Genomic DNA, 72,089 nt, shown 5'->3' on the forward strand with positions numbered 1-72,089 from the left:
GCCTTTAATCATTATGGAAACAAAGTTAAGAATTTTTAACGAAATAAAATATCTGGAGCAAGTTGTTTTGCGGTTGCATAAAGCTTTGCTATTACAGCAATTAATGGTAAAAATGCATCGTTTGCATTACCGTATCATCAATGGTTAGTAGACCCTTCCAAATACAATTCAGTTAGATACAGCATTATATTTTAAAACTTTCCCTACAATGCATTATACTAATTTCTATAGTCATCATGTAAAATAAATTAACAAATTCCTTACAGACCTATACAGTTGTCACAACTTAAGGAGCGTATTGATAGAATGCATGAAAATCATAACATGGGATTTACAGTTGAATTCAAGGCAAGTATTTATTTTGCTGTTTATAATGTGGCATATTTAGTTCTGTTCATATCAATTCTAGCTGATGCTTTTGGACAATAAAGCAAATAGTACGTATTTTAAATACACTTATATGAATTCGCTCCTGAAATTTATGTAATATGAGAAGTTTAGCACACGAACATTATAATTTATAAAGTTCCGAACATTAAATGTATTCATCTGTTTCAAACAAATTGGGGTAAAAGAATACCTCTGTCATAAAATTTCGTCTTTAACAATATGCAACAGTTGCTATTAATTCTTCTATTCATTATTGTTCATGGCTTTTCAACAAATGTTAATATCAATACCTATGACAACATGACGGCTATAACAACGGCATTTTACAATTGTCTTCAAATCTCAACGTGATTGCAATCTCGAAATAAAAAAATTAAGCTTTACCCCGATGAAGATAAAAAATATACAAATAAAACGCTAATTTTGTACGGGTTTTGGACCCATTTAATTTGATTCCTGTTAAATGCTTGCGTTTACTATTATTATTATTATTATTATTATCACTGTTATTATTATTATTATTATTGTTATTATTATTATTATTATTATTATTATTATTATCATCATCATCATTATCATCATCATCATCATCGTCATCATCATTTAGCTGGCATGCAAACAAATACAATATATATCATCGGAACTTCAAGATTCAGATGACAAGCTAAAACGTTCTGCGCAGATTTAGCAGTTATGTTTGGGGGACAAGAGGGGGAGCGTGCGGGGAATTAGTAATTGTTTATTTACGGGACGAATTCCGTTTAAAGATAAAATAATGGCTAACGTAAAGAACAGCAAATTAACAATAATTTCTCTTACGTGTGCGATAATAGTAAATATTTGTATAGGTATAACCAGAATATATTGGCACATTGAAGAAGAAACGTAGTATATGATACCTGACTCCAACAACCCATATCGTAGCACTTGTATAAAAACTAACATGATTTTCTTTTAATGCCATATGCGTGAACTAAAAAAAGAGTATTATGAGCATGCTATACATACATGCGAACAAACGTCATATATAAATAGGTGAATAGCAGAAAGTGTTTACTTTTGTCTCATTTCAACAATTTGTATGATATATATGTAACTTTATAACCTTTAGTAAATGTTATTAACATATCATTTACTGCTTGCTTGTTAACACTAGTTTCCCTATATGTTATGTAACACAACATAATAGTTAGCACCCAAACTAAAGTAACTATGTGGTTTAGCTTTTCGTGTTTCTTTTGAAAATACGTACATAATGTCTTGTATTTTACATTTTGTACAGGAACTCAAGGATATTGAACCAACATATTTATCCAAAGTAGCAGAGTCTCACCCTTGCAAATCCAAAAATCGAAACATCAACATTCTTGCATGTTAGTATTCTTTTATAACCTTTGATGAAAAAAGAAATGAAATGAAAGCCATTTTTCTTAGTCATATTCCAGAAATAAAATGCCCACATAGATTTCAAAATATAATTCCCAAAAGCTAGAAACATTCAATTACATTAAATTCTTTTTTATGCAGTCATTTAGTTCATGAAGAGACAGTCAGTGATTTGTGGTTCCTATACCAGCTGTGTCAGAATAGAACCAATTCGTTTTTGGCACATCAGTATCAATACATATGAAACGTGTATGCTGGATACAACTGAGGTAACAATGACATGCTTATAGATGCTCTAACGTGTACGACATTGGTCAACAGTCCATTAGTATGCATGTTTGCTGTTGTAATAGAATGCTCATAATTTCTTTAAATTTATCTTTTCTCAACACCATACTTAATTGAATGTGGGATTTTGTCCTTGTTTTCTTCAGATGATCACTCTAGAGTTACTTTGATGCCTATAGAACATGATGATGGTTCAGATTACATAAATGCTAATTACATAAAGGTAAGTACCGATATACATCGTCTTCATGCACAAATTAAAATACACAGCACGGGAAAAAACAAAGGAAGAAGTCTTGCCCAAACCATAGAACGCATAATTTAGATCACTCAATATATAGTAATTAATGATGATTGTTGTGAACTTTTCAGTAGAGCAAACAAATAAGAGAAAAATTCTCTGTAGCACTACGGTTGTATATGATGCCCAATCTTTACGAAAAGCGTGGATCGGAGGGGGGGGGGGGGGCGTCTCATACGCACGAATAGGTAACTATAAACGACGACATTATCGTATTGCAGACAATATCTTGGCCAAACTTACAAATGCTACACGTGCAAAGTTGCAGCAAAACATTACGAATATGGAAACACTTTAACGTAGAGACTAAAGTTCTGTTGTAGCTTGATATGGAGTATATAAATCATTATTAAGAATTTTAAAGAGCTTTGTTAAACAAATACACTTATTTCTACCTATATATCAATTGTAAAGCTCAACACCAGGCCTTTATATAACAAATTCTCTGTAAAACGGAGAAACTACTTAAAAGAAAACCTTTAATATAAATAACCTAAGGTGGTAAAAGTATATCGAGTAATACAAGATAATGAGAAACAAATAAACTAGGAAGAGTAATATGGGCCGACCAAGAAACACCTGGCGAGAAGACATGTATCTGAGCTGTATTGTCTCTGATTTGCATACTAGATATTTTGCTTTGACATCGTCATCATTTTCCATCAATCTAAATATGTTTTAGTCGCACTTATTTCATTTTAGTCTTGGTAGTGTACTCATGACAATGAGTATGTACATTTAATACTTGTACTGTAAGTAAATGGCAGTGACGTTCGCTACAAGTTTTTGTAAATTTGTTTAGTGTTTGTAGCTAGCTATTTTGAACACATTTGGTAGACAAAAACTACATATCACATGTAAATAGGCAACAAGGAAAATACGTATGGAAAAGAACTACTGTACAGTAATTGAGTCACTAGGGCTATCGTTGAAGTATTTTCAAAATCACCTTTATCTGCAACGTTCGTTTTGTAAAATGATGATTGGATTCATATCGACGGGCCCAAAGGACCCGACAATAACGGTCAAACGTATCTGGCTCCATTTTATAATTATCATTGCCCGATCTGTTGACAGGGTGTACTTTGGAGCATCGTACCATTGTAGGACATTGTAATATCATTATTATCATCTAGCGTTTATGTTATACAATTTTCATGAAGGCAATTTTATGTGACTGCTATATACAAAGCGAGGGTTCATTAAGTGCTTAGATCTAAGGTAAGATATATTATTTGGAAAATGGTATTGCTATTTGGATATCACTGACCTTCATGAGTATGTTACTAACTTTGAGAACTATCATCATTCTAACAAGCTAGGAAAGCGGACCTGGATTTACAACGTTTTATATATAAAAAAAACTAACCCCAATACTATCAAAACAATTGCTTTTGTCACATTCTATAATTTTTTGTAGCGGGATAGAGAGCCTGGCTCAAAGTCAGTCGTCAAGCTTGAAATATTAGAATTTGCAGGAGATATCCTTGAAAAAACATTAACTCCAGCAGTGAATATGATACTTAAACTTCTAACGATATAGTTAAACATAATGTAACGATGTTTTGTTCATATCTAAATGTCAGATAAACTGCTTTGCTTTATCTACGAGCGGTCAACAATTTTATGACAGCAATAAAGTTCCACGTCACTATCAACCGATTCACTGCCATTTTAGGAAGGTAATAAAATGCACCAACTAAATATGCCAAAGTATTTTTCGTGTGTTTTATTTATACATATGAGCAACATTTATGTTGACTTCCTTTCAAGAGCATCGACATCAAAGCGACTAAATGAATAAATTTGTAAATGACCCAAATGGACCAAACGACAGCGCCACGTTCGAAACCGAAATATATATCTATGATTGTCCACTGAGCACTATTAAAGGCCTATTATTGCTTAATGTATTACTATGATGCAGAAGATAACATGAATTCTGCATCATTGCCTTTTGTAAATGGCTCTCTTGAAAGAATCCTGATTGACTAGTCTAAATAATGGCTTATGTACTTTAATGCCACGTGCGCTCTGCTGTTTCTGTCGCAACGCTTGAACGACCATTCCAGTATGTGCATAGCATTAGAAACAAACGCTGACGAAACTGATGGCTACTCACACAGACGTGTTCAATTAATATATAACTTAAACATTTACCTATAACATCACTGAAAGGCCTATCAAACACTGGATTTGCTGAAAATCACTTTGGTTAAAAGCAGCAAAGAACGAAAAAGGAATATAAAGTGCTAAAGAGTCCTCATACACAATGTCCCATGTCAGCTTGGTGGCCAAATGTTCAAACATACTAATACAATAAACGGATAGAGTCTAGAGAAGGGCAACAAGATTAAAAACTGAGAATAAAAATTAAATGCAAGAGTTACTTAAATCTAGGAATCTATTTAGAGGCCAATTCAGTCAACATTCCAGCTGGAGAGAACATTCTGCATATTTCATAAAATACAGCAAGAAAGCACGGCAGTTGAACACTGTAATTAAGTCACATGAAAACATAAATATTTCACACGTTAATGATACATCAACAGAGCTACCCTGCTAGATCGTGTCCACTCCTTTCAATGATATTAAAAAAAACAATGCGAATAATCATTACAGCATGAAATCTGTTTCTCCTTGTCTACAATATACCTTTAATTTGCAATGGTGATGTTAATCAGACTCTTACATTTTCACGATAAGGTTGTGCTCATTTTATTTCACTCGATACGTCAAGTGTCATATTCAGTAACATATTAAAAGTAAATTCGTTTTTAACTACAATAAACTAGTTGTTTTGCAATCAATAGCATGTGCTTCCAAGGAAAATACTTTTGTAGTGAGATTATGGCCTTTCTATTATGCCTGAAGACCAGACGTGTCATTTTCCAATATTCATGCTTTGATATATCTATAACATAACAGTGACATACGTTGACACTGATATAAATTTTGAATATTGTATATATACAATATCCAAAATTTATATCAGTGTGTCAACGTACATCAGTGTTATGTTAATTTCAGGGTTATAACAGTGACAGAGAGTATATAGCTACGCAGGCGCCTCTGCCATATACACAGACTGATTTCTGGAGGATGATCTGGGAAACAAATGTTGAAATTATCGTTATGCTCACACAATGCGACGAAAGTGGAACGGAAAGTTTAAAGGTATGTTACAATACTAATTAGAGACTAAAATATTTTTTCAAACCTGCTTGCAGCATAGGATTCCCACCGAGATTTTCGCCGTGGATTGTTCTACGAAAGTCTTATTTAAAGTGAAAATCAGTTTAAGTGTAAGATTCCTACAAAATGGGTTACAAGTCTATATCTATGATCGTCGACCATTAAACATCGAACTTTTTAAATGATGATGCGCTCACTCAGATATGTTTAGTACGATGAGGTTCAAATAAATGCATGTCTAATAGCACCAAACTCTTGTTTGAGCAGATGATGTATTAATACAAATTCGCTGATTTTTGTTTTTGCATTATAAATTAGTTATTACTACAAATGCTACTGCATATATGCTCCACAGGTGCTGCGTGAAAAATACTTGCCAGAGGGTACGGAAACCTTATATTTCGGACATCTGGCTGTAAATGTAACCACCGAATCAATAACTATGTTTTAAGAAACATTACATTAAGACAAGTAAGTTTCTTTATAACACTTAGCTTTCGTTCTACAAATGTTTAGAACATTTTTTCTCAAAAACAGACAAAGCTTTATTTCTTACATTCACATAAGGTATGAAATTGGTGTTATCAGAAGTGGTCACCATAATGCGTATTAATTTCTTAATAGAGAATATTTACTTTTAAAGAACTAAAACGTTCCAATGCATTATTTTGTTTGACTTAAACCATCATGCTATCCTAAAATATTTGTCATTGATTCCTGGTAATTTGGCATGTGAAACAACACATGCATAAGATAATCAATCCTATACTGATCTCCTAAAATATAAATTCAATTGAATCTGCACTTCCTATTTTGCATCCAATTGAAAGGAAGTTTGTTCCTTCCGTAATTAAACTTTATTAGTCTATTATATTTCATTTTAATCATAATTGAAAGTTTGCAAAGTACTAGCATGATCCTAGTTACATAGCATCTTTCAAATATTTTTTTCATGCTATTGACGAATCGGAAGGAAGGCGTTTTGGTTCGTAAAATTCTTTTTTCTGGTTCAGTTTGATTTTATTATTTACTGTTTCTCATTTCAAGTACGGTTTCGTATACGCTTTATTTGAAATATTGGACCAATCCTCACACACTGGAATTCAATTAGAGATTGTATTTCTTTTTGTTTTTAGTTCATTACACACTCGCAATAACTGGATTACTTTAGTTCCTATCTTCCATTACAACCGGTGCATGTTTAAACTGTTTAAATATCATCCATTTGGTACCACATACTTAGATCTCCTAAAAATTGAGAATTTTGCATGTATTTTTTGAAGGGTTACTTTTATCTCTATCTGTATTATAATATTCTTTGAACTGATTAGGACATGGAACATTGTTAGTGGAAGAGGCGTTTACGCTGCATGTGCATTGTTTTATTGATGGCAAGTTTACGCGATACGTGATAGTAAACAATATAGAAAAAGCATGAATTCAAACAGACTATACAGTTGTAAAAAAGCTATACCTATCAATAGATGAAGCAAAAGACCGAGGCATTGAAACCTAACATTAAAGATTCTTTCTCAGCTCATTCTAGTATTGTTATATTTTTACATGTTAAACACGTTTATGGTGTTGATTTATTAAATAGATCTGTTTAAGATGGATCAGTGTTTAAATTGCCAGACCTGTAATTATTAGGTTTAGGCCTTTTATTTACAATTATATTACCCAAACCGCCATTGTTGTTGTTGACTACTGTGAGGCTTGTTTTTTCTGTTAAAACTTAGTGTGCTATCTTTGTTCTCCACCTTTTATGAGCCATACGAAAAATTTCAATTTACTACATGGTATGTGGGCCCTTGGTGGCCAAATGGTCTAATGCACTTGTCGTTACCAACAACTGTAATCTCATCTCTCTACGCGTGGGTTCGACTATCGGGCTTGGTCAATCTGTGTCCATGAGAAAAGTTCCCAGTACCTTGTCGTTGGTCGAGGGTTCTGCCAGATTTGTTCCTGGTTTTTCCTCCACCAGTGATACTGGCTGCCATGTATGGCCTATTTTAAGACGCAGATGGAATTAACACAACACAACAGCAACAATAACATCTATATGGCATGCAATATAATTTTACGGTACATACAATCTGTCATATGCAGTATCTACAAGGATAAAGCTTCTTTCTTTTTCTTGTTTCATTGGCTGGCTTCATTATTTTAAGACGCAGGCAACAAGAAATGTTCTACACTTTTCCTTTTTGAAATGGGCTGAAACTGGCTGTCCAAAGGACCCATCACCTCTTCTGGACTTTATTATGTTTTTAAGAACGCATGAGATGCTTAATTTCCATTCTCCTATAGTTGTGCATTGCAGGTACGCTGTTTGCAAATTTCAAATTATTTATAAAACAACATGATGTCTTAAAACATTGTAGTCTCCCAATATAGTACATTTTTGTTTAATATAATCTATAAATGTCTATATATTCTGCATGATCTGCATCTGTACTAACACCATTGCAATAAATAATTGATATATGCAATAACTATCAGACATTACCACTATGCTCGCTGTCATTTGTCAAACATAAACAATATTTGTAAGTATTCGAAACACACACAAAAGCGTATATATATATATATATATATATATATATATATATATATATATATATATATATATATATATATATATATATATATATATATATATATATATATATATATATAGGGGTGGGGTAGGGTGTTTCAAAGAAATGAATTTTAGATAATCCGAAGTTGACAACATTTTACCAATGTATGTATTACAGACATTCACACATGTTTTTTTAAACTTCCTTCAAATGTTCGTTCACTTCTTTGTGTTTTGATATCTTAAAAATAACATGTATTAATGATACTAATCTGTTCCCACTGAAAGTATTCCTACTGTCGATGTTAAAGTGACGGCGTGGGACGCACGGGTACCTTCATTGCAATTGACTGCCTGATGAAGTACGTACAAGATCATGATGAGGTAGACATCTTTAATCTGGTGTACGAGATGAGGAACCAGCGCTGTAATATGGTGCAAACAGTGGTTAGTATGAGCCAACATCAACAGTAGGGATGGGCACATGTTAATTCAAAAAGTACAAATGGTTTATGTGACCATAATATATCATTTATTTTTATACTAGATATGTTACTGTCAAATACAGCTAGGCCACATTTTTAATTTATATTCCTCATTAACCTTTTATGAATTACTCAGACTTCAACAACTTTTTCCCTCTGTATAATGACAGTACAATATATTCATAGTGTAGAACACAGAATCACCTACATTATATGTTACATTTCAGTGTGTAAAACAGTTCGTGCACATTCGCTGAAGTCTTAACTATTTTGTATGCTTTTGTCCACTGATCTAGTTTATCAAATATAATTGCGATTAATACTTACCTACATCAAACACAATTCCTACATGTATGTTATTTTATTGTTTTCGTTTAGAATGGACCTTTTTATTGTCTTAGATTTGAATTTTCTTCCCGGGTTGGGTGCGTTCTATAATAAAATGTATCTGTTTATATATATATATATATATATATATATATATATATATATATATATATATATATATATATATATATGTTACCGCACTTGCCTTCTACTCATTGGTGAGAAAATACAAGTCCAGTGTTTTGTTCAGTATTGGATTTATTATGCATTATTGGGTTCATAGGCGGAGATTGAGACATTTCTCCTTGCTTTGTTACATAAACCCTACAAATACAATAAAAAAATACATTTACTACAATAATAAATAGTGCATTATTGTTCTGCATGTTTACATTAATTCTCTTTACAGTACATTCAATACGAATAACTTACAACTCCATAAAGTTATTAATTACCCATCTAGAGAGATAGTGGATCAACTAAACCTAAACAACAGTCAGTGTTTAAAGCACAAGTAGGGAACAGACAGACAGACAGACAAAGGTATAGACAGAACGATATGCTAATAATAAAATGCAGGTTGATGGCCTATTAAAATGTAATAAATTACAGCAACATGCATTCCCGAGAAATATGCAGAGTACATATAAAATAAACTATTACATTAATCATATTATAAATCTATTTACCTTATCATATGGGACAAAGGCCAATTTACTCTTGCAAGCACAAGAATCATCAGGCACTATAATTCAATGCCATGACCAGCACCCTTCAGAAACTCTAATGGACTGACCACTGATATGATGTTCATACTAGGTTGTTTATGCAGACAAGTAGCAAACTAACCAATCAGAAAGATTGATGCGATGCTTTACAGCTGCCGTAAATCCCCACATGTGTTTCACTTGTGGAAAAGATGTCTTCGAATTTCTTTAGAAGATCTATTCCTTTTTGTTGCTCATCTTTGGACAGTTTATCCGAAGTAATGTCCATCTGACTGAGAAGGTCATCTACTCGCTCCCTTCCAACCACATCTGCTGAGATATCAGCCACAAACACTGGTTGCAACTCACACACAATAGCTCTGGGCGGAATACTAATTTTCCTGGCAGTCACGTTTGACACGTGAACTTCTATCAAACCATTCCTCGTGTAATTATAAGTCACCAGGCCTGGAGAAATATCTAAGTCTTCATTTACTGTGGACATCACTGAATTCTGAAGCAAAGCACGTGCTGAATGATAAGGTATCTCTTTATCAACGAAAGTTCGTAACATCACATTGTTATTGCTTTCTACGATAATATCATGTGACTCTGCGCTCTTCAAAACACCTATACAAAAGTTTCTCTTTGCTAACTCCTTTTCTCGCAAAGTCAAACATCTGAATGTCAATTACCATGGAAGAGCTGTCTGTAGAAATCTTGCTCCATGCTCACTTTTGCATTCCTCTAGAGCACGCATTAAGTAGTTTGTCCCTAGTAACACAGGAACGCGACTACTGTAGTTGCTGTCTGGCACGACTAACATTAGACAACGTTGTCTTTCCACATTTGGCAGAATGTTACTTTCTATTGCAACTTCTATGTAACCATTATATGATAGCTTCTCTCCATTTGCACATTCAACATTCAAAAGGTCTGCAATGGGCTCAGTCTGAGTCGTCTTCAAATTCTTGTTATAAAATGTCTGGCTAACTGTTGATACGGTCGATCCGGTATCAATCAATGAATTTACTCTAATACCATTGATGACAACAGAAACCTCTTTAGCTTGTCCTACTAGCTCTATCGTGTCAGTTCCTTTATGCTTCTTCGGGCAACCCCTTGAAAAGCCTACTGCTTGCCCCCAGCCATAGGCCTCGTGAAGTTTAAATCCCGTTTTGAATGGTCTAGTCGAACACGACAAGCAGAAACAATGTGTCCGATTTGCCCGCAGCGCCAGCATATTCGGTCTCTCCTCTCATCAATATTATTTGTCCTAAATCGCTTTATATGGTGTTGCTGGTTGTTGGATACGCGGGATGAATGCTCCTTAAGCATCTTCACTTCATTTGACAGCTGCTGGACAAGATCTCTCAATTCACTTAGCTCCTTGTTTTGTGATGTGGTTGAAGTTGATGCCATATTTAGATTGGTAGTTCTCTTGGTACGTTTTAGCTCATCTTCCGGTTGCCTGTGTTCAGATTCAATACGACGAAGAGCTATTCTCAATTCGTCAAATGTCTTGGGTGAATCAAACTTATGGCCAGACACATCCTTAAGTGTCTATTTAAGTCCTACTCCATGTAGAAATATCTTCATCCTCTTTCTGGCGAGCACTGTAAAAGTCAGCTAACAAAGTCTCTTTCAAATCTACATTCCCACACACACTGTCCAGCTTTGATATCAATTCCTTAATGGATGCTGTTGGACTCAATCGCATAGCAATCCGTCCAGCTTCTCCTCTCAAGCAACGTCTGATGGCATGAGATACCTGGTCCTGCGGATACTTGCCTTGTTGTAAGCATGTAACTTCATATCTGCATAATTCGTACAACTTTGCGGAATCTTCAGGTGTGTCTGCCTTGGGTTTGACTTTTAAAGCCTTAAAGGCCCCTACTATGTTTTGAACTTCGTCCTCTGTGAACTCCATATGTACTCGCACAAATAAACGCGCGATCAAAACGAAGAAGTGCACAAACTTCTGTGCAATATCTATATAGGACCAGTTAAGCAAGAATATTTCAAACATAAAGATCACCCTGAAAGAACAATGTTTGCCCTGTCAATAGCGAATATTATAAAATTGGGGGGAAAAATACATTCTATGAGAAAATAGTTCTAGACGAATCAATTGAACCAGAACTAACTGTATTCTAACTCTAGTATAAAACAGATTTTAAGATGAAACAAATTTCCAAAATAACATATTTCCTAAAAATGTACTAAGTAGAAAAAAATTAATGGCAACAAAATTAGGAAGGAAATACAATAGGTTGCTATATGATGAACTTATTATAAAATGTACCAATTTTAAAAAAAAAATATATATATATAGCAAGTTCAAATATTCATAGATGTTTCTGTAATAAATACAAATTATTTCAACTTGCACTGATGATAACCATTCTTACCTACTTCATCAAAGAACAATTTAGTCCAGGTTAAATGAACAAACAAATTATACAGTGTCATAAGGAGTCAAAACACACAAATATCAGTCTATATAAGCACAGGATGCATGTCACTGTCAATCACACGGTTCAGATGATCCACAGTCTCAATGAAAATGATTCACAAACATGTCTTGAATCCCATGAATGAAATGGAATAAACGCAGCTGGCGTTCCACTTGTATTCTTCTAAATTGATATGGCTGGAGTACCCACATTTCCACATCTACTGGCAGCCTGTACTGAAGAGATTGCATCTATTGCGTCTATTCTTGTTTAATCTACTTGGTCCTGCCTTCCTTCCATCATACACATATACACAAACTCGGCTTCAGCATAATAAGTCCCACGACCCTCAGCACAATAAGTCTCACGACCCTCAGCACAATAAGTCCCACGGTGGGCGCCAAATGTTACCGCACTTGCCTTCTACTCATTGTTTTGTTCAGTATTGGATTTATTATGCATTATTGGGTTCATAGGTAGAGATTTAGACATTTCTCCTTGCCTTGTTACATAAACCCTACACATACAATAACAAAATACATTTACTACAATACTAAATAATATCGTCATCAGTGCATTATTGTTCTGCATGTTTACATTAATTCTCTTTACAGTACATTCAATACGAATAAGTTACAACTCCATATAGTTATTAATTATCCATCCAGAGAGATAGTGGATCAACTAAACCTAAACAACAGTCAGTGTTTAGAGCACAAGTAGGGAACAGACAGACAGACAGACAGACAAAGGTATGGACAGAACGATATGCAAATAATAAAATGCAGGTTGATAACCTATTAAAATGTAATAAAATACAGCAACATGCATTTCCGAGAAATATTCAGAGTACATATAAAATAAACTATTATATTAATCATATTATAAATCTATTTACCTTATCATATGGGACAAAGGCCAATTTACTCTTGCAAGCACAAGAATCATCAGGCACTATAATTCAATGCCATGACCAGCACCCTTCAGAAACTCTAATGGACTGACCACTAATATGATGTTCATACTAGGTTGTTTATACAGACAAGTAGTAAACTAACCAATCGGAAAGTTGCTTACCACTTGTCATACAATAGAACAACCCAGCATGACCAGCAATCAGGGTAGTTGCATTGCTCAGTGAACAAAACTCTTAACAGGTAATCCTGGTTCAAGGTTACCTAAATGTCTAAATATGAGTAAAATAAGAATAACACATTAATTGCAATTGATGACTGTATTTCACTCAATAATAAACATTAACTACATAAAATAATAAAATATTTAATTCTGCCTAATTAAAACAGGAACATAAAATTATAAAACAATGCTCCTGCTATATATATATATATATATATATATATATAGAGAGAGAGAGAGAGAGAGAGAGAGAGAGAGAGAGAGATAGACAGATGGATCTGTGTGTGTGCGTGTTTTATTAACTTTATTTAACAATAAATAGTTGGAAACATTCATGCTGAAATGGTCTGAGTCCATTTCATAATCAGTGTCTCAGTGTTCGTAAGTGCTAGTTGGATATAGATGACATATCAAGCAAACAAGAGCTCTTTGCATTATAGGAAATGTTTTCCTACAATAGCATATTAATTCTCAATGGGATAATACTATAAGTTGCGTTAGAGCCAATTTTAGCATTTATTAATTAGGAGTACATTAATTACTGTACTAAAGTATACACTTTACACTTTTGACTTTCAGGATGAAGTTTTGTTAAACAGTTGGATGGTCAAATATGTAATTCGTTCCAGATTTAAAATTTATAAAATAATCTTCTCTCATCCATGAGCATTTTAATTAACTTCTTAAGTAATACAATAGCAATATATGTAATGTTATTCAACCTGTCAGTCTTGTGAAAATGTTATTGATGCGTAGGGTACGAAATATACCTAGTTTTGTAATTTCAATTATGTATACCACCCAGACTAATAGCAAATATATTAGAAGTCAGCTGTAATTGATGACAGGAAAATCGCACAGATATATATATCTGTCGGCATTATTTGTTGTTCATTCCATTGCATTGCTAATGGCGTAATTTACCGTAAGATATAGTGATTATTTTTTATATTCACAGGACCAGTATATTTGCATACATGACAGCATCCTAAAATTCATCACAGATACTAAACACTGTGAACGGGAGAAAACTGAATGTGAGTACATGTGGAAATTTCCAAACGATTTTATACAGATCCAAAAACTTCTACTGTCGTACATTTGAATGCACTAGAGATTATTTATGATTGCTTCGTTCGTGTACATTTATGTACCAACATAATGAAATCATTTATGCCCATCAATTCAATTATTCAAGAATTTTATTCGTATTCTTAGTTACTTGTATAATTTACAGATACATTTCCAGAAGTTGTTTTATGTGATAACTTGCTTTATGGCGTTTGCTATAAAAGTACAGTGCAGTAAACTACTACATAAACTTATAGCGTCAGTATAAATTCTCATGCAGTTATATTGTTGACCTCGTATCTGAATAACAATTAAAAAAAATATGAAACACGCATCACACAGTTCATACGCGAAGCAAAAACATCAGTAGTTATAAATTAACACAATCCTTACCAGACACTAACACTTCTATGTAGAAGCTAATTTATACTTCTCGTGTAATATATATATATATATATATATATATATATATATATATATATATATATATATATATATATATATATATATATAGTTGTATTCAAATATAAATTGAGATGAATCATTTATTCACATTTGTTGGAATTACAAAGTGCGCATTGCAACACTGCTTTTGGATTATCGAGAATTCATTCAAATACATTCTTCATTATATCATCTGAGCAAATCAAGACTATTGCTATATCACGACTATTACCGCACCGGAACAGTCAACGCTATTGGCGCATCAGTACAGTCACCATATTGAAGACTACGGGAATTCATTCGGAACATTAATTATGTTTGAAGTTGTGATAGGACATTCAGGATTATTTGAAATTTAATTCACAATACTGTATTCTGAAGTTTCAGGTTTTATTCAAGAGAAATAACTTAGTTGCGCATTTTAATTACAATGATGGTTTCGGATTTTAAAACTTAACGTTATGTCTGTAAGTCGAACCCCATGATTTACTTACAACTGCACCATGTTAGGAATGTAACCAGCTATAAGAATCAATTGGCATCAAGAATATAATGCAAGTAATTGCACTTTTTAAAGTGGATATTTGGCTGTATTTGCTATGAGTCTTTGTTCCGCACACAAACAGTATGTTCTGGATAACAATTATGACGTGTTTTGCTCTTTGACAGGTTTTGGCTCCTAGAAGGTGTATAGGGATAGGGATGGAGTAATGGGGATGGAATTGATGCATCCAAGATTACGCAGTACATCAAACATAAATTGTACTGTAGCAATCCACGTATTGTGCTTTTGACTTGAGTTAAGGAAACGAGTATTAATCCATAGTTTTACTTAAATTAACCTTCAAGTATTACTAAAAACACTCTCTGATTGCAAAATGTTCAGTTTAGTGAAATAACTTCCTTAACTTAATAGTTAACTATTAACATTTAATTTTCATTGTTTTGCCAGCTACACTATGACAACTATATAGATGAATTGACACATAATACATTCTACATATTTAAAACATTGATTAATGTTTTACTGACAGCAATTTATCGGAATCATCCAAATGAGGACGACAGAATGTACGAAAATACGGCATTCATCCAGACTTAGACCTGTGTCTATTAAGGAATTCTTCACTCCATGCGTTCCTGAATGTCGCTGCTGCAGAAAACACCGCACTTTTAATAGCCTATAGCAGATCTTAGCTAAATGGTGATGTAAACTGGAGTTGTATATTTCTGTAAACAGATATATGAATATATATTTCTATAAAGTTATTTTCATAGCAATGTTAAGACAAAGGCCGTTAAAATGTGACATAATACTTAGAGATAATAATATTTATTTATAAATTTATTATTGCAACAGAGAAATTGTATCTTAATATATTCGTTTTAAGACATTTCGATGCAAATTTGAAATATTGTAATATTTTCCGAATATTTGACTATGCGAGTTCAAAACAATCCAAAATATGAATGCTGGTTTGATGACTTCAAATTTATGCTCATTGTTCACTTTTCGGGAACACATACATTTGTGATTATAATTCAAAATGCATATATAAAAGAAGGGTTATCACAATAGAAATACTTTTTCTCATTCAATACCTTTGAAACCTTTGTAATTAACATTTTGTTTCGATTGCAGATCAATGTTGTATATTTCTAAATAGCTGATTATCAATGGGTCTGTTTTAATAATATGCTGACTGATTTACCGGGAAGGGTGAATGGAGGGTGGCAAAGAGTTGAGATGTATTGGTTCTATGCTAAGGTGACCCGCTAGAGTTCCATATTACCACGCTCGATATGTAGCAACGAACGATATGACAGTCCACTATTTATTGGTCTTGGAAAACCACCCCTTAAACAGAAATTGTATTATAAGACCTCACGCTCAGGCACTCTTTTTCAGGCAACTTAAATGAATTTGATTGTCATTCAAGTAATGATATTTTCTGGATTTTCGCAATTCAGAATCGATCAGACCTAGAAACCAAGAAGAGTATGAAACTAGATTCTAAACGTAACGTTTTATTTTAATTTTATGCAATATGAAAACTGTTGCAGACGTATGTTTAGCGTTATATTCAATGCTAATAATGTTATGTTTTGTGGAAGAAATTATATGAGAGCGAATAACATACATTGGCTTGGAGATTACGCGTTACATGGTTAGATACTCAACCAACTTTCTGTATTGCTCTAAAGCAAGGAAGCATAAACGGAAATCTGTGATCTTTCAGATATATAAAAGATCATTGTTCTATTCTAAGAACAATGTATTTGACTTTACTGAAGATAGGATATGCAAGTATGTGCAACAAGGTAAAATGCAATTTGTAATGTCTAAATGTATAAGTTCTCCCGTAGGGAAACCACAGAGTATTGGCTCTCGATTAGAATACACGCATTTTTTTCCTTTACCGTTCTGACATTATAAACAACCTTTTAAATGCTTATTGTGCAACATTATTTCCTTTTCGGAACATTTGTCAAGTAATGTTTTCTTCACTGCAGGACACTTCTTTTCATATAAAGTTCATATTATTAGGGTTTCAAATTTACCGAGCTGTCTATCATATTATATTTGATATTATGTAGTCTTCTGTTATTACTAAAAGTGTATGCACTAATGCATGCACATTGTTGTCACTACAAAGGTTCTAATTATTTGTTTCTTATGCCAAGGTGGAATAAGGGTAGCATGGTTGATGCAATGTATCAGTCATATTCATGTTAGTTATGTGGTTAGTTCGTCCGTAATTAGTGACTTTTATTTCACGCGCTTCATTTATCAACTGCAATATTAGTTCTCATATGAGGTGAGTAATATATATTTCGGCTCATGGTGTATGATGTTCATATTTAAAAGGTTGAAATGTTAGGTAGTTTCTTAATATAATAAAAGTATCTAAAAATGTATAGTTATATAACGAAAATAATATTATCAGTCGTTCTTCACTGCTGGATTACGTCGTATAGTCATCATTAATCATTAAAACTATTTGTAAATAATCCATGAGAGTACCAGTTGCAAGCAGCTATTCTACATTACGGACAAATTACTGGAATTGAACAAACCTACACATCCTCCAACCACAACCTCCCCAGATAGTCTGCCAGATCAATTTGCTAACTTATTCCCTGACAAAGTGAAAACTATCATAAATCAACTCGACAGCATTATAAAATTTGACCCATCCTCACCTTACAGAAATGATACAGAATTTCAACCACTTTGATTAACAATATTTCAGCCTATATCTACTGATTTTCTACGAATAGGGGTAAAGAAGTGTACCCACAAATCATGTGAACTGGATACTATTTGAGTGATTGGATGCTATACTGCCTAATCTGACTACCCTCATAAATACTTATTTCGGCTGAAAAATCAAACGCTTGACAACAACGACTTAACAAACTTTCGTTAGGTCTCTATAACTCTCATTCATATAAAAAGTCTTAGCAAATATATTTCTGTCTTAACTTGTATCTAATTTGACTTTACATAATCCCTGAGCAATTACCAGTGTCCTTATCTGCCCTGATGATGCTAAGATTTCAGTTCTAACACTCCTTGACTTATTCACAATCTTCGCTACAACCGACCATGATTGCTTGTGTCACCGTCCACAGTACTGCTTTATTTCATATCATACCTCACTGAAATAAAACTTGTTTCGGTAAAGGGTAAACATTCCAACCCAGATCATATTTGTTAAGGTGTCCACAGGGTTCTGTTCTAGGACCAATTCTCTTTATTCTATATACAGGTGTCATATAGATCGCGATCCTGTTTTCCAGCAGTTGTGTGCTGATGACATTCACCTTCACCAATCTTGCTGTCCATATGAACTTTCTTCCACCATCCTAAACTTCGTTCATCTCTGATGTTAAGTCATGGATGATGTGTAATAAGTTACAAATGAACGATGATAAAACTGAAGACTTGCTTGTTGCCGAACAAAATAAATTTCAAGCCCAACATTTACCAAAATTAATTAATATCAGCGATATTAACATTAAATTTAGACAATTACTTAGAAATATATGTGTTACTTTTCATAGCTCTCTCACTGCTCCAGTATATCGTACACAATATTTGAGGAACATTCATGGAGCTGAGGCGCATCAACATTTTTCGCAATTTTTTTAGATGATGCCACAAAAACCCTTGTTCGCTCATTATTACTCTCTAGACTTGACTACTGTAACTTTCTGGTCTTCTGCAGAAACTTCAAAAGGTACAATACCCTGTCAGGATCTTTTTATAGCACCAAGAATTTATCATACCACTCCATCTTTTTACAAATTCAATTGGCTAACTGCACGCAGTAGAGTCAAACGCAATACTCAAACGTTCTTCTCTTGTTACATTTCGTTTGATGCCTCTGGTTCAAAATATCCATCTGGCCTCACCCATGTGTACAATCCTGCTGGAAGCTCGCTCTCATCTGACACTCGAATTCTTAGTATCCCAAATATAAACACTAAGTCTTTTGGGCAATGTGCATTCGCATATAAGGGTCCACTTGCATGGAATATCCTACCTCTGGATCTCGGACACAAAAGGAACATGGTCACTTTCAAGGGTGCTCTCAAGAAATATCTGTTCAGCCAGCATGAATAAATTTTACATTCATTTATTTGGCATTAGATTTAGATTGAAAATGTTTTGTAAACTCATTTTGCGGTATTTCTGTTGATTTCGTAAACCCATTGATATGTTTTAGGTTGCTCTATTGTGTAATAATTGATTTGTTCTTATATAATTTATGAGACATTTTCATGTGGTTTATGTTGTCTCTATGCAAAATATTGTTATGTCCCTATGTGCTTATCAGATATGCATCATATTTTGGAATAGTATACATTATTATATAATTTCTAAACCATGCAATAAAGGATTTCCAAACATTTTTGATAGAATTTATACTTACATGGAGCATGAGCATGGTTTGGCTGCTTCTAGTAAGGTAAGACTTGATGCTATGGATATAAATACCATGGATGGTAAAATGCTCACTTTATTTTTAAAATAATGTCTTGAAGACAGCGGTTTTGTTTTGTTTTTTTTTTTTCTCTCCTAGAAATGTGATGCGTAGAATATTTCTCCATCTTATGCAAACTTTCATTGGAGAAACAAATATGTGTTAATGCCCATTGTTCTCTCTGTAGTTTATCGATGATATATACTTCACTGAGACACGTTCGGAACAAGTACTAGAAGAGTCTCTTAATGCATTAATTAGAATTCAGAACTTAGAAAAGAAGTTCTAGACTTGTTAGATGTAACAGTATTCAAAGGAAATAACATTGCAACAAAAGACACTGTGGATAATACGGTATATTTCAAAGGACAGACACTTCATCCATGACATACATATAAATGTTTCTCTAAACTCCTTATACGTGTGCACATTAATACAAATTTTCATTACTTTTAGGAGGACTATGAAAAAGATGTTACAAACCATGGAACGTTGGAAAATTAAATCTGATACATAAAGAAGTAATGTTCGCAAAAACTAAACACGATCTAACTGTTCATGATTCATTTTAATAGACATTCAGCCTTTGCATCAAAGGGTTATAGAGGAAATATCAGTGATTTGCTGCAAATATTGTCTAAGGCGTTTCGTACATGCGCTTTGGTTACAGCTTACAAACGTAATACGAACATTGTTTAAGTGAAATTCAAAGTACTGATTGTCGAAAAACTGATTGATTTTGAAGTAAATTTAAACGGTTTAAGCTGTTTTGTTTTTAAAATATTCAGACTATTAAACATCTTGAAAATATGCAAATTTATTTATTCTTAGTTCAATAGCACATGTCATATGATACGTACTAATGACATGCGCGGTGTACTGTTCAAACACTAAAAACCAATATGATGGGGAAACAGATATTTATTCGTTAGGATGGATTGACAATTGTGGGCTGACAACTAAAAAGACCAATACCACATATTACTAAACATTTTAGTAACAAGAGTTGTAAAGATCATTTTAAAGTGATTGACATCCACCACAACTTCTCCTGGTTAAAAGCGGATATAATTAAATGAGAAAGGTCTGGAGTAATCGTTTAGTATCTGAAATTAATTTAACTCCACCGATACTGTATCCTCAATCTTATTTGTATGCATCTTTACTTTCAAAAAATTATTATGTTATATAAAACATGATGTGAGCTCATTGCAGTATATAGATTCAGCCGCATATATCCATATTGATGATTGTGTTATTGCAGCAGATATTACATTTAACGGCAGTCCAAAAGGTAACATATATGGAAGATCAACAATCGAAAACTTCAAAATCTAGAATAGCAGCGAATTCGGCAAAATGTGACAGCTACAGTATCACGCAAGTAGACAGCTTTACCAACTACAAAGGCAGCACAGGTACCTTCAACTAGAAGTACGTCGACACAGAGTACGTATATAATTGAAGCTCGGGGATTGGTAAGAAAAACCATTCTGTGCCTGGATGCTTCTTTGCGCATTAAAGATACCAATGATTTCTGTCTTACAGTCTTGAAATTCATCGTAACGGATGTTATTCAGCGTTTATTTGACATTGATATATCACAATTAGACAGAACATAAACACAATTAAAAATATAAGGTTGATCGGATATAATATTTAATAATATTTTCTATTACATACAGATATTAACCGCTATGGAGATGTTCGTCTATACTTGTCAGGAGGCATATGACTAATAACATTTGTTGACATTGCACAATAAACATTACTGATCATACTGATGTTGGAAAGAAAGAGCAAAATGAATGCCTTTTTATTCATATTAATGTTTACAAGCGTATCAGTATAATAGATAGTACAAACTATTCTACAACGTTCGTAATAACTTTATTTTGAGTCTCCTCTTTTCTGACGTATTCTCCAATATTTGAACACACCGCATAAACATTGTCACTTTCATGAGTCAAGAAACACACATACGCCAATCTCGAGTCCGAATCATCGTTGTAATATATAGATGACTCTTTACTGTCTAAAATTAAGAATTGTTTATATATACCTGAAACATATGTTTTTGTCCCTAGGACTGACCCACAAAACATTCGTTTTTCATAATCTTAGTTGTCCACGTTCTTTGATGACGTCAGTAATATTAATTGTTCCTATTATCGTTCACATGGTAATAAACCTATGATCAATCATCCATGACAGAACTATGCGTCTAGAAACAAAGTTTTTTCATTGGATATGCACTTATGTTCCTTGCGTCTTGTTATCTCTTTCTGTTATAAGATAACACTGACATATTGGGCGACCGTTGTATTGGGTTGGCCATATATAAGGATTGAGATAAGCAATGTTAGTAGACACTTTAAGTTCATCCGATAGGTCTTAGTTGATTGGAAACGATCACCTAGTAAGTAGACCGATCAGAGCAGAAACACCTTTACATTAAAGTATATACAACTTAGTCTGATACGGTAGTCATTCAGCGTTCATTTGACATTGATATATTATAATTAGAAAATAAACACAATTAAAATGTAAGGATGATCAGATATAATGTTTAAAAATATTCTGTATTACACACAGATATTAACAATTCTGAAGACGTTCGTCTATACTTGTCAGAACTGTTTCGGAATATAACAGTTGGACATATAAAATAAACACGGTACGTTTTACCTTTATGCTGTAGAGTATGTGCTAGATATGTAAATAAAATATGTGAAACATGTAGATAGATACAGTCTAATAACAACTGACGAATCGCTTTAATGTTAAAAGAACATGAACTGAAAAACATTCGTACTCACCAGACGGCCCGTATGGAATTTTTCCATTGTTTAACAACGTTGGTGTCTTAATATATGCATATTGCATACTTTTTATTCCTCAGAAAATTAAATGTATCTCTTCTTCTCTTAAGATCCCCAAACCCTGGCAATTCAATGTAGCAATATTTATTGACTCATACATAAAATGGTTTATAATATTCTCATTATATTTGTATTTGTATGTAGAGATAATAACAAGCTTGTATAAAGCTGATTGTGTAAATAACCAAACTCACTGATGACGTTTAACAATATTACTGTATATTGTACTATATCATGAACAATGCTAAAACGTTGATGGTGATGTCGTATACCAACCGAGCAAGCCTGAGTCGTGTTATAGCAAAATAGGACCAAAGACACACAAAAAATGAAACTTACAGAAAACTGAGTGAAAGTCTAGAGCAAAGAGAAGAAAAGTCAATATAAGACAACATATATTTATCAGTAAAATATAGAAAAACAGTAGTGATGACATAAAGAAACAGAAAGTAAAGCAATAGGTCAAAACAAAACAAGATCATATAGACATACGGAACAAAGACATACAATATACTCAGAGTATTATGCCACCTTTGCTCCACCCACAGAATGATGTGCGGCAGTATCAGGTGTGTAAACATCAAAATGCAATAGGAAAAATAGTTCGTACATTAACTACATTATAATGTGCTGAACTAGTACAAATATTTATATTTCATCCATTATAATAATAAAGTAAAATATTATTATGATTATAAAAATCACACCATCTTTAAAGACAGCGTCAAAGTATCATACGGCACAATGTACTCTGACCTTTTAAGAACATGTTATTCACCATGAAGTACGTATATACTTCACCGTAGTTCTCAAATACTAGGGGATGTCTAGAGGAAATGGCACATTACTTAACTTATACCTGAACCTAGGCCTAATTTTTTAACTTGGATGACCAGTTCGTTTTTATGTACATAAAACATAGCAACCCAACCGAAATTACAATTAATTAATTGCTGCTAAAATGATAGCATATCACCAGAATTATATCTAATAGTTTACAGACTTGCCTTATCTTATGCACACAGGAAGTATAACTACGTATTTGGGAACACGTCAAATGTTGTAATAAAATAGATACTAAATGTAAAACTGTAACCCAGACTAAAAATATCCCTATACTATTTTTAGAAGTTATCGTACACCGTAGTTATTTTAAATATAAAGTAATGGCTGTCAGAATAAAAAAGGAATTGCTTGCTTGTCCTTTTTAAAGGAATTTTAAATCCTGTACACACAATATCAAGTTTAATAAGAAGAAGCACAAGAAGTTGTAAAGTGAATCATGTTGTACTAGTAACAATACTACATGGTTAATTCCCAAACATATGCATTAACAATACCCTATTTCCCACCACTGATTTTGTGATCTCTAAAACCTGATGTAGCAACAATACTACATAGCTCTCCTCCAAACCCATGTAGTAACAATACCCTATTTATAGGCACTGATTTGTTTTCTTCAAAATCTGATGTAGTAACAATACTACATAGCCTTCCACCTAACCCATGTAGTAACAATACCCTATTTCTAGGCATTGATTTGTTTTCTTCAAATTCTGATGTATTGACAATACTACATGGCTCTCCACCAAACCCATGTAGTAACAATACCCTACTTCTAGGCACTGATTTTGTGATCTCCAAAGCCTGATGTAGTAACAATACTACATGGCTATCCCCCAAACACATGTAGTAACAATACCCTATTTCTAGGCACTGATTTTGTGATCTCCAAAGCCTGATGTAGTAACAATACTACATAGCTCTCCACCATACCCATGTAGTAACAATACCCTATTTCTAGTGCACTGGTTTTGCGATTTCCAAACCTGATGTAGTAACAATACTACATCGCCTTCCACCAAACCCATGTAGTAACAATACCCTATTTCTAGGGCACTGGTTTTGTGATTTCCAAGCCTGATGCAGTAACAATACAACACAGCCATCCACCAGACCCATGTAGTAACAATACCCTATTTCTAGGTACTGATTTGTTTTCTTCAAAATCTGATGTAGTAACAATACTACATATCCTTCCACCAAACCCATGTAGTAACAATACCCTATTTCTAGGGCACTGGTTTTGTGATTTCCAAGCCTGATGTAGTAACAATACTACATAGCCTTCCACCAAACCCATGTAGTAACAGTACCCTATTTCTAGGCACTGATTTTGTGATCCCAAAGCCTGATGTAGTAACAATACTGCATAGCTCTCCACCAAACCCATCTAGTAATATTACCCCGTTTCCATGTGACATTGTAAAGCAGAGTCTGTGATCTCCAAAATATGATGTAGTAACATGCTACATTGTCAATCACCAAATTTGTGTAGTAAGATTACTTTATTTCTAGGTCACATTGTAAAACTGATTGTCTTTATTTCCAAAACTTGATGTAGAGATAATACTACATTGTTCATTTAGTTGTATTACCCTATTTCCATTTAACAGTGTAACACTAACTTATTTGATTTGCAAAACCTGGTGTAGTAAAAATACTACATCATTAATTCCAAAGCACAAATAGCAACATTACCCTATTTGCATGGTAACAGTATACCATTCATTTGGTTGTTTAAAATATCTGATGTAAGATTACTAGATCTATGCCTCACACTGCCTCCAGAATATAAAAAAGGATGTGTTGTTATTCCTATATGACTTGAACTTTGTGTTTAATATTAGTTGTAAATTCTTATTATATTATTATACTACTCTACTGATTATCAAATGTACTACCCTCCCAAATGGAGACTGCCCATGGTAGTAATAATAGAATCCATCATGTGCCTATGTGTAAATTATGAAAATTCCATCCTTGGCTCAGAATTTAAAGTGGTACACAAGGTTGTACTGAGTGTTTGATGCAGATCTGTAATCCCAAGGGGAAAATTTCTATCCCAGATCAAAGCACAATGATTATTATATTCTGACACATTTTAATCAAAATGGGAGTCCATGTCAAAAAGGCATACTGTTAATATTGCAGCAACTTTGAAACTTTCATTACCTAATGATAGAGCTTAAAAAGTTAGGTTTACACTGAACTATTCAGTGGAACCTTTCAGTGATGTTCCTTTTAGCTTTCAAAGAACACAAACACAGTAGTTAAATGATACACATATGAAGAGGTCACAAAAGTAAGTCCACTTTTATTGATAAGATTAATCAAGATGGACAAAAATAATGACATAGTTCTCATTCAGCTTTGAGATATAATTGATTTACCCTTCAGAAAAGATACAATAAGAATGTATATTTTATAAACAAAACAACAATTACAACAGCAGCTTTTTCAGCTTAAAATGTTTGTTTTTACTACTGGGAAAATATGTTCAGGTGATGATGCAAATGAAGACATATTTGATATTTTGTGTGCTCCCAGTAAATGTGTATATGAATGTGATAATATCACTATATTGCCAAACATACCATATACCGAATTAAACTTAAGGTGATTCCTAAATACATTTACATATCAGTTGATATTTGCTTATACCAAGAGGTGCTAATGTTAAATGTGACTAGTTATAGATTTTATTGTAGAATAATATCTGGATACAAAGAAAGATGTCACCCCTACATCAAGTTTGTCATCCTGAAGATCATGCTAAGCCTTCTTTCTATGATTAGTGCACAGATATATACCTGACAAGTGTGTCACTTTAAACTGAATAATAAGGACTGTTCCATTAAAACATACATGGGACAAAAGGAAGGCACTTTTAAAGTGGGGTACTCACCCATAGATGCTATTTAGAAATTTCTTATAATTTTAATATGAACTCGTTGAAATCAAAGTACCATGGCATATATTTTTTAAAAACTGCCTTCCCTGGGTACCATGTATGTTTAAATGGAACAGCCCTAATGGTTATAATAGCGCAATCATATCTTTGTAAAGAAGCAAACAGTAACAAGTGTGCATATACTGTCTTCACAAAATAGTGCAAAATACATCCTATAGAGATTGTCATAAGTTTAATATTTTAGCAATAAAGATTGAAAAAGTTTGTAAGTTTTGCTCAAAACAGTGATGTCTTGAAAGAATCAAATCGGTCTCAAAAGGAAAATAAATCACACAGATCGTACAGCAATTTACTTTTGTCATATGATTAATATCAATTTTGCAGTTTTGTGCCACAGTGACAAGATTGTTAAACTTATTTTAAATAATTTTTTGTTCTAGTTTCCAGCCATTTCTTGTTAATATTTTTCATTGAAATTATATCTTTGGTGTCATGTCCAAACAATTTACATGCTAGATAAGCTGTATATATAATATGTTTGCCTTTTTTATCAAGCTTCATTGACATTTTGCTGTATGCCAATTTCTCTTTTTGCACTTTTGCTATTGGTTCTTTACAAAATATAAAGTGTTTTCATCTGAAAAAAAATGGCCAGATACAAAAATTTGTGGGTGTATTCAACAAGAGCTAACTCTTGGTCTGTGCTTTCTGATCCTTTTCCTTCCTGCAATCAAAGATAGAAAAAAATTAATTTGTTACTTCTAATCTAAAAACCAACTGCATAAAATCTGTGAAGATGAAATAATTAAGGATATAATCTTGAGAAACATACACTTTAAAGCATATAAATGTTGAATTTTTGGTCACAAATGTCCTAAAGACAAAAGGCTTATAGACCCACTACATGAATGAGTAAACCTCTGTAAACTTTACATCGGCATAAAGATACATATCATTGGGATAAATGTTAGGCCTTATTGATCTGTATTGAATTGTACAATGGAATTTAATAAAGTTAATCAGAATCATGCCAAAAAATCACTAACATTTATTTGCAAAAATCTAAGCTTAATAATGTGTGCATTTGGAATTATGCTAACAAAGGACACCGCTCCCTCAATAACTCATGCCCTTATAACTTGCAAACCTGCATATTATTAATTCCAATTAATTAATTCGTAACACGTGATAGGTTGTTGAAACCAGTTGGAACGATCTTTCATATGTTGGACATTTTGAAAATAAATGTTATTTAAACAGAATAATGAACAAATTCATTAGAAAAAGCATGTTGTTAAAAATTAATATCGACGTGATTGTAAAATGAGGAATTGGTCAATAAACAGCACAGTTCCATAACACTGCTCCCCCCCCCCCCAGTTTTCTTGATATCAAAGGGATTTTTTTCCTCAATTTTTGGAGTTTTCTTGGTAACTCACATCCTGCTTAAAGTGTGGTCTATGTTTGTGGACCTCGCTATGAAGTACTTTTATAATCAGTTATCCAGTATATATAAATTGTGTCTTTTGTATTCTTCCTACCAGTGTCCAATATTCATAGCATATACTGAAGAGGTTCTTTTTTACTTAATTCTCCACAAATGCTTCAAATATGAATAAATATATGGTCGAAGTATTTAACATTACCAGACTTGCAACTGTGTATCTTTCATAATGACCAAATGGAGAATATCTTCCAACTCTTATCACCCAGCCTAATGATGTTATTGTCTTTTAGACTAAAGGTCTGCTTGGGTTATTATTGTGGTAGTAGTCACAATACATCAAATTCTTATATAAAATACCTTGAAAGAATATTTACTGATATCTATAAGGCCATTCTTAAGCTTAAACTCAATCTGCAACTCAGTTAAAGCCAACACATTTTACATACATAACTGATATAATCACATCTACTGTATAAATTGAAAACAAAAAGTATGACTTGGAAAATCTCATATAAAATATTCATCCATCTTTAAAAGAAAGTAATTTACTAGCTTAGAATTAACTAGTTTGATGTCATTTTGTTTACGGAAATTACATTATATAAGATTAAAAAAGTCAACTGAAAATACAACTATCAAATTAAAAGAAAATATTAAATCAATTGTCAAATATCATGACATTAAAAACATACCTTTGCATGTTGTCTGACTGCTGTTGCATATATTTGAAGTATCTTCTTTTCTGTCATCAATACATCTTTCAAAACAAAAATATTATCTTTTATCCCCCACTTATCTTTCTGTGCCATTTGGCTCTGCTGTTTATTGGTGTGATCCCTCTCAGACCTGTATCAAAGAAGGGCCCCCCTATATCACTTCACTAAGGATGGAGTTTCAGAAATGACCAGGCAAAATGAGATCAGTTTGCCTTTTATGAGAAACTCAGTTACTGGACTGGAGGACATGAAGGCTATCATATTTCAGACTATCAAGGTCAGTTTGTTGGAATGCAATTGACTATAATTGCTACAATGAGAAACCTGTTGATATGTGATTCTGCAGCTGTTCCCCTGTAGCTGTGCAGGGTCACTGAATGGGGAGTTTTCAGAATTAGATTTTGAAAATAAAAACATTTTAGCACAATTAAGCAAAAACAATTGGGGAAGACAGATATATATATATATATATATATATATATATATATATATATATATATATATATATATATATATATATATATATATATATATATATATATATATATATATATATAATTGACCCAATTAGATGTTCAGGACATTATAACTTCATTGTATTTTATACTTTCCACACTTTGTAACACTTTGTACTTGAACATGCTGTCTTACAACAATTCCAAGTACAAGAAATTCACATATTCTGCCTATATCATTATTGGGTATGTATGTATTTATGTAAATGTGTTGTAACTGTGCATGGGAAAGACTATATGTATGTATGTATGTATGTTATGTATGTATGTATGTATGCGTGTGTGTGTGTGTGTGTGTGTGGATGGATGGATGTGTGTGTATGTATGTATGGATGGATAGATGAATGAAAGAATGGATGGATGGATGGATGTATGTATTTGTGTATGTATGTATGGATGGATGGATGGAAGAATGGATGTATATATGTATGTATTTGTGTGTGTGTGTATGTATGTATGTATGTATGTATGCGTGTGTATATGTATGTATGTATGTATGCATGTGTGTGTGTGTGTGTGGATGGATGGATGTGTGTGTATGTATGTATGGATGGATAGATGAATGGAAGAATGGATGGATGTATGTATTTGTGTATGTATGTATGGATGGATGGACGGAAGAATGGATGTATATATGTATGTATTTGTGTGTGTATGTATGTATGTGTGTGTGTGTGTGTGTGTGTGTGTGTGTGTGTGTGTAATTTCACCTAGTAAAACAACCTGTGATGGCTCATTTCATAGGGAATCAGACTCATAATCCTAGCATTCAAGCTTTGACAGTCTACTCTAGCCAGCATTGGGCTAACCGCTTTAGTGTGTCCTTGAGAAAAGTATTTGGTTATAATGGTGCTGACAAAACCAACAAAAGCAAAACAAAAAAAATCTGGCTCTGTGGGTTAACAATATAATAACTAATGAAGCAGACTCCAAGAACAAATACTTACATTAACAAGGAAAACAAAATTAACCTAACCTCTGGGTTTTTATCAACTCATTATAGTACCTACCTTGATATCATATAAAAGAAAGTTATTGTATGCCATGCCCTGTCTTATCACTGTGAACATCATTTCATTGTCAAGATAACTTGTATATGAATTTTTCTACTTCATAATTCTTGTTCCCAATTGCATCTAGAGATTACTTTTCTAAAAGATTTGCAATGGTAGTTATATTGATTATTCTCTGGCTCATGTAAAGTTACAAATGGTTACATTGTTCAAGACCGCTCTCATGGCCTAGTGGTTAGAGCATCTGCCTTGGAGGGAGGTCATGGGTTTGATCCCCGGCCAAGTCATACCAAAGACTTACAAAATTGGTACTAACAGCTGCCTCGCTTGGCACTCAGCATTAAGAGGCTAGGGTTAGGACTGCTTGACCTGGTGTCAGGATAATGTGACTGGGTGGGACATCATGCTACATGTCTGCATCATGGTGCTGCAGTGCTAGACATCACTATAAACTGCCACACTGCAGACATCATACATCATAGCGATATGACTGAAAAATTGTTAAAGCTACGTTAAAAATTCAAATCACACACACACATAATTTGTCACACCAGCATAAGTTGTCAGCTGAGTGATATACCATACCTTTATTCAATTCATTGTAATTAATAAACTGCATAGAAAACTGATCATCTTCATTCTATATTCAGAGTGATGCTCTTTTCAAATGGAGAGGGTTAACATTAGAGGCAGAATGGTTCAAACACTGACTCTGTTCAACATTGACCCATGGGAATTAGTTAATGAAGATATCCTTGACACACAGGGTGTTAGGCTGAAAATTATTTCAGCTGTTAGTACAAGTATCAACCACAGTTATCTCTAATCTGTGTTACTAAATATATTTGCTGGTCCTGATTGTCCAATCATACATCAATCTCTGTTAATTATCAGAGCACCTGCCTTAGTTGCATGGTTTTCAAAGTATCAGTGCTTGTAGTTCCCAGTCAGCCTTTGTTTAGAGAAGATGGCGATAAAGATCTAAACATAATCAACAATTTCATGTGCATGACTCCCCTACACCTGTGTAAAAGTGTACAATAAATAACAGATTGGAACTTGCTGTTTAGTAAAGGCATTCAAGTAAAAGCTATCAGAACCATATTGAATTATTTTCAAGCAAGTATGTCAGGCATAACCACTTACATACAGAACCATGTCTAGTCTAATATGATCGTCATACCAAAATGAATTTTAAGCCAAAAACCACTCAGCCCTCACAAGTTTTGTGTACCCATTCCTCTCTCTCTCTCTCTCATTGATTTATGCTCCAGTATAAACAAAATAAGCATTATAAGCATTATACTCAAATTTGTAATGCTGTAGCTGTTATTTTTTCAAACTGTATGACATTTTCTGCATCAGTGTGCTTCTAGCAAACATGCTTGCAGACAACAATATCTTGCTACAATAAATGATTATGTATAGTAACAATATAGTCATTTTGATTGGTTCAGTTTATTTAATGCAATTACATGTAGCAAACAGTATCTTTTCCTCTAAACAGTGCTGATGTCATAAACTATCCTAACAAATAGGTTTAAGATTGTGTCTTGTCAGTTATGCAAACAAATCATAGATCACTTCTCTATCCAAATGTAAAAATTATATGAAAATATATCCAAGAAGGTCAGTCTCAAGATAGCTTATAACTATGTTTTAAAAAAGTGTTTTTCTGATGCATTTAAAGGTTTGAACCGAAACCTAATCTCAATTTCCTCTAATCTCTCTATCTTGAACCCAAATAACATTCAATTCTAAATGTTTTGGGTTTTTTGATGGCTATTTTATGTCATATGTATTAGTACTGTATTGATTACCTGGAATGACTGCTGATCATTCAGATATTATTGCTAATCATATAAAAAGATGGTAACAGTGAGTTACCCATCAACCTTACTTCATAACACTAAGCATATTTAGCTAGCTGTACAAACTGTACATACAGATTGAAAATTTACATAAAATGTCTCACTCACAGTCTGGATTTCTTCAAAAGCAAGCTTTAAATATGAACTGAAGCAGTCTAACTAATATATCTGCCACGGATAAAGCCAAATGCATTACATGTCCCATTGTCTGCTATTCTTAGATATAATACAGATTAATATTAATCCTATCTTTGCTCATACTGTATGCAGTGGTAACATGATATCTTATGGTTTGTGTGTCTACTAGTCATTTTAAAACTAGACTGGCACAACTTTTAAAACTTTGCAGTGATTCTGAAAATCATGGTATCATTGTTACTTATTATTGCATGCAATGGTGGATAAGACAGCAAACTAATTCTTAGGTATGATACAGAGTAATATTAATAATATTAATAATATATTTGCTCATACTGTATGCAGTAGTATGTAGTAATATGATATCTTAAGGTTTGTGTGTCTACTAGTGATTTTAAAACTAGACATGCACAAGTGTTATAACTTTGCAGTGATTCTGAAAATCATGGTATCATTGTTACTGATTATTGAATGCAATGGTGCATAAAACGGCGAACTAATTAAAGATATTATACATGCCTGAACTTCATGCAAACACAAGAGTATACTACATTTGTGTCAGCAGGAGTAACATATATGTTTCACTTGATTTTAGAAATTGAATTTGCTGTAATTCTCACCATTTCACAGTCTGTACATGTTTTGTAGATTGCAATTAACCATTTATTGTTTTCTAATGAATTATGGACTTCCACTTAAGTAATTTACTGCAAGCTGACTGTTACTCTTAGTACAATGTGACTCACTCTTTACTGCACACTGCTCTGATGGCCTAGTGGTAAGAGCATCCGTCTTGGATGCGGGAGGTCGTGGGTTCAATCCCCAGCCGAGTCAAACCAAAGACTTACAAAAATGGTTCTAACAGCTGCCTCACTTGGCTCTCAGCATTAAATGGTTAGTGATAGGACTAGTTGGCCTGGTGTCAGGATAATGTGACATGATGCCCCAGTGCTAGACATCACTATAAACTGCTACAATACAGACATCATAGCGGCATGACTGGAAAATTTTTAAAGCTACATTAAAAATCCAAATGACACACACACACACACACACACACTTTAGTGCAATGTGACTTTCACTCTTTACTCCAATGTGACTGTCACTCTTTACTTCAAGAAGACTTGCTCTTTACTGCAGTTTGACCATCACTTTTCAATAAGTGTGACTGTCACTTCTGGTGCAATGTGACTGTCACTTTTTACTGCAGTGTGACCCACTCTTGGTGCAGTGTGACTATCACTCTTTACAGCAATGTGACATACACCCTTGGTGCAATGTAACTGTCACCCCTAAGCTGTAATGTGACTGTCACTCTTTACTGTAGTGTGACTGTCAATCTTTACTGCAATGTGACTGTCACTTTTGGTGAAATATATCACTCTTTACTGCAGTGTGACTGTCACTCTTGGTGAAATGTGAGTGTCACTCTTTACTATAGTGTGACTGTCAATCTTTACTGCAATGTGACTGTCATTCTTGTTGAAATGTGACTGTCACTCTTTACTACAATGTGACTGTCACTCTTGTTGAAATGTGACTGTCACTCTTGTTGAAATGTGACTGTCACTCTTTACTGCAATGTGACTGTCACTCTTGGTGCAATGAGACTGTCTCTTTTGGCAGATACACATACCTGGTCATACATTTACTTAAAATAGCTATCATTTACTTATGAAAATTACAGAATTCATAGCATGTATGCTCTGTGTTGCATTCTTTAAGGTCAATAAAAACAAAAACAAAAACTGAAACAAGAACATCAGTGGCACTATTACATTCATATCTACTAAGGAATACCATCTTTATTATGCTTTAACTAGATCTGTATATATAATGTTAACACAAAAATCATTGTGTCCATTAAGTCATTATTAGTCCTAGGTTCAACAAAATGAGACTACAGTTCAGCCAAAACTTGATAAAATATAACCATTGTGTACATTTTTCCAAGGAGAATCAATCTGGTTTGTATTTGAAACTTTCTCAAGTTTTAAACTTCCTTTCAGGTTTTATCAGGAATATACTGAGTATGTGTGTACAATGAGGAATCACTAACAAAGATAACACCCATATGTATACATTAAGTAATTTCTTGCATGTTTGTTTCAGCCATGTATACATATTTGGATAGTTTGAGTACCTTTTGTGATAATGTATTAGATTTAATTCAGTTTTCTTTGAATTAAATGTAGCCAACCAAATTTGGGACCATTCCTATATCCTTACACATTAACTGAGTTTAAGTTTCAAAACAGTGATTTCTTTTATTCAGGAAGGAGAGACTTTTTCAGTTAAAATCTACTGAAATGAAATGATTAAGTTTAGTGGATTGGGCTATCTCTATACTAAATTCAAGTTCTTCCCAAGCAGCTATGTTATAATTAGGTGATCATCATATTCATGCAGCTACTACCTTCTTCCCTGTATTATTTAGTTCTAACCATGTACATTGTAGAACAGTCTGAATGTTGTTTGTTTTAATGCTTGCATCACACTCAAGTGTAACCTTTCTTTCCTGTATTTCATCGTTTAAATAATATGCTTAAGCCACATCTCAGCAAAAATCACTACATTATGCAAGAAAAAGTAAATATGTGTGTTTCTGGTTGGCTGACCATCTCTGTTTTTTGTTGCTGACCCCTATCACTTTTTCCCCCTGGAGTATTTTTTTTAAATATATATAGATATATATATATATATATATATATATATATATATATATATATATATATATATATATATATATATATATAATAGTGCAATATTAAATATACTTTTTGGGCCTCAGACATTATTGTCTATATCATGCTTACCCAGGGTGGCATAGGCCGGTATCCAACCTGCAAACTAAGCTCTCTCTCTGTATCAAATCTATGTTACATCATTGATGGTGTACATTAAAGTACATAATATTACAATAATTTCAACATGTTTGCGAACTGGGCTTAGGTTATATCAATTTCAACAAAAGTAAGATCCTAGTAAGAATTACATTACTATGACAATAAAAAGAAACATTACTGGTAAAGAATGACCTATGTAAAAATAAGTTTATGTGCATCAGATCAAATAACCAAACACATGGTAGGTAACATTTGGCATTACAATGTGCTGATCGCATTATATAATTTTAAAATATATTAAATAATTAATATGAATAATAATAACAGGATTGTAAATTTTGTCCTAAGATAGGGATCCGAATACATGTAGTATCCAAGCTAAAATCTTGCATTACAAAATTTGAAAACTGTTGTATGCATCTGTGAAAGTTGATTTGCACAAATGTCATACAATCTTATGCCAACAATTCTAACAGAACAATTTGGGAAAACACACTGCCATAAAAGAAAGGGTCATTTGTTTTTATATTTCCCTGAACATAGACTACAGTTGTTCAGGGAACCATCTGACGGACTACATCATAATTCATTGTGGCACATTACTTTACAGGGAGTATTGGTTAACACTACTATATAGCATTATATTCTAAGCCCAATACAGAACTTAATATTGGCCACTGTACAGAAGGAAAAAGAAAGAGGGAGACAAATATGTCAGTGTCTTAAGGACAGAGAATGCAAAACAAAAAGAATAGAGTGAGAGTGACAAAAAGAGCAAATGTTTATTATAAGCATTTTCTACATGTGCACATATTTAGCATACAAACATATATCAACACAAACACTTAGACAATATACACACATATACTTACATGGTCATGCACATTTGCATGTTATCACTAGACTAAACATTTGCTTGTTATTACAAGCTTTATAAAGTTGACAATATTTGCATTCTGTTACTATTTTAAATAATTATTTTCCCTTATTACTAATCTCATATGAGACAAAGAGCACTTTAACAATTTACTGCATTATTACCTTTGAAATTACTCTACTTTACTGATGTGTATATACAACTGCTAAATGTTTTTTTTCCTTTCAACAAAAGCATTAGGGGCCGTGAGTGGCTGAATGGTCTAAAGTTGTTGTTGTTGTTGTTGTTGTTGTTGTATGGTTTAACGCCATTTTTCAGCACAAGATAGGCTATACATGGCGGTCAGTATAATTGGTGGAGGAAGAACCCTGGAAAACCCCGGGAAGAACCACCGACCCACGAGAAGCTACTGGCAGGCTTTCTCACGTACCCACGTTAGCCGAGCCTGAGACTCGAACTCATGCAGACAGAGGTGAGATGGCAGTGATCCGGAACGGTTAGCGCTTCAGACCACTCGGCCACATGCAGAGTTGACTTAAGGGACTTTGAAAAGTCATCCAGGGTGAGAGTGGTGTCATCTGCATACTGTGAAACTATATATTCTTTGTTTATAAGTGTATACCTGTGATTGTTAGCTGAAATATCTAAAACTATCTTGTTGCCATTTACATCTGCTTTTACTCTGTGTATGGAAAACTGAAAGTTATTGTTTAGTAAAAAAAATGTATTCCCCTTGAGTTGGATGCAAAGGAATCGAAGATACATTCATAAACCAAACATGATCTAATGTCTCCCATCATTTTATAATATGTAAATCTTGCAATAGATATATTAAGTATTGCATTCTTTTTCAGGTTTTTAAAGCATCCTTTTTTGACTGGGCTTCCCATACCAATGGAGGCAATTCTCAATAACTCCTCCATTGTCCCTCTCTTAAAATTAATGATATTTGACATTGCTGAGTACTTTATTTCTGTATTTGCATAGACAGTCTTCTCCAAAACTGCAATAGTGAACATTTTATTTGTTCTTCTTTGGTTACATATAAAACAAAGTTTCACACTGTCAGTAAGATACTGAGAAAAGAGGAAAGACAAGAAGTAAACAAAGTCACAGGTGATACCTAAAACACAAATTGTCCATGCTGTTAAGTGAACTATCTAAATGTTTTTAAAATGGTAAAACCAATGCCCAGTAATTTGATAAGAGTATTTATGACTTGTTTGTCACTTATTTTTTAACTTTGCTTTTTTTAATTTCTTTTTATCTAAAATATCTCAGCAATCCAAATGATGCAACCTGTGTAGTCTGCTTCGTTGCTGTTCATTTAGTATTAGTGAAAAATCTTGCTTTTGGCTTACCAATGGTTACCCCCCCCCCCCAATCCCACCCTCAAGGTATTAAAGATGCAGTGGACATGGCAAATTTCTTAACTAAGGCTGTGGTGTGACTTTTTTAAAAAAATATTATTGTTTAATAATTAAAGATATGGATATATTTGTTAATTATGTCTTTTAGATTTGTGTTTTTTTTATAAAAAAAACTGATGTGAGGCATGTACACCTCATATAATCTCTGCACAGTAAGTAGCCAATGAAACACCCATAGTCATCTAGGAAGCAGAGCTAGCCAGTTATAGCAGCAAACATGTTGGTTCAAGGCAAGTAGAATATCTCAAAAACTGCTTGGATGACAAAATATTTTGACTTGCTTCTAGCTGTTAAGTAGGCAATGTTCTTCAGAATTATTAACCAGGGAAAGGGCTGGTGTTTGCACTGTGAGCATCACAAAACATTGCTCTCAAAAATGGCAGGCCTTCGAACATGAAAAATGCATGTAAAAATTTGGGGATACAGTGCAAAAACATTTTATTCTGTGAATTTCCATTGACTTATCAGGCCAAGTGAGTGATATTCTTATGTTTTGCTTTATTATGCCTATCCAAAATTATGGCCTTCTTTGACCTCACTGATGTATTTTTTAATTTAAAAAATTTATTTGGCAGGTTTATACAACATTAAATTTTATCATAAAAACTGTCCCTTGCACCCATGACCAGTTTTCGTAATACATGATCAGCATCAAAGAAGTGGATTTTAATTGCTCTCCAGTCTGACAGTAAGCCTTTAGACGATTTGTAGAAACAAAAGCAGACTGGTTTTCTAACTCTGCTTGTAAGTACACAAGCTAGAACTCCAATTATACTAAATAATGATTGCAAAAAATAAGTAATTTGGGGACATCCATTACAGTTTTGCATGGTTAACAACAGGTATCTTCCTTGTCAAGATAGAAAGAAGGTTAAATGTGTGAGTGTGTGTGATTTGGATTTTTAACATAGCTTTTTAAAAAAATCAGTAATATCACTATGATGTCCGCAGTTTGCCATTTAATAGGGATGTATATCACTGGAGCATCATACAGTAGACATGAAGCTTGATGTCTCACCCAGTCACATTATCCGAACACTTAAGGCCAACCAGTCCTAACACTAACCTGTTAATGCTGAGTGCCTATAGCAAGGCAGCTGTCAGTACCATTTTTAGAAGTGTTTGGTATGACTCATCCAGGGTTCAAACCTGCGACCTTCCTCATTCAAGGCAGATGCTCTAACAATTTAATTTAGTATCAAACATAAGACAAATATTGTAGGAAAGGAACACTTCCATATATTAAATTTTAAAAAGTTATATGATACTAATTTATAAGTTTACTTACATACTTGGTCAGATTGCACTATGCTGTAAGATTTTACTTGGGAATGTGGTCCTTTAGTTTTGACAGGTTTTCTCTCATCTAGAATCTGAGTTTTTATCATTATTCATGTTCCCATTATTCTTCCATTAAAAAAATGACAGTTTACAAAGATTCATGTTTTACTTTTACCGTGAAATCATATGTTGCCTTCATTATATCTTCCTTAATCACATAGTTCGAGCCCTTAAAAGTCTTTCTTGTGCCTTTTTATTTTGCTTGTGTCCTTCAGGAAATTTCTGTCCTTATATCTGCATATCAGTATGCCCATTCCAAATCCACTTTAGTGTGATGGCAAAAAATTGTTCAACTAAGAATGATTAAAATTATATACATTTGAAATTTTCCAACATGCTGGCGTGATGGAAAATATGCTAATCAGAAGAGTTTCTGGTGTAATTTTACTAGCCACTTTTGAAGGCTTTCCATAGACAAGATGATTTTTCTTATGCAATTTTTTGCTTGAAGGCGGTCTGATGTCCTCTCAACCAGCACATCCTGAGATGGCTTTTCCAGGGAGATATACTATGTTGTTTTTGTTGTCGTGGGTATACATTATTTTATTGTAGGCAAGGTAAAGAAAATTTTGGTTTCAAAAGTTTCATTTGTTCTTATTTCGCCCTGTGTTTAAGAATTAGTTTGTAATTAGTGCTCTATTTCTTGGTTATTTTCTGTTAATTCTCCCCTGTGGTATTTTGCATGACTCACTCGTATATGTCCTAATGTTAGATCCTTCTGTGCTTATCATTCATCATTAGGTTGCGTGTTTATGTGGGCACACTTATCAGTCTTGTTTGGTAATTTGATTTTGGCTTCACCGCCTGCTGTCTTCCATCTGTCATCAGCTGGCGGGATTTCGGCCCACTTTCTCCTGCACATTGTGTTAGAGGCACTATGTGTCTAAATTAGTTTCTAATGATCTTTTTTTAAGTATACTGTTACATCACAACACACACACAAACAGCACCACACTGGACTTTAATGACTATGACAGTTCACTTCAAAATAATAATGATAACAAAATGGGGATGGGAGCAGAAACTTTAACCCTGGACTTCTGCAAAGGAAAAAGGAGTTCGATCCTAAGTTTCATGCATGTTGTTGTTGTTGTTGTAGTGTTTTATGTCATTTTTAAGCACACAATAGGCTTTACATGGCGGCCAGTATTAATGGTGGAGGAAGAACCCGAGACAAAACCCGGAAAGAACCACCAGCTCACAAGAAGCTACTGGCAAGCTTTCTCACATACACACATTGGCCGAATCTGAGACTTGAACCCATGCTAACAGAGGTGAGATGGCAGTGATATGTAACAGAGAGCGCTTTAGACCACTCGGCCACTCGGGGCCCCTTTATGCATGTAAGGTTCAAGGCAAGAAAACGCTCACAAGCACTAGTGTTTGCAAGTATTGACCTGATAATGGAAACTGACCTACGTACCGGGTGGTAATGGAGTAGATATCACAACCAGCATGCAGGGACAACTCAAAAAATATGACAAAATAAAACAAAGAACAACCTGACATGAAGGAAAAAAATGCATACATGAAATTCAAAATTGGGAGAACGGGGAATACATAAATTACAAACCATGACCTTTAGAAACGAACAACAGTGTGACACCTCCAACTCTTTACCAGCAAATGCTGGAACAGAGTCATGGGGTGCTAATATAACTTTGGTACATGTGTTTGGGTTTGTTGGGTTTTAAATAGCGAATATGGGCCACTGCATGTTGGGGGGGGGGGGGTAGGTGCTTGTGTTCTTATTACTAGCTCATTGTAAATGGCTTTTCCCAGGTGGGGGAGGGGTAGTTTCTTAGAGTTATTTGGTTTCTTTTTCTGGTGCAGTTTTGCTAGATGCATATTGGCTTTCCAGAGTATAAATTATAGTTCAGTAATCCAAACCTGCTTTCTTCTACTTTCCATAGCATTATAAATGAAGTCTCCATACAAAACTTAGTTCTTTTATGGGTATAAAGAAGATTTTTGGGCTCAAACACGCTATCACTGTAAACATCTGATCCATGCACTCTCCTTACTGAGGAATTTGCTAACTGTGAGCTCATAATTGTTTAGCATGCTGATGATGTTAGCAAAACACAGTTGGATGCACAGCAGGTGTTAACAGCCAATGAGGCCTTTATATTAAATATCTGACCAATCAAATAATGTAGAGAGAGAGAGAGTGAGTTGTAAATATTTTTAGTATGATGAGAATAAACTATTTTCTGATTTAAAGAAAAAATGGTAGACATTAATATGATAATGCTTTCCACAAATTCATATAGTGAACCAACTTGTTATCCATATGTTTAGAAAAAAGGGCTGGGATTATTTAAAGATTAACATGAAGAGCATACGTCAGAGTGTTCTCCTCCAAAACAGAAAGTAATATCAACATGGGATTTCCACCAAAAGACTTCTTATGATGTCTTGTTGGTCCTAAATAATAATAATGCCAATATGGATTCCAATATGTCCACCATAGCAGTTAAATTGAAGATGGTGTTATTGTTGAAGAATATCAGAGATGGTTACCACATTCAGCAGTTAAAAAGAAGTAATGAAATTGATTTCAAAACAAAATTTCAGCGTAGAGACTGTGACTGCCTTCATGAGAATATTTGTTCGATGTTTTATTTTCCACATTTACCTTTTCAATATATATTTTATAAGAAAAATGTTTTAGCAAGATTATTTGAAAAAGATTAAAATTTATTTTAAACAAATCATATATTTTTTAATAAATTTGTTGCTTTGCTGGCCTTAGTTCCAGCAGAAGTGTGTGAAAAACCACTAGAGTTGAAATATATTCTTAATGACAGAGAGAGAGAGATTCGTTAAGATGTAAGAACAAGAGCACTTTCTGAATGAACAAATGTATGTCCAGACTTGGAAAAGTTACTGTTTTCCAAAACAAAAACACAAAGTAAATCTACTAGTTACCTTGAGTATTTTGATGAAAGTTTAGGGATTATGCAATCCTGGGTATATGGATGAGTTGATTTATTAATAATATTGCACATGTCCTCCAAACTTTTCTTGTCTCTAGGCTTTGAAGTTTAGGATATGATTGGAGATGTTCTACTTTTGTGTATAATAGTTTTAGCATGATGAAACAACCCTGACTATTAGGGCTTGATACTGAGTTTGGAAGTTGTTTCAAATACAATTTAAATATACATTCAATCAGTCCTAAGAGCACCCACATGAATTTGTTCAAATCTGAGAGTGGGTTATCTCATCAGTTACAATTATCAGCAAATTAAACTTAACAAATATTACTATCTAATTAACCTGGCTCTGTGTGGTGGCTATGATAGTGCAGATGTGCCATTGTTGCTGTTTTTGTTGTTTAGGGTTTAACGCCATTTTTCAGCACATGATAGGCTATACATGGCGGCCAGTATTAATCATTTAATTAATTAATTATTCGACCCACGAGAAGCTACTGGCAGATGTGCCATGCATACATACATACATCCATACAAACATACATACATACATACATACATACATACATACAAACATACATACATACTCAAAGTTCTTGTCCATATGATGTAATCATTATTCTGTAGGACAGAAATGCAACCCCATTTCTATCTACATCTGTTGTAAAAATTATTCCATCTTAAATATACTTCTAATCAGAGTGCATGCAAGGAAATTGAGTGTTTCAAGAATAAAGGAAAGCATATCCCCCTCCCACTTGTATTATGGAGAAAACTCAGGTTTGGTAAAGTTATTTTATAAATACTTCAAATGGAGAGACAAATCTCTTGTGTGAAAAGATCAAAGTTTACAGCTGTTGAGATAGCAGTTACAGAGAATGGCAGAGCAGTTCTTTTCCCTGACATAGCAAGACACATGTTGGTTATGTTGGACTATATTTGTACAGTTAACTAGTGTCTGAGAACTGATGATGGGAGTATCAAACTAAATGTCAGCACCTGTTGGGTAATGAATGGGATCCCAATTGGCTCACTAGTTGTAAAACAATTCAGAAATGTAAAGACTGGATAAAATCCAATTACTCACATTAGCTATGCTATATGTGATTCATGCAATGCCCAATGCTTTGTATTTTAACTGCTAATATCTAGCAGTAAATGTAAACATATGGCTTATTAAATGGGTTAGTATTATAAGCTGCCTGAAGTAAATCCTTGAATGTATTGCCATATAACACTGAAATGGTCAGTGAAACAGACTTGGACTTTGATGAAGTAGGCAATTCCATGGAAAACAATTATGAAACTGAAAGTAATAATGCTTTAGGAACCTCATTAATGGAAAATTATGTGAGGCAGGATAATGCTATATCTAGAAGTATTGAAGTTCTGGGTACAGCACTTATTGACAAATTGGGAAGTTCTTTGCAAGAAGATCTGTCAAAAAGTCATGATGCTTCAGATACATCAGTTGCAGAGGAACACAACACTTTTCAAGATGACAACATGACTAAGAAAGATCATGTTGATGGATTTGGATCATCAATAACTTCTACAAAACCAGCATATTCAAGAAGTTGCTTCATGGATATCCAGATGGAAAACCCATCATTTACTGAAGGTATCAAGGTATGTAGCATCTTAAATGTTATACCACAAAATATTTATAAACCTTAAAATAAATGCCATGTATTTGAGGATTTTATCTATTCTGCTTGTAATTAATTGTAATATCTACCATTTTTTTACTTCAGATGTAGCAGTTAGCAGTTACATTATTTTATATGATTCTTCAATATCCTACTTCTGATTAAAATTTAGTATAATTTATTATTTAACCAGGTGGTGTGGAACAATACGTTTTGTAGATGTAGGTATGTGTAGAATTTTTACAGTTCTTTTTGTGCCATTAATATAAGCACATCACAGCAATGCAGAAATAAATATTAGTCTGTTGATGTAGCTTCCAATTCTAGCATGCAATTTAAACCTCAAAACGGGGAGAGTGACACAAATGAATGCACTTATCCACTTAAATGTTCACTTTGTCATATAAAGATGTTCATGATCTTAGTTATCCTTAGTTTTCATGTGACATCAAATGTATGCAAGTTGCCGAGTGGTTGTAAGCGCTCTCCGTTACGGATCACTGCCATCTCACCCCTGTCTGTGTGGGTTCAAGTCTTGGATTCGGCTAATGTGGGTATGCGTGAAAGCTTGCCAGTAGCTTCTTGTGGGTCGGTGGTTCTTACCGGGGTTTTTCCGGGTTCTTCCTCCACCATTAATACTGGCCACCATGTATAGCCTTTCATGTGCTGAAAAATGGCATTAAACCCAACAACAAATGTATGCACTTTATCCAGAATTGCATTTTAGCAAGAAATATGTTTGTTAATTAGTTATGACATTATTTGCAGCTGGAAGACAGGGCATGTGGTGATGCTCAGGGTTTTAGTGTCATTTAAAAATGCCGAAACAATTCTGATTTTCTTGTATTTTGAAGATAAAATGTTCATTGTTGAATCATTATAGCTATAAAGTGTGTTTTACTGATGTTTATGTTCTTGTACCAAAATATGAAGTAAAATAAAAGAATAAAAAACAAATTTAAACGTATACATTTTATAACACAATTTAACTATAAAGCCTATGATTTAAGCATATAAATCTATGATTTAAGCATATATAATTACACCTTTGATGATACATGCAAATCGAATAAGAGCAAACAATTAAGAACTTACAGTAACTCCAAGCTGCTGGGAAAAGCTATGCAAAATGTAACATGCTTACAGAAAGCAAAACAATGTGTGAATTACTGTCTAAAAATGATAACAGAAACTGATATCAAACAAGCAAGATATTGATACTGAACGATTGTTTTGGAAGCAGAGTTGAGTGCTTTGTTTGACAAAATAGCTGATGGGAAGGACAAGAAAGGAATGTTTCTTATTTTACTGATGGTGGAAAACGTGTGTGTGTGTATGTATGTGTGATTTGGATATTTAACATAGCTTTAATACTTTTTCAGTCATATCGCTACGATGTCTGGAGAGTGACAGTTTATAGTGATGTTTAGCACTGGGGCATCTTGCCGCAGGCATGTTGCATAATGTCCCCACCCAGTCACAGTAACCTGGCATGCAGGCCGACCAGTCGCAACACTAACATCTTTATGCTGATCGCCAAGCAAGGCAGATGTTAGTACTGTACCATATTTGTAAGTCTTTGGTATGACTCTACCGGTGATCGAACCCACGACTTCCCGTATACGAGGCAGATGCTCTAACCACTAGACCACCAGATGTTTGTATAGGATTGACAAACATTTCTATTACAAATACATAAAGAAATCTAAGGGTGGCACAATTTCAGCTGGATACATAAAAGAGAGTGGTAAAGGACAAGGAAGAGAACATGCAACATCTTGGCTTCAGGATTATGCATACCACCATGCTGACATAATGACAGTTAATGGTGATATGATGCTGCCTTACAAATCTAACAAATTAACAATATACAAGCAGAATCTGCATGAAAAAATAAATGATCCATGCAGTTAGTTGGTCAACATTTTTGGACATGTGGAATCAAAGTTTTCATCACCTGAAGTTAAAACAGGTTAGGAAATTTTCTTAGACCATGATTTAATTAACTTGACTTGTTGTATAATTGCCATAGTTCATATGCAGATTATGTGATAAATCATCACTGCAATGACTCTAACTCTCACATATAATGTTCATCATGAGAGTATGGACATTACTGTCCATGTGAAATCTGAAGTATATTGGCCTTAATATCAAGTGTTGTTTTGTAATTGCATGCAGTTTAATCAGGAACTTGACACAATCTTTCAACTTCTGGTCTAAGAGATACTGAATGTAAACTGGGTAAATCAAATAATTTAATATTAAATTGATCAAGGTCATCTTGAAAATATTCTCACTACTAAATATTACAAAATATTTTAGAAGTTTATATTCAGTTTTCATAATCGATGTATTATTCTGCTTTTTGTAAAGGCAGATATTATATGATCCTGCCAAGACATTAAGAGGTTAGTGTTAAGACTGCTTGATCTGGTGTCAGGATAATGTGACTGGGTGGGACATCATGCCCCAACATCTATATAAACTGTCACACTGTGGGCATTGTAGCGATATGACTGAAAAATGGTTAAAGCTACTTTAAAAATCCAAATCAAACACAGACATTTACGATCCAGCCTGTCCATCCATCTATATGTATGCTGATACATACATACATAATGTAGGTTCTTAAGAAATGCAGGTGGAGATCTGAAAGATGGCATACGTAATAGGCTTCATAACTACACACTTGGGTCTTCCCATTCTCCAGTGATGCCCTTGGGTAAGCTCCTGGAAGCTGTTGAGAGCATCCTATAACCATATATTGTTTTAAAGGTCATATTGTATGCTATGTGCATGGTGGATCAAAATAGCATTAACAAAATTTCCATGCTAGTGTCTGCATTGTTTTCAAATAAACTATTTTATCTTTTCAGAAAATTGATGAGGGCAAAATTCTGTATTAGTGGAGACAATGACTCTATGCATAGGCTATATGTTGAAAAGAGATCGATGGAAGAGCAGAACAGAATTTATATGAAACTAACAGCCTCCTAAGGAAAGAATTACCTAAATATCTGCCTTATATGGAAGAACTACCAGAAATAACAGCATGAGATGCTAGTGACATTTTAATTATATTACATGAAAAAGAAATTGTGCATTACATTACTGTTGAAAATATCTATATTTCATGATGATTAAAATGTTGTTTACAAGTACTTCAATATACTGAATATCTTCTAAGTTCTATAAATAGCACCTTCAACAATCTAAACTAGACTGTATTATTACTGGCCATACTATTAAACCAGGCTTGTTGATGACAGCTTGAGAACAATGCAGTCTCCTAGGAACAACATTTTTACAAAAGGATTTCAAGTATAACAATGTAGAAATGCTACATTTGCAAGTAATATTATGTCATCAGAGAGCAATGTAGTATTGTTACTACATCAGGTTTGGAAATCACAAAACCAGTGCCCTAAAAATAGGGTATTGTTACTACATGGGTTTGCTGAAGAGCTATGTAGTATTGTTACTACATCAGGTTTGGAAATCACAAAATCAGTGCCATATGTGTTTCGGTGGGGGGGGGAGCTATATAGTATTGTTACTACATCTGGCTTGGAAATTACAAAACCAGTGCGCTAGAAATAGAGTATTGTTACTAAATGGGTTTGAGGGAGAGCTATGTAGTATTGTTACTACATCTGGCTTGGAAATCACAAAATCAGTGCCCTAGAAATAGGGTATTGTTACTACATGGGTTTGGGGGAAGGCTATGTAGTATTGTTACTACATCAGATTTTGAAGAAAACAAATCAGTGCCTAGAAATAGGGTATTGTTACTACATGTGTTTGGGAGAAGGCTATGTAGTATTGTTACTACATCAGATTTTGAAGAAAACAAATCAGTGCCTAGAAATAGGGTATTGTTACTACATGGGTTTGGTGGAGAGCTAAGTAGTATTGTTACTACATCAGGCTTGGAAATCACAAAATCAGTGCCCTAGAAATAGGGTATTGTTACTACATGGGTTTGGGGGAAGGCTATGTAGTATTGTTACTACATCAAATTTTGAAGAAAACAAATCAGTGCCTAGAAATAGGGTATTGTTACTACATGGGTTTGGTGGAGAGCTAAGTAGTATTGTTACTACATCAGGCTTGGAAATCACAAAACCAGTGCCCTAGAAATAGGGTATTGTTACTACATGGGTTTGGGGGAAGGCTATGTAGTATTGTTACTACATCAGATTTTGAAGAAAACAAATCAGTGCCTAGAAATAGGGTATTGTTACTACATGGGTTTGGTGGAAGGCTGTGTAGTATTGTTACTACATCAGGCTTGGAAATCACAAAACCAGTGCCCTAGAAATGGGGTATTGTTACTACATGTGTTTGAGGGAAGGCTATGTATTATTGTTACTACATAAGATTTTGAAGAAAAATCAATGCCTAGACATAGGGTATTGTTACTACATGGGTTTGGTGGAGATCTATGTAGTATTGTTGCTACATCAGGTTTTAGAGATCACAAAATCAGTGGTGGGAAATAGGGCATTGTTAATGCATATGTTTGGGAATTAACCATGTAGTATCGTTACTAGTACATGAACTAGTACGACATGATTCACTTTACAACTTCTTGTGCTTCTTATTATTAAACTTGATATTGTGTGTACAGGGTTTAAAATTCCTTTAAAAAGGACAAGCAAGCAATTCCTTTTTTATTCTGACAGCCATTAAGTATAGTATGATTAACTCTTGCAAACAATATCAAGCAAAACACTGATTGCGGCTTTACATCAACAGATCATGATAATGACTGTGATTCACATTTGATCAGTGTATGGACATGTTATTTATAAGGACGTTTATCAAATTAAACATAAAGTTACATATAACTAAGACATGCGAATATAGACGGATGATCTGTAGACCATATTCGTTAAATTCTCTCGCTAGTGATTTAAGCAAATAGTGTGAAATCAAATATCCAGGCATCTTTCACACATTCATATTTTTCATTTCTTCTACAAAGTCCACTGTAGATTTTATGATGTCTTCCCTGATCGCATACGTATAACCTTTACGTTTTCTGCGGTTTCGTAAGACCTCGTTTTACTTCTGTCGCGATGCTGATCTCATATTGTTATGTCTACTCCGACTTTACTTTTTAGAATCGTTACAACTTTTTATGTGCATTATTCGGATGTTTATTCATAATATCGACCGTATCGTAGATGTTGATGCCATCGACTCGTGTGCATTGTTCCAACTCAACCATCGTTCCTTTCAGACTTCTGATACATTTTTGTTCTGTCTTCAATTTCTGTATTTTCCCACCACACATCATATTTTCTGTTAGGGAGTCGAACTGTTCTCCTCTTGGTTTGTTTATTTCTGTTATCATTTCTGCTAGTTCTTTTTTCAGCTCTTCCTGTGATGTTTTCCGTACACTCTCTAATGCAGGTTCAATTACTTTCTTTCTGGCCGTTTATTTACTCCAATGTATTCTGTAGTAGCCATTCTATCCACAACCTTAACAAAGGCGTCCATGTTTCCCTCGATTGTATCTTTCTTCCCCCTCGCCAGTATCGTCTTACTTTAGCTGGATTCTTACAAATTGCCATATGGATGTGTTTTGTGGTGGATGTGGGGTTTGATCTGTAACCGTGATGATGTACTCTCTCTGTGCTCAAATTTGTAATCCTCCTCTAGGAATGTTAACATCCGACACCTCGGAAACCTCACTATCATAATTCTGGAAGTGTTTCATTTTCTTGACACTATGATTGTTTATATCACGTTTTTTTTTTGTAAAATCAATTGAATATCAGATTCATGCAGACGTACACTGATTCAATGAACTATTTATTATCATCTAGGAAATGTTGCCCTATTTACACCATGATGCTGAGACGTTCTATATTATTATTGAAATGGGGTTCAATAAAAAAGAGTTATGTTTGTGTCTTTTTTTAAAAAAAAGCTTCACACGATAGTCGTGAATATACAACTATGCGCCCTTATTATCCACATGTGTGCGCAAAGGTCATTGGTTCATACATAATGTACAAAATCAACTTCAAAACACAAAAAAGCAAAGTGTGAATACAGTCTAACATCTGATGCACAAGAAACCACCCATAGGTGACACCTCTACCTTAAAACCTTAAAATCAACATATATATATATATATATATATATATATATATATATATATATATATATATATATATATATATATATCAGAGGCGTAGATAACATACAGCAAGAATATGCAAAGAATAGGGGCTAATCGGCCCATCGAAACAAATTATGTTTTTCACTCTAGAACGAAGCTAAGAACATGTAATATACCACCTATTAAATACCGTTATTTTGGACCCGCATTGTAGAGATACATCGTTAAAATCGGTGGCGTAGCTAGCTTACTTCGGCAGTTATGCAAAGGTTATTGATGGGCCTGTGAAAGTTTATATAAAATGAGCTGAGTAACTACGATATTTGGACACCTATGGAAAGCTTACCGACAACCAATAGTCCTCTGAAATGTTAATAGCAATATATATATATATATATATATATATATATATATATATATATATATATATATATATATATACGAATGAATGTATTATATAGCAATGTATAAGAATTAAAAGCATATCCGTCTTCGTTCAGTCGTATCCTGGTCGCTTCCGAACACCATATTAACAGATATTATAACTTGACAAAAAAAGAAAACTACTCTACAATCATTGACAAACAGAACAGACACCATAATCAAGCCTGCAGATAATGGTTTTTCTGTGGTTGTTAATTAACAGGGATGGCTACATTTGTGAAACAAATAGACAAGTAAGTGACACTAGCTTCTACGAAAAACTTGACCACGATCCAGCACTGGACTATGCAAAATCCATCAAAAATGTTATTGAGGAGGCTTACCAAATCGGCCACATAGACCAGCAAGCAAAAGACTACCTATGCCAAGAACCCCGAGGGCAGGTAGATTTTATCTTCTTTCTAAAATCAACAAACAAGAAAACCGGGCAGACTTATGATCTCCGGTAACGGACATCCCACAGAAAGGATGTCAGACTATTTGGATCAATACATGAGACCACATGTCCAGAAATACCCATCATATCTTCAGGATACGACAGCAAGCGAACCATTACAGCCAGATACAATGCTTGTTTCCTTGGACAGCACATCTCTGTATACTAATATACAGTTCAACCAAGGGGTACGCTCATGTTGGGAAGCATGGGAAATAAAAACTGTAGACAATCCGCCCACTCACTTCCTAGTCAGACTCCATGGAGTTTGTCCTAAAACTCAATAAATTTGAATTTAATGAAGAAAACTACCTCCAAATCAAAAGAACCGCAATATGTACAAAAAAGCAGCCCTAGTATACTAATATTTTGTATGGGAAGACTGAATGGTCAACTTTTAGAATCGGTGGAATTTACACCATACCAGAGGATATATACTTCGTCGATGATATAGAAATGAAGTGGCAACATGGAAGGAAATTCTGGATGATTTCGTATCAAAGGCAAATGAAAACTTCCTTCCTTCAATAAAATTCACGGCAGACATCAACTCAAACCTCGTTTTCTTGGACACAACAACCAGCTTGGTAGAAGACAAACTCCATATAGACAACTACTCAAAAGCAACTGTTAAACACCAGTATCTTCTCCCAAACAATTTGTATCCAAAATACTGCATTAGAAACATACCTTATAGATAAGCACTGAAGATACACATGAAAGAAAGGAATCTTACTGGATTCACCACCTTAGAACATTGAAGCCAAGAGGATTAAACCAAGAAACTAGAAAAATAAGACACACAAAAAAATCATCATCTTTTTGCAGCCGGTACACTTTCTTTTAAATAATTCTTTCTGTTTGCTTATTATTCACCCAACAGCCATTAATTACTACTAAAAGAATAAAATATCCGGGATATAAATTGGGGTTAAACTAATTTACATTAAAAACAGCGATCGGGTTCATAGATTTCTAGGTCTATAAAAATGTTTCAGCAGTAGGATCTAACTGAAACCAACCAGCTGAGACATAACAACTTTTAAGCTTTTATTCTTGTAGAAATTATCATGCAAAATGTTGTAACCTCAGCGCATTTTGTATTTTCTGTTTGTCTTTTCTGTTTTGTATTTGCCTTTGAAAAAGACTCGCTTAGAGTCGAAAGCTCTTTGACAAGTTACAAATTAGTCTTGCACTGTTCTTTGTCAGTTTATTGCATATCTATATATCGATATATATATATATATATATATATATATATATATATATATATATATATATATATATATATATATGTATGTATGTCTGTGTGTGTGTATGTATGTGTGCGTTTGTAAAAGGTGCGAAACGGGGACATCAGTGTGAATGCACACCAACAGACTGGGGACACCTTTTTTCATATCATGCTATACCAAACAATACACACGTCCCACTCGACTCAAAACCTCGTGTGTATCAGTCGGAAAACTGCGTCCCCGTTTACGCGGTAAAAATTCACACTGTTGTGCTGTTCGATTGTGCGTTTTGCTTCCAAATTACTGACCGAATATGGTATCAAGAAGAGCTACAGGATTTAAATCATTTATATAAACATAGACAAATATATATGATATATTTTCCCATTTTAACACAGAGAGCAGTATCGATATACATGTTTATTAATGGGTAGTCCAACGTTAATAACACATTTCGCCAAATTAGATCGGGAACCAAGAAAACTGAATAAAAGGTTTCATGCAGATATTATGCACGGTTTTTTACAATGGACAAGAGATTCTAGCAATTCATCTGTGCCTGTATGTTTTATCTCCTATTTAACTCTGAGCCATGCACATATGGATAAGAAATACAATGGAAAATATCAACATTGATTTTAGTTCATTCAGATGTGGTTAGAAGCATAATAACGAACAGTCTACATGGTAACCAGAACATAATACCATTTCGGTCCTCCAATTAACCGCATTAGAGTTAAACCCGACAAGTTAAGATTGAGCCAATAGGAAATAAAAATAACTTTTTTAAGTTTTTAGACTCAAATTTAGTGTTTCTCGATGTATCATAAATGTGCATGCTGGCTGAAGTATAAATAATGTGAAAGAAAACAATCAGATAAATGTTGTTTGAATCAGAGGTAAATTATCAAATATTTCACATTCTGTTCTCATTTAGTCAATACCTTTTTAGACTGTCTCTCTCTCTCTCTCTCTCTCTCTCTCTCTCTCGTGGCTTCGTTACTTCTATCTGTCGTTCTTCCATCATGCTTGCGTCATTTTTCCTGGCCTTAGTCCCTTGTTTTTCCCTTTTTCTAAGGACCCGATGATAACAGTCGTCAATTTTTCTCTAATCAATCAATGACAACAAATACGCAACATTAAATTTACAACGGACTTCACTATGTGAAAGGCAGACCATTAATAATGTTACATGCATGAGGTCTCTTTAGTGAACGAATGAAACAAACTATAATAATGTTCCTCTAATTAATGCATGACCACCAATATCACAACTACATATTTACATCACAACTTCACATTTGCCTACCGACCTCACAAATGCATTGCTTCTCCTTAATACATTTCCGTAACGTAGCGCCGGTCCGTAACTAAAATACAATACAAATCACAATTCAAACACCAAATACCGGGAACTATTTTTCCTACGCTACCTTAAGTCAGTTAAGTCATCATTTTAAGCCTCATTTCGCCAGTAACTCTACACCATATTTACCATCATGGTAAGAATAAAAGGCGTCTCCAGATAACGGGACAGTCCCTTCTCGATCATTCAATTGCACGATTTATCAGTCTCTAGCATGAATACTGCACATGGCGTCACACAATCAATCCACACAATTAGATTTTAATAGAGACTATTTGGTGACAGGCACACTTACGCGGCTCTGACCTGAGCTCACTAAAACTAAACCATGCCATCATATAAAAAACGTTTAGTGTGTTTCATATTGAAGAGATCTTATCATGCATTGGCTTATTAATGAAAGGGATTGCACTAAAGTGGCAAATGTTTGTACACCAAAGTTAAAAATGTGTTATTGTGTGGGACATTTTAAATTCTAAACCGTATTCTTGCCAATACAATTATTTTAACTGAAGATTGGCATGCAGATCTTTGATTATTTCATTTTAGAAAAAGGACATATTCTCTGTATTTTCACACAATTCTGACAATTCAACTTCTTCAAACTCCTGGACACCGTTTTTACTTATATATACAACATACATTTTATAAATAGTCAACATGATACGTTTAATTAAATTTATTAATGTGGATTGGAACTATATGTATCAGGTGAGATTACTGCAGTATTTAGACTGCATTGACTTTTATTTAGAATCAAAACACGTGCTTATTGAATGTCCACTATTTGATTGTATAATTTTTAGCACTGTGTATATGTGTGTGTCCCCGTTCTGATGGTTAAGATTTCACACAGTCTTTCTTGGAAATCAGCCTCAAATCATTTAGAAATGACATTATATATCAAATGAATATTAAAATAGATCTGTATCACTCATAATTTATTAAAATACAAATGTCCCTGTTTTGATGGTAAAAATTATATATCCCCGTTTTGTAGGTTTTACAAGAATGTATGTGTGGGGGGGGGGGCAGTGACAGATGCTTTATCTGCTCGGGATATGGACGCACCCGCCCATCCACGAGTCTCCTGACGCCTTGCAGGTCGGCTTTGGTTAGCCAAAGACTAAGGGAGTAAACCCTTAAAGAAAATCCGGAGTGGAGACACTAAGGCAGCTGGACGATGTAATACATCCCCTTCTGGCAACTCCTTGGTCTGGAGAGGGTTGGGCTCCGCCAGACGACTTTTGCCCAAGACACACTGATAATACTGGACAAATCTGAGCTTACAATACCGGATCGGTCGTCGCCCGGGTCAACAAGGACCTCGCCTGCCGTTGTCCACCAGGACGGAGGTGACAAGTGTGCTACTGGTACTATGCATACAGTCAGAGCGAGAGACAACATTGCCATCGCCACCTGGAACATTAGAACTTTGGCGCAAATTGGAAGACTCCAAGAGCTGACACATGAGCTGGAACACTACACATGGCACATGCTGCGACTCTGTGAAGTTAGATGGAAATCCCTAGGAGAACAGCAAACCGAAGATGGGCATATATTATACTATAGTGGACAAGTCCATAAATGGAGTAGGCTTCCTTGTAAACAAAGCCATCAAGGGATCTGTGCTTGAATATTGCCCCATATCTAGCAGAATCATTTCCATTCGTCTGAAAGCATCTCCCTTTAACATCACAATTATCCAAGTCTATGCTCCAACTACCGATCATGATGATGAAGAAATAGAGGAGTTTTACAACACACTACAGGGTATTCTAAACATGGTCAGTAAGAAAGATATCCTCATCGTCCAAGGAGACTGGAATGCCAAAGTTGGCAAAGATGCTCTAAAAGACGTACATTGTGGACCTTCTTGCAATGGACTTACCAATGAGAGAGGGAGACGGCTGCTCGAGTTCGCAAGCTACAACAACTTGGTACTAGCCAACACCCTGGGACAACATAAAGCTTCACGATGCTGGACATGGCACTCACCAAATGGAACCCATCACAACCAGATCGACTACATACTGGTTCAAAACCGTTAACGATCTGGCATCAATAGAGCAAAAACAAGGACATTCCCAGGTGCTGATGTTGGGAGTGATCACGACCTCGTGATTATGAACTTCCGAATGAGGCTGAAGAAAATTAACAAGCCAGAGAACATCAGGCTCAAATTCAACCTTGAACAACTGAAGGACCCTAACATCTGCAAGTCATTCCAAGCCACAATTGGAGGAAACTTTGCTCTACTACTTGTGATTGATGGTGATGACAATAAGATGACAGACACCTTCAACACAGTCATGACAGCATTGGCCTCCATCGCCCGAAGAAAAACCCTGGGTTACAGAAGAGATTCTGAAGTTGTGTGATGCCCGAAGAGAACTAGAAAACACCAGACACACAACAGGGGCATTGAAGTACCGAGAAATAAACAAGAATATCAGAAAAAAACTTGAGCAAAGCAAAATAAAATTGGATTGGACAAAAGTGCACAGAAAAGGAAAACAGAATGATAAAGAATAACATCAAAAAGGCATTCCAAATTGTGAAAGACCTCACCAGACAGAAACAACCAAGAGTCAGTACCATTCAAGACAAAAATGGAAAATGCCTCACAGAAGCAAGTGACATTGCAGAAAGATGGACTGAGTATTGCAAAAAACTCTACAACCATCAGTCCACAGGAGACCCAGAGGTGCTTGAAGTTCCAAACTCCTCAAATGATGATGACTTCCTCATTCTCAAAGAAGAGGTTGAGTCAGCAATAAGAGCACTGAAGAATGGGAAGGCAGCTGGAGTAGAGAATATCCCAGCTGAACTTATCAAGAATGGGGGAGAATCAGTGAAAGAGCTACTAACAGAAATCTGCAAGAAGATCTGGCAGACAGGTGAATGGCCAACACATTGGACCCAGTCACTGATTATAACACTTCCCTAAAAAGACAATCTCCAGCTGTGCTAATATTACAGAACTATCAGTTTGATCAGCCATGCCAGTAAGGTAATGCTGAAGATCATCTTGAACAGACTGAAACCACAAGCAGAAGAAATAATCGCTGAAGAACAGGCAGGGTTCCGGAGTGGAAGAAGCACAACAGAACAAATATTCAATCTCAGGGTTCTGTGCGAAAAGTACTCGCAACACCAACAAGACATCTGTCATGTGTTCATAGATTTCAAAAAGGCCTTTGACCGAGTGTGGCATGAGGCATTGTGGGCCACAATGAAGAAGTATAACATGGGTCAAAAGTTAACCATTACCATCAAGCAGCTGTACGCCAAGGCTACGAGTGCAGTAATTGCCCAAGGTGCTCTGGGGAACTGGTTCCAGACAACAGTGGGAGTGCGTCAAGGCTGTCACCTGTCACCCATGCTTTTTAACATCTACTTAGAGCGCATCATGAGCGAAGCCCTGGAAAACCACTGTGGGACAGTCAGCATTGGAGGGCGTAACATCACCAACCTCTGCTTTGCAGACGACATTGATGGGCTGGCAGGCAGTGAAGACGTTCTAGCCACCTTAGCGAAGAACCTGGATGAAACATCTTCCAGATTTGACATGGAGATAAGTGCTGAGAAGACATAACTGATGACAAATAGTGGCAAACAAATCTCAGCCACGATTAAAGTCAGAGGACATGAACTGGAAACAGTGAGCCAGTTCAAATATCTTGGTTCCATAATCACTGAAGAGGGATCAAGAACAGAAATTTTGTCAAGAGCAGCACAAACAATGGCAGCTATGTCAAAGCTAAGACCCATCTGGAGAGACAAGAATATCTGTCTGAAAACTAAAATCAGACTATTGCGAGCTCTAGTCATCTCAGTCTTTTTGTACTCATGTGAGGCATGGACCCTGACAGCAGAATTACAACAAAGAATCCAGTCACTTAAAATGAGATGCTAAAGAACCATCCTTGGCATCTATTACATGGACCACATCACAGATGAAGAAGTGCGTAACACCATCAGGCGCGAAGTAGGCCAATATGAGGATCTCCTCACCACCGTCAAAAAGAGAAAGCTGAAATGGTATGGCCATGTCACTAGAGCCAACAGTCGATCCACAACAGTCCTGCAGGGCAACGTCCAGGGTGGCAGAAGGAGAGGTAGACAGAGAAAAAAGTGGACTGACAACATTGCAGAATGGACAAGGAAAAGTTTTGCGGAGACAAAGGCATTGGTACATGATCGAGACAAGTGGAGGGAACTGGTCAGATGTTCAGCAGCACAGTGCCTCAACGACCACACTAGGTCATGAGACTGATGATGATGATGATGTGCGAGTCTGTATGCGTGTGCGGTCTTACGCGTGTAGAAAAGGGTTACAAGTTATTTCAGAAAGAAAGTGAATGTTCTGTAGCATTAACGTGTTTGATGAGATTGTAAACTTCATGTACATAAACTAGCCTACTCTTTACTACATCAATAGAGTCAAAAGGAAGATAGAGATATCAAAGACAGTATTCCCTAGGTCAGTCGTTCAAATATTACAGATTCAAAGTATGTGGGCACATAATTAAAACAAAGACCAACGTTGTGTTTGACGTTGGCCACTTTGGTGACTTTGTACTGAGCATGAATGGCATTTAGCGAACCTAACAATTGCTATGTATTTACAGCATAGCATAACTATTTGGACAAAGTTTATCGCGTAAACGTGCTAAGAAATGGAACAATGAGACATACCGTATCATAAAGAAATTGTTGAGGCTGCAACCTCTATAAACAGACAAAAGCTAACAGAGGTTGCTGTATTTCTGGCAGCCAGAAAAAGTTGGATGGGGCAAAGAGCAAAAATGTCCAGCATGAAGGATAAAATATTCATGTCGATCATTATTAAGGCGACTGCATAAGAGGTTCCTAAAACCGATTATTTTATGTCCAAGAATACATGCATGGACAGATCGGCCTCTGAAAGAAGCAGTTTATTCAGATAATAGGGCAGTGGCTTAACACCTATAAGTCAAAGTCAGTTTTTCCCCCAAAGATCCCGATTCTAAGGTTATCTTATCTAGAACTGGACAGCATGGCATCTATTACAGCCAAGTTATCATCAGCGGGAAACCCTGTAGGGCCGAGTCAATAGAGCACCCTTATAAGACCTGGTAGTGACGCTATATCCAGCATGTACAAAGGTTAAAGAAGAGACTTTGAAGGGGATCCGCGTACTTCCTGAATGCGCTGTTGGTCTTCCGGAGCTGGTAGAGTTCGTTTACACGCTCAAAACGGCAGGTAGACAAATATAGTCAGGATAGATTGTATGTCATCCCAGTAAAGTACGGTCAATGCCCAGGGATCCAGGTTTGCGAAACCCACGAGACCTGAAAGAAAATTAGCACACACGGCAGAATGTGAAAGAAAATTAGCACACATGGCAGAATGGTGATATTTATGAAAGGGGGGTGAATTGTTACAAAGCTGAGATCCTTTTGCCTAACCATATGTATTTCTTAAATGCATCTGATTTCTACAGGCCTAATTTCCTTATTTGGTTGTCACTGAAACTTTGTCTGGCCTGCGCAGTGGCAGACCCAGCTCTGAAGCTATGGGACTAAATGGTTAGCGTTAAAGACACAAAATCAAATCGCTTTTCTAAGTTCTGTACTAAATTTTACTCATGAAACTGGTTGCCCACTTTGGTACATAAAAAGCGGTCCTGGCGTATTACCTCTGAGTGTTATGTACGCTTGTAAATGAAATATCGGACATGTCGAATGATTTTGTTGGTAGCAACATGCAAAATATATGGTTGTCCCGAGCCATGTTTGAAATGTCGAAAAGTGATTGTAAGACGCATGTGAAAAAAGTGACTTGTGATAATTGTATCAAGTTATCATGCTGATGTACAGTGGTTAAACTTTCATCTCTCCTATTCTAAGAAAAGCATGAAAAGCCAATATAAACATGGCCGAATAAATGGTACACGTGAGACGATCAGAAATCGTATGCATTACAGAAACTGTACGTTTTTGCAAGTACATCTTTGTCAATTGGCAAACGAACATCGTGAGATTTACTTCTGCAAATGTTTTGAATGATTTTGTCAATAAGGAAAGATGAATAAAGGTCTACGAAGGAATTAAGTTATCGCACATAGCAAACTGCAGAAATGTAGATATCGAAGATGCTGCCTTTTTCTTGTTAATTAAGTGCACTATGAATAGGGCCAGATTATTTATTGAAACTGGGAGAAAGAATTCGGTCAAGGTGTTTAATGTCAACTCTTTATATAGCGTCCAAGCTCGCTTCTATTTGCTTTGTGCAGTTTGGTGAAGGATGTTTTTAGGCGTAAATTCTAGTTGGGCAAGGATGGAAGAAGCGGAATGCAATGAGGGTGTGAGTTGGCATTAGGGGCCATGTCGTCGAAACTGGACACCTGTTGGCGAGACAGGGCATGGGCAAGTTTGTTATGTGAACCAGGTACGTGGTTTTTTTTTGTTTTTTTGTTTTTTTTGTTTTTTTTTTTTTTGCCTTGAAGAAGTTATTTAATTTAAGGCAAGAAAGTACCGATTTCCGAATGAAATGCGTGATTTTTGTGTCCTTAGAGGGTTGCTTGTTTAAGATTTCAACTAAGGCTTGATTGTCAGTGCGAAAAAAAGATAACTTTATTGGACACGTGTTCTCCCCAGACATGAACTACCCAAACGATGGGGTACAATTCTAGAAGCGTTATTTTTTATAAGCCTCTGTTTGGCCCTATATCCATAGAAATATGATGTACTTTGGACAGTACCGTATCCGATAGAAGCAGAGGCATCTATGTACAGGTCCAATGAGTCAGAAGTCACCCAAATACCAGGTAAGAACACCGATCTACCGTTAGAAGCGGCTCACAATGTTTGCCAGGCCCTTAAATATTCTTTCACCTTTTCTACTCGTCCTGGCAAAACTACTGCATAAGCAAAGTTAAGAGCACCTATAATGGATTGCAACTCATTGAGGGTGATTTTATTTCGAGCCAGCTATAATTGCATAAGTGTAGTACTTTGTTCTGGTTCGTCCATTCGCACGGAATCCAATTCGTATCCGATGTAAATTGTGACTGTGGACGGGGAAATGTTTTATCCGCGGCCATAGAAACGACGATGTCGGCACATACAGTCAAGAAGCTTATGCTAGCATTGGGCACGAGTTGCATCTAGCATAACAAATCGTCCAAAATATATGTCATATATGTTATTGATTACTTTGTGTTCGCTCTTCACTGACAAGAATTGCTAAAGGTCTCAAATATCAGGCAACTCTAAGTACAACCCATTGGTAAGCATTTGTCAAAATAGTACCTGTTTCGCGTCAAAAAGCCAAACAACGATATTGCATGGGACAAAGAGGAAGAATGCGGAAAGCATTTTATGTCTTTTGTTTTAGGCAATAACACACCCAATATCAAGCTGCTTGATACATGTGATGGCATTATCGATAACTTCGTAATGAACTGTTGGAATGTCATCGTTAACCCTATCGCCCGGTGAGAAAGAGATGTGATGAATTAGTCTGAAAGACCCAGTACTTTTCTGTTCGACTAGACCCAATGGCGGAAATGTGTAAAATGGGAAATATTTTTTGTACGAAAAGCCCCTGCCAAGCAACCCGCTGCCAATGTGTTCCGTATCTTTTCTTTAGTAACTGCGGCATTAGTTTAGCCGATTTCAAATTCTTAAATGCGTGTGTTTGCATTGTCCCATTAAACAACACATCAAAACCCTTTTGAAAACTTAGAAGTAGGTATTCCTTTGTGGTATGAACAAAATCGTGGAGCCATTATTGCAAGCGGTTAAGTTCGACAGGAGTAGGCAAATGACCAGCACTCTTTACACACTTGTTTCTTGGTGTTTAGGTTTGTATTTCGAAGTTGTTGAAATCGTTAGAAACGTAAACGCTGGTTGTTAGGTGCTGGCTGTATTGTGCCAGGACCTTAAGGGGCTGATAAATTGGTTTGGAGCAGCGAATTAGTGAGTGTCCACCCAAACAATTGAAGCACTTGTGCTGAAAATTGCAGGAAACTACCGAAGAACAGCGAACACGTGTGCGGTAAATGACTCAGCCAACTCCCTTTGGATACTATATGTTTGTAATTTGTGACGGATTACTTTGTGTGTGGTTGTTATGACTGGACTCTAGCACTGCCTTCATGCATAGGTCTAGATGTGTGGTTCCCCATTTAGCTTCCCCCTTTACAACCAATTGTTGCAAGTACTGATCATAGTACATCCAATTAACGCGTGTTTCCTTTGGTTTTGGGACAGTTTCCATATGGTGGGGAAGAGAGGTACTAACCAGGAAATATTTTTCACATAGGACACTAGTAAACCTGCTCCAAGCGAGAATCTACTATCCTATTGAAAGTTGGACGTTCCTAATTTTTTGTACAATGCTGAGTTCAGTACCGTTACTGTGTTTATATAACTGAAGTTTAAATCTCGCATCCTGTAAGTTATTCTTGAGGGTAGAAAAATATATGTACGAGTCCGCCAATGTGTTGTTCTAAACTTGGGTTTACAGTACTAGTTCATCGGTCATTGAGCCACCCGCATTTTTGTCCCTGATTGCAATTGTCTGCAGTGACACACTGGAATCCTTAAGTTTTCCAGTTCCCTTGATCACCGGAAGACTACCCGTTGTCAATCCAAGTATTTTATTAGTGATATCGGTTCATCTGCTATTACTTGTTTTAACTGTCCAAATCAATTTAAAATACAATTTCTTATGGCCAACTCCCTTACAATGCATAAACTCAGCGAGGTCGTCTTTGGTTTCATACTTATGTAACTCATGTAAGTTCGACGTTGTTTTCTTCGCGTTGATCACCTATAAATATATGCTAATTGGTCGTGCATTTGTGTACTGTTACATGTGGTGATTACGTGGACTTACTAATTACATGATGTACCGGAAGCGTTTCACGCATGCATATTGGTAGAACAGTACATGTTTGTGTTGGCACTTTTGAATACCACAAAGATGGAATGACAGCAATCCTGGTGACATAATATAAACTTATTGTGGGGGTACTAACCCGCATCAATCAAAATAAACTACGCTGCGTGGGTCAATCGCCAATGAGTGTTGGGATTGTTTTGTAGATTAAGATTAATTATTACTGTTTCTAAGCTGTTTGCATTTCCTGGTAATCCATCGAGCATAAAACACCTTTGAAAATGTTTTTTGTGTCTGTTCGATTAAATTAACGTTAGACAGCGGCTGATTTATCACTAGTAAATTAATTTGCCCGCTATTTAAACTAAATTTAGTCAGAGACCCGATCTAGTATGCATTTAGTTTGGTGTCAGTCGGTTTTTAGACGGATTGCAGTCACTCCTTGTCCGGTAGCTTTTTTCAATGTCATTCCAGCTGCGGTTCCAATAGCACCAAGCACGATCAATTTTGCCACATCCGGCGCTGCAGCCGCAATCAATGCTGGAAGTGCTGCCAGAAAATAAAATATTCCACTGTTGCCATAAATTGGTTTCACAGCCGCATGGGACAACGTTAACTTGATTCCGTTGTTATCGCATTTGGCTTCGTTGAACTTGTTGGTTTGTCGCACAGTCAGCACCAGTTTGTTTGGTCCACCATGTGTTTGCACTCTTTTAAGCAAATTCGTTGGAACACAACTACGCTTAACAGCTGAGTGTGGTTTTTGTTTCAATTTGACCCTGTGTCAGGGTGACATTTAAGGTGTTGGTATGGCATGTTTGATTGTATTCCGTTACATGTTTTCCATTGGCGCGTCACTATGCTCATTCGTCCACCAGCCCCGAAAAGAAGTGTTTTGTCTGACAATATCACAGCGATATATATGTACGCGACAATACCAAATGGTAATGCTCACATGCGGGCTCTGAAATGAATTTTAACGTCGAATTCTTTGCATAATTCTAATTGTTTGCGAAAAATGGATTGGATACAATGTGCAAAAATATCGCTGATAAATCTGCAGTCCACATTAGACGTTTTCATCTCTACCCATCAATGACACCAGTCTGTGATATGCTCGTGCAACACATGCGTCCAGCACGACTTATTGGGACTTTTTATGTCCGTTTTATAGCAGCGATACCTGAGACATATATAAATTGTCTAAGGCCTTTTTATTTCGAATCAGTGAGTTATACCGTAGTGTATCTTGAAACGCTATAAATACATGTCATCGGACTGAAACTTCTTGATCGGAATCAATTTCCCTTGTGAACAACACTGCCAATGTCCTGTAAATGGGGTAGGAGATAATAGACAGCCATGACAATGTTGAGTAATCGTTCTGCGGTCGACAGTATCAACAGCCATATATTTGTTAATGTAACTTATTTGTTAAACGCGGAGTTTCAGCTGTATTTGCAGCTTTAGCGTGCCTAATTGTTCATCTTCACGAGGACCAGGTAACGTCAAAACAATTATATGTTTCTGACACCTCTTCGTAATACAAAAATATGCGATAGTGAAATTACACATCAAAATTGGCCCTGTGCGTTAATTTCTAGTCGACTTGCTGCGAATCCCAAGTTGAGTGTGGGATTAGTATTTTGCAAATTAGCAAACGTGGCACTAGGTTGGGCTCTCGTTCCAGATGCTTGCCGATTGGAAGCTGTATATTGTGGGGTTTGCACAAAGAAAAATTGTCTATCATCTTCGATGTTCAGGCATGCTTCGATCATTATTCCGTTGTTGACAAAACCACCTCGTTCTCCTGCCACGTATAGATTACCATCTGTTTTGACGAGTGTTCCTCCAACTTTAATTAATGACTCGGTGGGCAAGAAATATATGCTTGTATCTTGAACTTGTTATTCTATTCGAACACGTTCGTTTGGTACACGTGCATCATAATAAAAATATTTATAATCGCGCACGGACTTGTCTTTGAACACTGGCACGTCCATGCCAAATGAAGGATCTGATACACGTTTAACCATTTTATTATACTTATTGTGCTGTCAGATTTGCAGGGATATTTTTTCCTCCAACGCTGCTTGTTTCATCATCAAAGGAGAAGTAAATTGCTGCTCATGGACAAGTTCTAGCAATCGTTGATTTACAGCTTCATTTATAATTTTGTCAACGCTAGCAGGCATTGTGGCTGTGCTGGCTATTTTTATTTGCGAATGTTATTTTAGATAGTAAACTTGCTAGTCTATTTCAGTTTGATGGAAAGGCCTGTCACAGAATTGTAACCGAGTGGGCTTTTGGATGAAATGAACAAGCCAAACACAATGTAAGAAAGATGGAAATTTATGAATGAGATAATAATGATAAATATATGATGTAAAAATACAATTGAAAATAAACAAAACAAATATTGAATAAAATGAAGTGCAGATCCAAGATCCCTCATGGACTGCACTTACCCCTTAAACAGTATGTTGTTCAACAAGAACAAAATTATAAAGATTCAGAAAAATAGTCTTTGAACAACTTAAGATTCAACATAATCTTTGACACACCTAAAGATTCAAAATAATCTTTGAAACAACTAAAGATTCAAAATAATCTTTGACACACCTAAAGTTTCAAAACAATCTTTGAAACAACTAAAGATTCACAATAATCTTTGACACAACTAAAGATTCAAAACAATCTTATCATGACTAAGATTCACAATAATGCTATCACAACAGACAGCGTTGTTCTGGAAGCACCAGATGACTCCATGAAACTTTAGATGGCTTCGAACAGCTTCGGACCGCTCTAGTTATATTCACTATAACATTTCATATACATTCACGGCTACAGACACGGTCAGCTACCATAATAGTCAGCTACTATAACAGTCAGCTACGAACACAGTCAGAATCATCTTCCAATACAGAAACAGCTTCCAACACAGACACAGCTACTGCCAACACAGACACAGCTGCCAACACAGACACACAGACGCACAGACGCAGCTACAGATTCACATACGCAGCTATAATAAAACCAAATGGGACATAATAGTTTATGCATAATTTCTATATATATGATATTACTTTTAAAAATCTGCGTTGTAATAAACATTATTACGCGATACCACAGTACAAACCGAATAAGCTTCGCCTATCAAATAAATAGAATGTAAATTTAACACTTACCCCTATGGCTGGAGAATAAAGGAGAGTGTATACTCCTTGACGTGATCCAAAAAATGACCAGTGTGCTTTTTCGGGAATCGTCTTACTTAAATCCATAGGAGAGTGAGTACAAGTCGGGGTAGAATACCCGTGCACCTCATGTTAGTCATGATACCCGACACAAGTAATCTGTGGCTAGGTACATGTTAATACAGTCGCTTACCTGGAAAAACACATTCACCCTATATAACGTTGTACGCATGTACAACGAGAAATAGTCTAATTGTTTTCAGACAAAACCAAGTTATTTCTTTGCCTAATTCTGTGACAAGGCCTTTCCATAAATATCACCAATTGTTCCGATTTCTTTGTCCCGAACAACGTCGATTGCTTCATCCCTAAGTGATTAGTGGTTGGAATTTCCTATGGAGCAATTCTTCTAAATAAACCAGCAATAGTATTACCAAGCTCATTACCGTAATCAGCTTTGCAAATAGGCAATAGTTATTTGACCACTCTGACCTCAGTAGGGGATAAGTTGGTTATTTTTTATGATCATTATTTTTCTGTCGTCGATCTAATCGATCTGATTTTGTAAATTACTCGATGTAATAAATGTCGTAGATCAATTTATCGACTACAGCTTGAAACACATAACCATTATTGTACCAGTGTATAATCGCTGGTAAGTCCATGTGGCTTCGGTAATACTTTAATGAGAATGATTACCAGCTCGCAAACCACTCATACGAATTTTAGGCGATCTACGTCGGTTAAAATCAGATCAGGGCATTTATGGTTACCACGCACTAACCCGCTACCTGTTTTCTTTGGTCATCGTTCTGGTGGCGACTGTTTCTTTTGTCGTGGTCCTGGTTGTACTCCTTGTACCTATAATGTTTTAACTTGACTGACAAATTCCTTTTAATCATTATTATTGTTTTTGTTTTTGATCTGTGCAATAATATGTGATTCTCATATTCCTTGTATACCCAATGATTTTCGTTAACATTATTATAGTTTAGTAAAAACAAGCTTTCTGGTATTCCGTATCTTGCCGCAGCAACTTCAACTTGGTTTTCTAAAACCTCATCAAAACCATCTAGTTTACAATATATAGTTGCTAAGTCTAGTTTGGTATGTACTGTTACCCAACAATATTTGCAGTATAATTGTTTCACGATGACTTTTATCAACTGACTCAAGAGCTTCATTGATTTGTGTTGGTAACTGCTGTGTAACTTTTCTCATATTTGCTGTATCTGATTGCATTGTTTTGAGGGTTTCTTGTGTTGCCGCGGTTGCGTAGCTATTTGTTTGGTTGGTTTGATAAATGTGATAAACACATGTTAGAAACATGCAAAAAGATCTTTTGCTTTCTTCATTTCATGGAGTTGTAGTTTAAGTCAGTCTCTGGTAGGTAAATGTCCTTATTATATGCTCATTTTTTTCCCCGTTAACTTTACATTGACAGAATCGTTCGATATTCCCCGATACTGAACGCGCGCGACAATACACATATAGCATTCACGTAAATAAAGAAACTACTTTGTTTTGTAAATAAACAATGGACTCAGACGCCAGCACTTTTGATTTGTGAAAAAATGTACACTCGCGTAAGAGGCTCTTTACGTTGTGGTTGTTTATTTGTTTCTGAATGAACTAAAACATGTTTCGTGGACTGCAAAAAAAACCAGCTGTCTTGACATTTTGCGTTGATACAATGTTACGGATTTAGGCTAGCTACCTTGTATAAATGACGGATTAGGTCCTTACAAATAACAAGGCATATACTGTTTTCTTCAGCTGGTGATAAGAATGGCAAAATAAAATATACTTAGAGTTTTACATCCTGAATTTCCTCAAAATGTTTTTCTTTATTCTGCAAATCCGAATTACATGAGTCATGTCATAGGTTTTCAATCTGGATTACACATTTCGAACGTTTGCTGTAATTTCGATGATAAATGCAACTGCATCCTCCTTACTGCACTCAAAATGAAATACACATTAAATTCCATAGCGTCTTTTTGAAAATTGCAATTGAAAGACTTCATATTTTCCCCACGTTATGATTTCAAACATTCAGTGACAGAAACAAAAACACATTTGCAGACGTAAACACGCCTCTCCCGCGCCACTTCAATCCGATGTATTTCATGTATAATTTGCACAGATGAATCCAGTCCAAAATCACAAACTTTCGTCGAATCGAAACAAAACACCAAAATATATTCACTCCAGATCAAATGGAAAAGTCTTTGCAATGCCCAGTCATTCACAATATGACTGCAAATTTCAATTTTAACTAGACACGCAATTTTCTTTCGAAAGTTATGTCGACCGCGCGACTAAATTCAAATTTATCTGGGCGGAGCTATGTGCGCATTAATAATGACGTCATTTTGTAATGTCAAATATGCGCTTGTGTATTTAGTTTGGAATACGGCATTCATTCATTTACGTTGTTTCTTGTAGTGTATTTTGTTTACATAATTAAACCTTAGGTTGAATAAAAAAAATGAGTATATAATAAAAGGTTACTGCATTTATATGGGAAAATATGAACTCGTTTTGTCGGAAGGATATACTGCACTCACAAGTTCGTGAAGTATTCATTCCGAAAAACTCGTTCCTATTTTCCCATACAAATGCAGTAACCTATAATTTTAAACTTTCGCGATTTAACCACTCTGTTAACTGTCTCATCAGATAATATAGAAACATATTTTCTTCTCGAGCGTGGTTCGAACTTGCAATGTTCTTTTTTCAATGTGTTCTGTACTACAAGGCTCTAACCACTTGAACCATGAAGCCCATTTTATATAAGTAAGTAAAAACTAATATATGAAATTACCCACTCTATTTAAAAGTGATTAACATAACCCCTGCATAAAATCCAATAACTAATGAATACATATTATTTCTTTAGCAAGTCCATCAGAGCTAATATGAACTTATTTTGATGATATTGTTACGGACTTAGTTTGACCGAGGACAGGTCCAATAAAGCAAATCTTGATTCTCTCTTGACAATTAAAATCACACATAATCTGCATTGTTAGGTTAGACCTGTACCTGTTTTTAAGCCAAACGGAATGAATGTGGTCATTCATGGTAAGGTATGACATTTCCATTCAGACCATTTTAATAACCAATAACATCTCAGTGAGGCTCGGCGAAGGCACTATCACCATCAATAGTACAGTTATGGACACATAAAGTTTTGGTATGTTTTCCGTTGTTTTCATTCAGCCTCGGCAACAGCAGCATTAATGGCCGGTACTGGGTTTCTTTCCGTAGAAGGGAGTAAAGACTGATACCAAAGAGGAGCGTTCCATGCTTTTCTATTTTCTAGCAGAGACAGATATCCAATAAGTGATTTGTCACCATCGATATCCGCTGAGGATATGAAATTTATGATAGAATCCAATCAGGTTGAGCCATTTCAACCTCTCCCTTCCTCTGCATGACGCTAAGAGCTTCCTGATAGCAACTCCAAAAATGAGAATCACTAGCATGAAAATCTTTCCAGAATTTAATTTTGTAAAATCTACACAAATCATGGATGGTTCTTCCAAACTCAATTTAAAGTTTTAGACAAGCAACAGACAATGTATTTCCTCAGGACATTTTTACCTTTTCCAGCACTATTAGACATACATTTGCTCAATATATGCAGCCTGATAATTAACCACCGAACTTTCGGTAAAGATAATGTATGTGCGATAGTCATTGTACATGCTAACTGGTCTGGACCTAATAATGTGGTCAGAGAATTGTATACACTACTGTTGTGGTAGAGATCTGTGTCAGCTGTTCTGTAACGCTTTCGGATTTGGTTATGGTATTATGGTTGACCATCCACTGGCTGTGAAAATGAAAGCATAATTCAGTTACCTTAAAAGCGTGACATAGTTGTGTGGCAAATTTCAATACATAAGAATCACATATAATGGTAAAGACCTGGTGTCGAGTGGCTGCGATATGCCGCGTTTCCCACAAACTGCTTATACATACAGAATTTGATTTGTATCTTCTGCAGTATCTTTGCTTTGTTCTATTGAATATTATGATTCTGAATTATTGCAACAACTAAAAGTCACCAAGACACTTTAAATACCTGCATCTTGGTAATATCTGACATTACTTATTATAATTTGTTTTGTCAATGTGCTACTCATGATCCTCAAAATACAAATGAAACATTAATTTCTTCCTGGTGCGATTATTAGGAGCAGTAGTAGAAGTGGTAATAGTAGTTATTATTGAAAAGCTACACTGCGCTTTCATATATAACCCTATCGTGCCCAGGCATTCATCAGGGCCTGTACTTGACATGAATATTTAAAACTCTAAAGGTAAGATCAAGTCATAGAAATGTTTGGAATATTTGGAATATAAGCAAATTGATTAAGTAACCACCATTAGTTTTCAAACTTCAAATTTCAATAGACTTTTCTGATAATTTTTTAGATGCTTAACACTTTCCATTATAAAACACTGTATTGATATTTCAATGTAAATATTATCTTGTTCTCAGACAATGAACTTATTGTATACAATTTTTTCATCTTACATCGATCTTATTGGGACACGATTAATCAGAGCATTTATTATTATTTTAAAAGTGTTGAAATTTGTATTTGATGGGGGCATCTTATAAACAAAACTAGTAGATTATATTGTATTAGTTGTGTATGCTGATATGGATGTTCCTCAATTACTATATCTTATGGTATAATGTAATACTTTAAATGCAATGTTTTAAGTTACAAGTTCCTTTGAAAATCGCCATTTAACTTCATAATCACTGTTGTTGGATGAGCAATATCCAACAGAGGGTTAAAAATCACAACGGCGTTGAAAACACTTTATTTAGACTCGGTGGGCCGACGTTATAATTAATCATTTCCATTTGGAGTAAGCACTACCCAACTAGCACCCGAACCACAATCAGTGGTTCATAATCTAAACAGCGTTACATTCATGATGTCACTTTATGGTATAAATTCATGTATAAGTTTTGCTCCGAAATATAATTTTATCTTTAAATGCCATCTTGTACATCCCTCCTAGAAACCAGATGGGAGTAACCAACACATTTGCTTCCCTTTAAGGATGAATTACATACGATCAATCAGTGTGTCCAGTTTAGTATTCACAGACAAACATAAAATCTCATCCTGCAGTTTAGGGCAAACTGAAATTAAGCACAAACTAAAAGACCGACGGAGATTATCACAATATTTTTGACACTTACAGTCATACAAAAGCCTCAGAACATACGTAAATTCTTGCGACTGTATATTCGCATGCACGTATGAACATTAGTGAAGTATTCAAGTCACATGGAACAATTTCAATATTTATTTGGGTAGATAATATTTATATCAAGAAGGCCATTTGCTAAAACGTATAACGAATATCCTTCCAACACGTTTGCATCTATCTTGCATTACAAAGTTAGTTTTTCGACTTGAAAATGGAAAACAGAATGATGGATGACAGTACTGCATCAACGACATTCCATAATTATAGGTTACTGCATTTGTATGGGAAAATGTGAACGAGTTTTATCGGATGTAAATACTGCACATTTTTATTATATGCTACTCTTTTAAATTCTACCTAATGCTTAATTATATTAACAAAATACACAAAAGGAAACAAAATAACTGAATGTATGCCGATGAATTTAGCGAATTGGTAATCCCACACATGAGCTCGTGCGCACATCCATCAACGGGCCTCTACCTGACAACAATTTGAATGGATTTTCCGAGATCAACAAGTTAGAGTTTCATAAATATATTCATTCGGTTTATTCAGCGTGGATTGGTCAACATTTTAATGCTCCACGTAGTAATGAAAATCCTAGAAACTGTGCGTGGGTGGCCTCTAGCTGTGCTTCTATGTTTTATGCTGCTCGACGCGCGTATTTTAGCAAGTTTAGCAGTGTCAGAGGCAAGTTTCACATACAAACCACAGAAACAAGTCAATCGTCTTGAACTATAATCAGATGGACAGCGTATCATGCTGTAGACGCTAACAAGTTCGGACATATTAATCTCGGCAAAACCGAAGTTGTTTGCATGGTTATAGTGAACATAGACTCAATAGCTCATTTTGTTTGACCTTCTTGTTCTCCACCTGAGTATAAATATCCTTCGATGACGTCATGTCCCAATGTTTCAAAGAGACGGAATTACAGATTTATTTTATTGCTTCGTGGGATTCATTTTGATCGCCCATGAAAATGTATTGTTCAACACGACTGTAACCGAGTAACGTTTTGCTATCCATATGCGATATGCACTAGTATGTTGCATCAACATTTCCTGTGTGTCTTCAAATCTTCCAAGATTGTACGATTAAATCGTTTGCCAATGACTTGATCTCGATGAACTCCAACATGTTCGCACTGCATGTCTACGGGGTTGCGTTCCCTCAACGCAGATAGGTCTCCGTGTATTGCAACAAAATTTCCCGTGCGTTTTGATTTCCTCATAATCGTTCGGAGAGTGTAAGATTAATTCTTAAACATTGCTCGCGAACATATAATTTCGATACCCACCCACCTACCCGAGAAACGGCGCGAATACTTTTGATGTAGGAATATGGCGGTTATTATCACTGTCGGTCACTCCACGTTGTCTCCGTTGACAACGACCACATACAAAATTCAAAGTACAGTGTCGGGGCTGTTCGCGTGGCAGATCACAAACACAAACAGACTAAATTCGCAGATAAGAAAATTACTGGCGTTTGACTGGCTTGGTTTGTCTTAGGTATCACTGTTACTTGACACTCTCCAAGAACCATCCTAAGATTTTACTCAGAATCAGGTTGCAAGAGCATATACGAGACTGACATCGTTCATATGGGCGATCATAACGTTAACACCAGGCTCCATATATCTCAACAGGATATACCTGCATTGTATCCCATAACTGGAACATCTGGGTATATTCATTCAAAGCGTGAAATATATTCAGTTTTGAGCTCATGTAACCTATGGTGGTCTTAACTATAAATAAGTCACCGTGATATTGTAGGACAAAACTCTGCTTCTCAAGACAGTTGGTGTACGAATGAGGGTCACTAACGCCCCAGGGTAAACAAAATATGTAGTGCTAATATTTGTATGCAATATAATAAATATAAAATACACGCTCGTTGATGTAACACTAACACACGGTCAAAAAACAATACTGCGAATGGCAGCCAGAA

General features: G+C 35.2%; 2 protein-coding genes across 2 annotated transcripts; both read left to right on the forward strand.

Annotated features, from left to right (window-relative positions):
• Positions 1–1,645: 1,645 nt before the first annotated feature.
• Positions 1,646–14,358, forward strand: LOC149772932 (receptor-type tyrosine-protein phosphatase O-like). The gene is made up of 6 exons (XM_089947099.1): positions 1,646–1,763; positions 2,211–2,287; positions 5,396–5,542; positions 7,732–7,883; positions 8,453–8,588; positions 14,212–14,358. The coding sequence occupies exons 1-6, from the start codon at positions 1,646–1,648 to the stop codon at positions 14,356–14,358; spliced, it is 777 nt and encodes a 258-aa protein (XP_089803225.1).
• A 28,258-nt stretch (positions 14,359–42,616) lies between these two features.
• LOC149772933 (uncharacterized) lies at positions 42,617–46,685 on the forward strand. The gene is made up of 2 exons (XM_089947102.1): positions 42,617–43,157; positions 46,057–46,685. Exons 1-2 carry the CDS (start codon positions 42,771–42,773, stop codon positions 46,084–46,086), a joined length of 417 nt encoding a protein of 138 aa, XP_089803228.1. The 5' UTR covers positions 42,617–42,770; the 3' UTR covers positions 46,087–46,685.
• The last annotated feature ends 25,404 nt before the right edge of the window (positions 46,686–72,089 follow it).

Source organism: Sinohyriopsis cumingii, unplaced genomic scaffold (assembly GCF_028554795.1).
Source record: "Sinohyriopsis cumingii isolate HCF-2022 unplaced genomic scaffold, ASM2855479v2 utg000972l, whole genome shotgun sequence".
Taxonomy (NCBI): Eukaryota; Metazoa; Mollusca; class Bivalvia; order Unionida; family Unionidae; genus Sinohyriopsis; species Sinohyriopsis cumingii.

What these genes read in the sequence shown, in the direction of transcription:
- LOC149772932 (XM_089947099.1), top strand. Translation starts at nt 1,646, where the DNA reads ATGTCTTGTATTTTACATTTTGTACAGGAACTCAAGGATATTGAACCA. An exon ending in GTGGAACGGAAAGTTTAAAG is followed by an intron (nt 5,543 to 7,731) that starts GTATGTTACAAT and finishes CATTATTTTAAG; the next exon opens with ACGCAGGCAACAAGAAATGT. An exon ending in GTAATATGGTGCAAACAGTG is followed by an intron (nt 8,589 to 14,211) that starts GTTAGTATGAGC and finishes TTATATTCACAG; the next exon opens with GACCAGTATATTTGCATACA.
- LOC149772933 (XM_089947102.1), top strand. Translation starts at nt 42,771, where the DNA reads ATGGTCAGTGAAACAGACTTGGACTTTGATGAAGTAGGCAATTCCATG. An exon ending in CATTTACTGAAGGTATCAAG is followed by an intron (nt 43,158 to 46,056) that starts GTATGTAGCATC and finishes TTATCTTTTCAG; the next exon opens with AAAATTGATGAGGGCAAAAT.